At 42.3% G+C, this 59,998-nt stretch overlaps 5 protein-coding genes, 2 long non-coding RNA genes and 1 pseudogene across 13 annotated transcripts; 3 read left to right on the forward strand and 5 right to left on the reverse strand.

Annotated features, from left to right (window-relative positions):
- Positions 1–2,248: 2,248 nt before the first annotated feature.
- Positions 2,249–4,257, reverse strand: fam43a (family with sequence similarity 43 member A). Its single transcript, XM_029001240.1, has one exon. The coding sequence runs from the start codon at positions 4,095–4,097 to the stop codon at positions 3,054–3,056; it is 1,044 nt and encodes a 347-aa protein (XP_028857073.1). The 5' UTR covers positions 4,098–4,257; the 3' UTR covers positions 2,249–3,053.
- Positions 4,258–5,237: 980 nt separating this feature from the next.
- Positions 5,238–10,824, forward strand: lsg1 (large 60S subunit nuclear export GTPase 1). The gene is made up of 14 exons (XM_029000817.1): positions 5,238–5,448; positions 5,717–5,843; positions 5,942–6,062; positions 6,163–6,249; positions 6,530–6,616; positions 6,718–6,778; positions 6,862–7,038; positions 7,908–8,270; positions 8,606–8,707; positions 9,362–9,505; positions 9,607–9,730; positions 9,847–9,926; positions 10,027–10,203; positions 10,278–10,824. The coding sequence occupies exons 1-14, from the start codon at positions 5,353–5,355 to the stop codon at positions 10,455–10,457; spliced, it is 1,926 nt and encodes a 641-aa protein (XP_028856650.1). The 5' UTR covers positions 5,238–5,352; the 3' UTR covers positions 10,458–10,824.
- A 7,132-nt stretch (positions 10,825–17,956) lies between these two features.
- On the forward strand, positions 17,957–23,585 carry LOC114802305 (uncharacterized). Its single transcript, XR_003751704.1, has 10 exons — positions 17,957–18,011; positions 18,135–18,217; positions 18,616–18,710; positions 19,182–19,248; positions 19,368–19,464; positions 21,862–22,040; positions 22,134–22,310; positions 22,430–22,566; positions 22,664–22,965; positions 23,246–23,585. It is a non-coding gene; the product is annotated as an uncharacterized LOC114802305 (long non-coding RNA).
- Positions 23,586–23,799: 214 nt separating this feature from the next.
- Positions 23,800–25,846, reverse strand: LOC114802304 (probable uridine nucleosidase 1). 3 transcript variants are annotated; one of them, XM_029001077.1, is made up of 6 exons: positions 25,480–25,846; positions 25,197–25,398; positions 24,934–25,119; positions 24,703–24,814; positions 24,505–24,641; positions 23,978–24,334 (listed from the first exon to the last, which is right to left on the reverse strand). In XM_029001077.1, the coding sequence occupies exons 2-6, from the start codon at positions 25,377–25,379 to the stop codon at positions 23,978–23,980; spliced, it is 975 nt and encodes a 324-aa protein (XP_028856910.1). In that variant the 5' UTR covers positions 25,380–25,398; positions 25,480–25,846. The 3 variants fall into 3 exon arrangements, with proteins under 3 accessions (XP_028856911.1, XP_028856910.1, XP_028856909.1); XM_029001076.1 differs by having other exon boundaries at positions 25,476–25,846; XM_029001078.1 differs by lacking the exon at positions 25,480–25,846 and having other exon boundaries at positions 23,800–24,334; positions 25,197–25,379.
- Positions 25,847–25,888: 42 nt separating this feature from the next.
- LOC114802311 (uncharacterized) lies at positions 25,889–30,280 on the reverse strand. Of its 3 annotated transcripts, none has more exons than XM_029001089.1 (4): positions 29,948–30,280; positions 29,738–29,778; positions 28,979–29,322; positions 25,889–26,582 (listed from the first exon to the last, which is right to left on the reverse strand). In XM_029001089.1, the coding sequence occupies exons 1-4, from the start codon at positions 30,004–30,006 to the stop codon at positions 26,346–26,348; spliced, it is 681 nt and encodes a 226-aa protein (XP_028856922.1). In that variant the 5' UTR covers positions 30,007–30,280; the 3' UTR covers positions 25,889–26,345. The 3 variants fall into 3 exon arrangements, 2 of the variants coding, with proteins under 2 accessions (XP_028856922.1, XP_028856923.1); XM_029001090.1 differs by lacking the exon at positions 25,889–26,582 and adding an exon at positions 26,583–26,613; XR_003751705.1 differs by lacking the exon at positions 29,738–29,778 and having other exon boundaries at positions 25,889–29,322.
- Positions 30,281–37,848: 7,568 nt separating this feature from the next.
- On the reverse strand, positions 37,849–41,841 carry LOC114802231 (mitogen-activated protein kinase kinase kinase kinase 1-like). Its single transcript, XM_029000944.1, has 13 exons — positions 41,755–41,841; positions 40,403–40,463; positions 40,089–40,173; positions 39,914–39,987; positions 39,773–39,828; positions 39,622–39,669; positions 39,443–39,485; positions 39,242–39,311; positions 39,048–39,161; positions 38,819–38,860; positions 38,667–38,742; positions 38,465–38,530; positions 37,849–38,283 (listed from the first exon to the last, which is right to left on the reverse strand). Exons 1-13 carry the CDS (start codon positions 41,839–41,841, stop codon positions 37,849–37,851), a joined length of 1,257 nt encoding a protein of 418 aa, XP_028856777.1.
- Positions 41,842–46,516: 4,675 nt separating this feature from the next.
- On the reverse strand, positions 46,517–46,645 carry LOC114802757 (uncharacterized; annotated as a pseudogene).
- A 4,802-nt stretch (positions 46,646–51,447) lies between these two features.
- LOC114802366 (uncharacterized) lies at positions 51,448–56,134 on the forward strand. Of its 3 annotated transcripts, XR_003751718.1 has the most exons (9): positions 51,448–51,812; positions 51,891–52,015; positions 52,429–52,495; positions 52,618–52,700; positions 52,772–52,895; positions 52,971–53,062; positions 53,142–53,228; positions 53,499–53,770; positions 53,894–56,134. It is a non-coding gene; the product is annotated as an uncharacterized LOC114802366 (long non-coding RNA). The 3 variants fall into 3 exon arrangements; XR_003751716.1 differs by having other exon boundaries at positions 51,448–52,015; XR_003751717.1 differs by lacking the exon at positions 53,142–53,228 and having other exon boundaries at positions 51,448–52,015.
- The last annotated feature ends 3,864 nt before the right edge of the window (positions 56,135–59,998 follow it).

Below are 59,998 nucleotides of genomic sequence, written 5' to 3' on the forward strand. Positions count from 1 at the left end.
CTGGATAAGGGCGTCTGATAAATGCTGTAAATGTAAATGTAAATGTAAATATGGTTCAAAATCCGATCGGTAAACGTACAGAGTCTCTGGAGAAAATGAGTTCGCTTTCCTCTGGATCAGTTTAATCCGTCAACAACTGATCCTGAGCTGACGTGAACTGTGATGGCCCACTTGCGCTCAGCTGTCAAATCGAAACCACCAGGTACTGCGTCAGTGGCGCCGGAGCCCCCGCGTTCCTTATCGTCTGGCCAGCAGCTGGGGAGTGTCCAAGGCGGTGTCAGATTAGACAGGCTCTCGTCTCGTCTCACCCCTGCCGCACCACCACACCTGGAGGCCGACGGACGCCGTGTCCCGGTCCAGCTTCCCTGAGCAGAATGTTTGGGGTTTTGAGTTGCTCGACATGACCGGACGCCCGCGGAGGCCGGCCCTTTGATTCTCGAGAGCGCTGCAGAGAGTTATTCGTCCTGATTTTCCTGCCAGTGTGTTTTATCAGGTCCATCGGCCTGAGGGGTGGGCGTATTTTTAGAAGGTCCTGATAACGGTTTTGTTGTTGTTGTCGTCGCCGCCGGAACGAGACCGTCGCCTAAATTCCAACCGTCAACAGACGCTATTTAAGCCCATATTGACCTCCATGGTGACAAGGAACCCTCATCTGACACTGAAGTGTCTTTAGCATTCCTTTTCATTTCTTAGCGCAGCACGGTTGATTTATTTGGTTCATTGGACTTACACAAAATAACAATAATGATAAATAATAATAATAGCTGATGAATACTTTACTAAAGCGTTTGCTCTATTATATCTTTCCCTACTCTAGTGCCTCGAGCGTGTGACAGAGCAAATATAAATGTTACGTGTGCAGTGATGAATCACACGTTCACACAACGTTCTACGAAGGTTGAAAGACAGTTATAGACAGTAAAGACACTCTCTTCCACTGGTGGTCTGCAGACCCACAATGTCCACACATGGCACAACTCGATCACTATCGTAATGCACACTGATTCCATTTAGTGATGTCCACACGGTTTCCGAATGGCTAAAATAGGTCTTTAGTGGAAAACGTGGGACCAGGACGCCGACCGTGAAAGACTAATGGGACGCTCTGTTCTTTTTGTAGGACATTCGAAGCGCCGGGTCCTCGGTTGTTTCTGTTTGTTTAAGCCCAGAGGCCGCACTATCTGAAGTATTAATTGAAGAGGGAAGTCTTTATCAAGAGCTGTTTCGGAAGAAAAACAGAGACACGGGCTTGGCCTGCGCTCCCCATGGTGTTATTTTTCACGCTCTTCCCCACTGAAAAGACAAGTGGAACAGGAGCCCCGGCAGAGAGACCTGGGTCTCATTGTCTCACGTGAGCCACGAATGAAATTCTAATGAGGCGACTCTGCTCGTTTGTCTCCGCTGTGCTGATGAGATCTTTTGCGTCTTTTCTTCTAATGAGCTGCAGCCAAAGATGCTAAAAGTTGGGCTTTTCCAGGCCGACGCTTGACCGGGTTCCCTGTGTTGCTCCTCATTAGCTTCCCGTGGTTGTTTGTGCACTCTGGGTTTCTGGGTGAAAGCCCTGGAAGGCAAGTCTGGAGGTGCAGCCCTGTCTGGAATATCAATACCCATGTCAATGCTGCTGTCCCCGCGGCTCTCGGCAGAGGAAAAACTGTCCCCGCTGCCATGAGAGAAAAAAAAAATGAACGCATGATATCCTGTGTCAGGTGCCATGCACGCGTCCTTTCCCTAAAACTGGTGGCAAATGGCGGATTCATTAGCATTTTTAATCAGATTCAGAGACACCGAGATTCCCATTAATGCTCTTATGGTGGTCCAATCGCACGCAGCATGCACAGCCCGGACAGTAGGAATGCTGCCCACGGCAGCTGGTGTTCCAGGCTCCAGGCCTCCAACAACAACAGCAAGTCTTTTTTGGCCAATGAAGTTCACTGTGCTGAACATGTGACATTAAGCCTCAAGCAGCAAGTGTTACAGATGTCAAGTGTTGCAACAGGCAAGACAGATGATAATTCATTATTAAATTATTAAATATAGGGCTCAGGGAGGAGTAAACGGAAGAGAGTGCACTATGATTTTTATATATATATACACACACACACACAGTACACACAGCATGCATACAATTCTTCAGCAGAGCTTGTGTGATGTATGTGCCTCCATGGCATGTTTTTGGGCACTAGGCCCATGTTGGCACCCAGATTTTCGACCTTTTCCACCACCAGACCTCAAAACGCTCAAACTTCCATTTCTTTCCATTTTTTTATTGGCAGTTTTGTGAGAATCACAGAAACAAACCACGTTTCCTTCCTTATAAAAAAAGAAACAATATAGTTTACATGTTGCATTTCATTATTTACACCTTCAGACGCATTTATACAGGCTTTTTTTTATTCTTTTGCACAGCAAAGATATGACAGTTATGTTTATGAGAACATTTAGCAGGACAAAATGACAAACGTAATACTCAAATGAATTCCATGACAGTGCAAAACAAACAAGTTCCTTCTGCTGAAAGGAGGGGGTGCAGCAGCAATGTCTTCACTGCTGGTGTCTATTTTTTTAAGGAATTCTTTTTTTTCAGAACCACAGGTTACATCATACTTGACCGTTATTTTGCAAAAGGCATCTTAAGAGAGGACACCGGCTGGGTAAACAAGCTTAAACCCTCTTAACGGGGGCTACGCAGAAGCCAGGGGATCAGTGCAGCATCTTAAGCACCTTAACCTGCTCAGAATTTCTGCCGTGACTCCTGGCCAAGGGCTAGGGTTGTGCTGGACAGGACCCCCCGGTTTGTGGTGCCAGAAGACCCCCCACTAATGAAGTGTCGCTGTGCAAGTTTCCATCGTTCCAGCGCTTCCCAACCCAGTCATTTTAATCACACGCCCGCCACAGCGAGCCGCGGGACTGGGTTGGGAATCACTGCCGAATCAGTCCACATTCGTCCAAAAACAGACCCCTGGACACGACCCCTGGCATCCTTTCAAGTCGTGGGTGGGCGAGAGGAGGCACGGTGCTGCAGGTCCACACGTTCCTCCAGGCGATGGAGGCTCTCAGCCAATCTCCTGCACTTTTCCTTCCTGGAAGCCGTTGCTCAGGGGGATCAGCTCCTGGTTGCTCTCTATGGACGACTCGCTCCCCGTGCTCTCGCCCGACAGCAGACGGGTCACCCTGAGGTCCGCTTTCAGCGTCTGAACGTCATTCCCTATGCTCATCTCGCCCAGGTCGTTGATGATCTGGGACAGCTCCTGCTTTCCGTCGGGACTGTCCAGGATATCCTCGCACTCGAAGTGCATGGCTTTCTCCTCCTCCTCCTCGCCGATCAGGTCCTCGGTGATGGAGCCCAGTTTGGGCGCGCTCCTGCTGCGCTCCACGGGGGGTTTGTAGTAACACTGTCCATTCAGGAGCTTCCGCAGGGGCACCAAGGGGATGGTCTGGTCCCCGATCAGCTGCTGCTGCTGGTGCCGGGCATCGTCCCTGCGCTTGAGCCTCTTAAACTCGGCCAGGGCCGTGGCCGAGGTCTGGTAGAGGAGCAGCGCCATGGCTTTGGCCTTCTCCGGTTTGGACACGAGCACCGCGTGGCAGCGAAGCATCACCGCCTTGTGCTTCATCTCGTGGCGGTAGATCCAGGCGAAGATTTTGGGCAGCCGTGGGTCGGCGACGCAGTAGGTTATCCTGTGCAGCAGGTACAGATGCCCCGGCCTCCGCGCCTTGTCGTCCACGTGCACCATGCGGATGCCCTGCGAGCTGATGGTCAGCTTCATTTTGGTGCCGTTCTTGCCCATCTCGCTCTTGCCCCAGATCTTGCTGACCGCCACGTCCGTGCAGCCCTCACCCTTGGACTGGATGGTGGTGGCGTTGCCCAGGTACAGCACTGTGTAGGTCGGGTCCTCGCTGGTGATCTTCACCTTTTTCCTCTTGGACTTGAACATGCTGCCCACCCGGTTGAGTGCGCTCTCGGGGCACGACTTGGCGAAGGAGGTCAACGCCGAGTAGTTGAGGCTCACGGCATAACCCTTCTGCTTGGACTGCTTATCTTCCTCTATCAAGTCGAACTTGTTCTTCCTCCAGGGCAGCATCGTACGTTCCTGTTGCATCTAGAACTGCAGAATCTAGAACTACCACGTTCTGTCCTGTCGAAGCTCTTTGTCATCTAGAAGTCACAGCGGTGGAAATTACTTGTAGTTTTCTGCCTACGTGCTGGTATGGGCGCGCACAGCTCCTCGGTCCATCGCCTTGAGCTGGTGCGGAGACAGCGCGGCTGCTTGTAAGGTGCCGGAGCTGTCAGGCGCGGGTTTATATACGCTGGGCTGAACCAAGTCTCCTCGCAGAGGGGGAACCGCGTCGCCTCCGACAACTTGGAACGCACCAAAAGAGAGGATAAAGAAGGGAGCAGTATTGTGAATAAAGCGCCGTGACTTCTCTGGTATCATGTTGTACTTTATAATTCATGTTTATGATCATATTTCCCGTTTGTCCAAAGTGCACAATATATTATACTTTTTTATTACGGATATGATTTATTTCTTATAAATATATATTGAACCAATTAAATGATTAAATGAATCGAAGTTGCTTGCTTAAATAGGAAAATAAGTGCAACATGCAGGATGTATAGTAGGCTATTTGTCAGCCATATATAATTGCTCGACCGCGGTGCACCACGATGAAAAGGTGTTACGTCGTCACCTATCGACCATTAATGGAACATCGCCACAATCGTGTCAAAAGTTCAATTTCGCCAAACTGGCTTTCAACAAAATTGCAAAGGATTTTTTTTTTAATTGAGTGAAAAACAATTCAGACATCACCCTGACATCCAGACATCACCCAGACATCCACTTTCTAAATAGACATCAACGTGTAGTTTTTGTAATGAAACATGTTTCGCTTCGATTAGATTCTCTCTCTATAAAAATGAGCACTTAAAGCCCACCGAGTGCAATTAATTATCTTTCAATGGATTCCAACATTTTTGTAATTAGGACCATTCATATGACGTTTTCGTGTTTCCCGAGGACCGTTTTAAAAGATACACACCTTGGAATAAACCATTTAGTAAATTATTGGACATAACCTTTGTTTAAAACACGTATCTTGCGTTATGTGCAATACACTTTTTAAGTTATTCTTTATAACACTGAGTAGCATATTTAAAATATATAGATATATATATTTCCCAATGCTGAGTTTCCCCTGCCCTTGTATTTGCAGTGGTCCATTCCGGTCTACTTCCTTCCTTTACCAAAACACTGTACACATGTGATGACAAGCAGGGTTCGAGTTCTTGAAATCGGGTTTTATTGAGGCGTAGTGTGTTTTTTTAATATATATATATAATCGATAGGAAGGATGGGTAAAAAGAAGAAAGAAGTGTCTGCACTCGGCAGGGCTCTGATTAAGGAGCGTCTGAACGCAGGCCGCGGCGCCAGGAGAAACGACGCCTGGGTGAGCGCTGCTCTGGTCACATTTACAGCATCCTTTGACGCCTTTATCCAGAGCGACTTACAATCAGTAGTTACAGGGACAGTCCCCCTGGAGCAATTTAGGGTGTGTGTCTTGCTCAGTGTCTTGCTCAGGGACGCAATGGTAGTAAGTGGGGTTTGAACCTGGGTCTTCTGGTTCATAGGCGAGTGTGTTACCCGCCAGGCTACTAGCTCGAGGGTCGTGCTCTAGTCAGTCGCTCTCATTGTGGCTCTGTTTCTGTGTTTACCAGCTCCACACCAGTGAGCTGAATGATGGCTACGACTGGGGTCGCTTGAACCTGCAGTCGGTGACGGAGCAGAGCTCACTGGACGACTTCCTGGCCACCGCCGAACTCGCCGGGACCGAGTTTGTCGCAGGTTGTTCTGTTGAACAGAATTGCCCCTGAACGCCACACAAATGAACGAGCGGTGCGTTTGTGGAAATCAGACTGACCATAGCTTTGCTTTCCTCTTAGAAAAGCTCAACATAAAATTTGTGCCTGCTGAAGCCAGGGCGGGTCTCCTGACACCCGAGGAGTCTCAGAGGCTGAAGCGGCTCCATGAAGAAAACAGAAAGCTCTTACGAATTCCTCGCAGGTATGTTAAGTTGTGCAGCATAGTTAGTCCAATATAAAAATGGGAATAAATCTTCTTTCCTTCACACTATGTATTTTATGGTTGGTTGTGTTTGATCCAGGCCTCACTGGGATGAAAACACAAGTCCAGAGATTCTTCAGCAAGCCGAGAGAGACTCTTTTCTGCAATGGAGGAGAGAGTTGGCCAGGTCAAGAACATAATCTTTTTTTTTTTTTTTTTTTTTTCCCTAATACACTGCATGGGATGTATTCATGTGTTTAGTTTCAGAGATGAAGAAATGCAACCCGGCTTGGAGAGAAGGAAAACACACTATTCTTGTTTTGCCGTTTTAGAAATTCACAAATAATTGTTAATAATTGTTGCTCTCAAGGCTGTTAAGATCTTGAATCTGACAGCCCTATCGTAACATCAGAACAACATAGCACTGCACCATAAAAATTCTAAAAAACGCTTAAACACTTGTTTAGGTTAGAGGAGGAGCAGAAGCTGATCCTCACCCCCTTTGAGAGGAATTTGGATTTCTGGAGACAGCTTTGGAGAGTCATTGAGAGAAGGTTGTAGCCTATTGTTATGTACTGAACCCTCCCTGTTCTCTGGGAACTTAATGTCCCTGAATATGCCCTTTAATGTAACTTTCCTAACCCTTTACTTCCAGTGATATTGTGGTGCAGATTGTGGACGCCCGGAGCCCCCTTCTGTTTCGTTGTCCAGACCTTGTGAGTAAAAATAACTGGGTTTGATTTGATTTTAAACAATTTATTTTTCCCCTCACATGCACGGCATATCTGTGTTTTGCTAGGAATGCTATGTGAAGGAGGTCTCGAAGAATAAGGTGAACATGCTGCTGTTGAACAAAGCAGACCTGCTGACTCGAGAGCAGCGTCGAATCTGGGCCAGATACTTCCAGAAAGAGGGGATCAGGGCTGTGTTTTGGTCTGCTTTGGCTGAGGGGCAAAGGCTGGATGCAGAGGATAAGGTAAAGTAGACCTGCTGGATTCCCATCTTCTTACTGAGCCCAATCCCTCCCCAGTACCCTCTAAACATACATCTCCAAGTATTGGGCGGAATCAGCGTTGCCAGATCCTACATGTTGAAGTACCAGCAACTTAAAATGATTGCATTTTGGGAATAATTATACACACCAATTTCACCATGCTCAGAAAATTAGCAGATTTTCTGAGCATGGTGTGTATGTGTATGTTATAGTGTATAGGGCAACTTTTATCTACAGAATGTTGTAAATACCACCTTTGGCCGAAAAGCGCCTGAACCTGTGTGGAGTGTACACTGTACAGCCCAGAATATAATTTACAAGTTATGAAATGAACAGGAAGCTCTACTGTTAGTGCTGCTGCAGGCTTTAACCACCCAGTGAAACTGGTCTCCATCTCCCATTCATTTCTGTAGGTCTGATGGTGATGTAACTCTTTGCATCTTCCATAATTGCACCTCCGCCATGCAAATCCCCGCTTAAACCACTCATCATTGTTTACTTTGTGCGTCACCACATGTTGCATTGTGCATTGATTGGCCGCACGCAATACGACTGCGTATGAACACATGAAATTAGAGATCTGTACATTGTTGTTCTAATGAAATAACTTCAAGTGGTGGCCTAGCGGTAATCAGAAGGTTGCCGGTTCGAATCCCGATCTGCAAAGCACCGTCCCCACAAACTGCTCCTCGGGCGCCTGTCACCAAGGTTGATGGTTCAATGCAGTGCAGTGCAAATGTGTGCACCGTGTGCTGTGCTGCTGTGTATCACAATGACAATCACTTCACTTTATCACTTTACCAGTTGTAGGGGTCTGAAATAAAAAAGAACTTTTGTTCTTAACAATTCAGGGTGAAGAATGTGGTGAAGATGAGCAGAGTGACGCAGAGGAAGAGGGAATGGCATCGACCTTCCATTCCACCTGTTCAGGAGGAATTGAGGGGGAGGGAGAGGAGGAGGATGAAGTAAAAGAAGAGGAAGATGACTACGACGATCTAGTACTTGGTGTTAATGTAGACGACAAGGACTGGCAGACCTGCTCAGAGGAGGAAGAAGGGGATGAAGAGGAGAGCATTTCAGAAAACAGGAGCTCAATCAATGCATCAACATTCCGGAACTCCAGTCGTCTGCTCCGTAAAGATGAGTTGCTGGACATGTTCAAAGCCTCGCATGCTGGATCCCAATACAAAGAGGGCCAGATCACAATAGGCTTGGTGGGTGTTTTACCTCAGTGCTTAATTTATGAAACTAGCATTCTTTTGACCATAAGAACGCTTTATAAATGCAAGAAAGTCAGGGATTTACAGTATATAATAATTTTACAGTTAAGGTCAATTTACAGTGATTATTATTAATTAACAACATCAGATGTTTACGTTCATTGGATAAATGTAGCTGTTCGTTTTAAAAATGATAAGTAATCCTTTAGTTGCATTTGTTTAATTATAATTCCATGATGTACCAGTAATATGATTCCTATTTGCTTTGCAGATCCTTAAGATATATATATTAATAACAGCATTTGCTTTTGTGACCTTGCTACATAAAGGTGGGCTATCCAAATGTGGGCAAAAGTTCAACCATCAACACTATTTTCAGAAACAAGAAAGTCTCTGTTTCTGCTACACCTGGACACACCAAGCACTTTCAGGCAAGAGACTTTTCTTTTCCCTCGGCTTCTGACAGTTGTCGTAACATCTGGAGAGCAATGGAGAGCTTGGAGAGTTTGGTTTTGCTAGTGCCCTGCCTGCAACGTACAGTACTGTGCAAAAGTCTTAAGCGCACCAATACAAAAAAAATAAAGAAGTCTAAACAAAATTAACAAAAAACAGTCAAACATATAACCAAATATTGATTACCCAAAAAAACATTTATTACAGATTTTTTTTCAATAAATAATGACATTATGTGTCAAAATAAATCTAAAGATTTTTGTAGGAGTTTCACTACTGCCTAAAACTTTGGCACAGTACTGTATATGTACGTTATGGACAAAGAACAATTAAATGACGTGTGATTGTGTCTGTGAAGAGCGAGGATTCATTCAGGGTCAGTTGTCATTAAGTAATAAAATTGAACCTTAACATTTAATGGTCTTTCATGTTTCTGACATGTTTGTTCTTCAAAACTTAGACAGTTTTTGCTTCATAATTGTAATGCCATTTTGAGTACAACTAAAGACAGAATTGCATTACCAATATGTGCAAGACCTCACAGTCCTCAATTTTTTTTTTCTAGGACGTGACATCGGTTACATATCATGTCATTAAGTCACATGTATTTTTCTTTTTTTGTTTAAAAAAAGACTCTGTTTGTGGAGCCAGGCCTGTGTTTGTGCGACTGCCCAGGCCTGGTCATGCCCTCCTTTGTTTCTACCAAAGCCGAGATGATCTGCTGTGGCATCCTGCCCATCGACCAGATGAGGGACCATGTTCCTGCCATCTCCTTAATATCCTTCCATCCAAAGGGATAACGGGACATTTTAGGATTATTTCTTCATTGTAAAACCTTGCGTAGATTTCAGTGTCAAAATTACCTTAATCTGTTGACGTGTGTCAGACTATTCCTCGTGAGGTATTGGAGGCAACCTATGGCATCAACATCATCCGGCCACGAGAGGACGAGGACCCCGAACGACCTCCCACTTCTGAAGAGCTGCTAATGGCATATGGATGTGAGCTGATTAAATCAATTTTCCTGCTTTCTGTGTAGAAGGCATGATGCCTCCTGAGTTTTTGTTTCATTACATTTTCTTTCCTTGACTCACCCAGTTTTATATTTTCCTCACAGATATGAGAGGTTTCATGACTGCACATGGACAGCCTGACCAGTCCAGGTCAGCCCGGTACATTCTCAAGGATTACGTCAATGTAAGTCATTTTAAATGCAATTGTTGGTAGTTGTACTACTGCAGATGGATCTTCGATTGCACGTTTCTTCTTTTTTTTTTTTTTTTTTTTTTTTTTTCAGGGAAAACTGCTCTACTGTCATCCTCCTCCTCACATCAATGCCTTAGAGTTCCAGCCCCAGCACAGCCGGTTTAAAAACTCCAGCATTCCAACAGATGGGGTGTCCTCCACCTTACACAACAAGGCAAACAAATTTACGAGAATAGAAAACACGGTTGACAAGAACTTCTTCCATCAGGTGGGTTTTTATTGCTTTGTTCACTTTTATTAAATCACACTCACACACACATAATCACTATAATTCTGTTGCAGGAAAATGTGAGGGCATTAACCAAAGGTGTGCAGTCGGTCATGGGTTATAAGCCAGGCAGTGGTCCGCTTGGACGGGGGAAACCTGGGGCAGAGCAGCCAGAGGGAAAGCCATGGAAAAAGCATGGCAACCGGAACAAGAAGGAGAAGCTCCGTCGACTCACCAAACACTTGGATGCTTAACTCAACTGAATCCTGAATGTGACACCCTCCCCCACCGGCCTTTATTCACCTGTATTCCATGGGTGTCTGAAAGCACCATGGCACTCATACAAAGGGTGTGCTACCATCATGGGAGCTTAAAGTCTCTCAGCGTCTTGTACAGTTCAGCTCATGAAAAGTTTACATTTTTAGCATATATACATACTGGCTGTATGTATTAGTTGATAACATCCAGTAAATCTGATCTGAAAATCGACTTGAAATTAAAGGCACAAAAGGACTTTCACTGCCCTGCTTCATTACTTTTAAAAATACATAACTATTATGTACTTGTTATATAAGACCATTACTGGTATCAAGAAAAGTTTTAATAGACGTTGGTGACTGATTTCTTCCTCAGGCTGTGTGTTGTTTTTCTAAGATAAACACATTTTAGGAAAACTGCTTCATTTCATTTAGCACCAGTCACACTTTACAGAAGATTGAGACATCAGAATCAAATGAGTGATGGACTCTCAAGGCACCACTTGTTGGGGTCATGACTTGTTGGGTAGTGGGTCATGGTGGCGACCAGTGTGAGTCCTTGGTGTGTGTGATCTAGGAACTAATCTTTGGCATATGGCTAGTGTGGGCTTAACCCAGACACGTTAGAGTGTTAAATCAGATTTACACACAATGTTCAGGTGAGGAAACCCTAATTGGGTTCAGCTTTACAACAAAGCCTACGATATCTCCATTAAGGCCAGGAGTGGGCTTCTCTAGAAGTTAACTTTTTACCGAATGACTGTACTTTGGCTGTGGATCAGCAGAAATTGCAGGAAAGAGTCTGTTGGCTGTGGCACGTGATAAGTGTGCAGAGGATTAAGGCACTGTGTCTTTTGCTGCCTGGTAAAAACAGCTTCAAGAACCACTGCTTGTATGCACAACTTTGAGAGACCGCTATAACTGTAACAACACAATCACAGGAATTGTGATAAAAAGTATAGTAACAGTATATGACACAATACTCACAGTGGGAAGGGAGGAAGAGGACTCGTGGGTTCAAATCTCGAACTGCCAAGGTGCCGTCCCTACACACTGCTGTGTATCACAATGACAAAAACTTGTATCACTTTTTTTTTGTCATTTATGGAATCCTACAAATTGTTTGACCCCTGGAGGTATACTAACCCCACCTCCCAGCATTATTCTTTTTTTTTTTCCATACTCAAGAATAGACTTTTTTTATTAATAGTAGATTTCTCTTTTTCGTTTCAAATAGTCAATACCATACTATCGTGACCTTGGATCACTCCCCTGTGTAACTCAATATGTTCTTTCTTAGCAACAACAAATCATCGAGTGTGGCGCCTTGACCAATCACTGCTTTCTCATAAAATTAAAAATGAAAAAAAGATATAAAAATTTTGAGACCACATTTCGGAGCAAATTGGTTTCCTTTTTCATGTCAATCTCATGCCTGGTATGTCCATCACTATTTGGGAGGCTCTTAAAGCATTTCTTAGGGGACAAATAATTTCATATACAGCCCATGTGAGGAAAATGCATAATCACCAGCTAGTGGACCTGTCCAAAAAATTCTGGAAATAGACAAAAAATGTGCTGGTTCCTCTAATCCTGAGATGTACAATGATAGGCTGCTTCTACAAGCAGAATTTAACAATCTTTCTATTGCTGAGACTGAAAGGCTGCTTTTGACTAGATGCACATACTATGAACACAGTGATAAAGTCGGCAGGTTATTATCTCATCAGCTTAAGCAAATTCAGGCTAGCCACACCCTATCTGAGATTCACACGATGCATGGCACTGTATCAAACCAGCCAACAACCATAAATGAACAACTCAAGGAATTTTATACCAAACTATACACTTCTCAGGTCCATGTCAGTTCATCTGAAATACATACATTTCTTGATCAGTTAGAAATTCCTAAGATTGTGGTCGCTCCTAAGATCGGTCATGTTTGGACCTTGGAATATCTTGCAAAGATATAGCACGAGCTATAAATTCCATGCAAAATGGTAGATCACCCGGTCCAAATGGATAACCAATTGAGTTTTATCATTTTTTTCAGCCAAGCTGTCCCCTCTTTTAAGTAAACTTTTTGAGTAAATTCTCTCCCAAAAGAAACTGCCCTATACAATGACCCAGGCAGTCATAGTGGTTTTACTCAAAAAAGATAAGGACCCATGTAAATGTGTTCATATCGGCCAATAAGTCTCCTTCCATGCGATTATAAAATTCTTTCAAAGGTCCTTTCCTGCCGCCTGGATTCAGTGAATCCTAAAACAATTTACTTGAACAAAACAGGTTTTATACCAAGGAGCAATCATTTTTTCATATGCGCCGTGACTCTCCAGCCTGAAATCGCTATCTCTTTAGATGCTGAAAAGGCGTTTGACCGGGTTGAGTGGGAATATTTATTTGAGGTCTTGGAAAGATTTGGTTTTGGTCCGACATTTATCTCATGGGTTAAAATTATGTATAATTCACCACTATAATTCACCACTGTATGAGCTAACTCTGTAACATCAGATTATTTCCTGTGGTACAAGACAGGGTTGCTGTCTATTACCTTTCCTTTTTGATTTAGCTATAGAGCCTTGAACTTGAACAGAGGCAACTGAACTGAAGGAACATTAGCAGTGGCAACTGACACCTTTGTACCCGTTCTCGCACTAAGACAGTGTTTTTCCTCTCTCACTTCCTCACATCCACTGTGACAAGGATGATTCTTTGTGAGCAGGTCTTTGTAAAGTGTGAGGCAAAGCCACCATATCATTGGGGAGTCACCATCTGTGCACAATTTACACCTACATCAACCCCGCTCTTTAGGAGAGCATGATGGAGAATGTTGTCCAACCCATACAAATAAGCAGAAAGCTTCTCACCCTCTCCTGGAAAGCATCTATAAGATCAACCCCACTATCAGTAGATCCATAAAGACTATCAAGAGCACAAAGTATTATATAGAGAGTGTTCTGTAGCAGTAGCACCAGGGTTGCTTACTTTGAGGAACCTTATATGGTGGTGGTAGTAGTCTAGTGGGTAACACACTCGCCTATGAACCAGAAGACCCAGGTTCAAATCCCACTTACTACCATTGTATCCCTGAGCAAGACACTAATTTGCTCCAGGGGGGAGACTGTCCCTGTAACTACTGATTGTAAGTTGTTCTGGATAAGGGACATCTGATAAATGCTGTAAATGCAAATGTAAATATCTGCAGCAGGACCTTTCAAACTTTCTACAATGCGTTGTGGCTTTGCCAAATCCGTGCAATGGATTCCCTTACCATCAGAGTGGCCTGCTCCATCCACATCTCATAATGAATGAGGTCTAAACCCAGAGAAAAGCCTGCATTTTCTATAACTGGGTCCATCAGCGGATGCATGATTACCAATGGAATCCACCATTTACATTAAGTTTAGGAGACATCCACAGTTTTTTCCCTCCTGTGGTAGCAGTGCCAGAAAGTTCGCCTGCAAGGAAAAGGTTTGCAGTTACAAGGCTACTCACCACATGAACAGCCCAGGGCCCCACTTCACCCTCAATACCAACCTCCGGTGGAACAAAATCACAACACGCTTCCACTAAAACAAGCCGGGGCTGAGCAGCTTCTGTCGTAGTTTTTCTTACGTCATTCGGATAACAAGAAAGAGTTAGTATAATTATTGTCTAAAGAGATAGGTACCGTTGTAGTTTTATGAATTTGTATAAAAATAAAGTTTTGTTTGCTCCAGTTTGCTTGGTTGCATCAGAGTGTTGTACCGGACCAGACCGGGAGGTAATTAAAGGTGGGGGCAGCAGAGTCCCTTGTACACTAGTGTAACAGCACCTTTCTGTAATCATTGTATTTTTCTGTGTATAAGATTTGGCCAATATTGTATATTGTTGGTTTATACTGTTGTGCTTGATAGACAGCTTGCTGGTTTATGGATATTAACCTGTGACATTCCAGTCATAATTTCATATACCTCAACGCTTGTGGGTCATGACGTGCCAATGCGCCAGCAGAGCATTCTGGGATTTGTAGTGCATGTGCTCTCTACCGGCGAGCCAGGTTTGGTATTATCTAATAAAATTACCGACTTTAGACAGATCTAAAATTAAAACTGTAAAAAGTAAACTAATTTTGGAACGTTTATGAAGCATATGTTATTGAATTCTGTGCTGTACTGTCAGTGATTTTTTAAATAACATCTAAATCCTACTGTGTAATTGTATTTTCTTCATTGGCAGGAGCAACGCAGGAGCTGAAATCACACAGGCTATTATTATTATTAAGCTTTTGTACCAATTTTAAATGTCCAAAAGGATACTGAGCGACCAAGAAGGGGAATTCATCAACAATGTACATATTAATATTTTGATTAAATGCATAAACCATAACTATTAATTTAGTATGTAATCAGCTGTAAATTAATATGTGAATACATTGAGAATTTAATTTTTTTTTCCAGTTTCTCATCTGTCTAAATAAATCAACAGACAAGTGTGCAACATACTTGGGACTAGAAGAAGTCTGTGTGGGTTCAGAGTCACCACTGTTCCATGTTTTTACCATTTGTGCTTAATGCTCTCTTTAGAAATGGCTTTATAACCTTTTCCAGACTTGATGTCAGTTACTTTGTTCCTTTGTTCTTGCATTTCTTCGGATCTCAGCATGATTTCTAGCTTTAGATGATCTTTTGGTCTACATCACTTTGCGAAGCAGGTCTTATTTAAAGGTCCCCTGACATGAAATTTTTTTTATCAGTCTTAGTGGTCCCCTACAGCCACATTTAGCCAGTCCCAGGATTGAGCAACTGCAATGCTTCACTTGCTTGGAAGCCACGACGATCAGTGGAGAAACTGTTTTAGGAGAAGGTGGGACATTCTCTGGGGGGAAAAGGCATGAGAAAAAGGAGATAAGCTTCCATAGAATCTGGACCCATTTCAGTTCGTCTACCGGCCAAACCTCTCCACAGACGATGCAATCCTGTCTGCCCTACATGCAACCCTCTCCCACATCAAAAAAAAAAAAAAAAGACACTTACGCCAGAAAGCTGGTTATTGACTTCAGCTCGCCATTCAACACTGTCATCTCTGAAAAGCTGGACATGCTGGGAATAAGCTCTCCACTCTGCAGCTGGATCTTGTACTTCCTAACAGACAGGCCCCAGTGTAGTCTATAGGAACAAAACAAAACTGAGCACAGGATCCCCACAGGGAAGCTGCTCAGCCCACTGCTGTTCATCTTTAAGTTCGCACATGACACAACAGTAGTGGGGCTCATCACCAACAACAATGAGTCTGCTTGCGGAGAGGAGATAAAACATCTGGTGGATTGGTGCCAGAGGAACAACCTGACTCTCAATGTCACCAAGACCAAAGAGATGGTTGTCAACTTCAGGAAGAAACCGACTGTCCCCACTGCACATCGATGGATCTGCTCTTGAGATCGTCAGCAGCGTGAAGTTCCTGGGTGTGCACCGCAGTTGTGGAACTGAAAACACATCTGTTTTCTCTGGCCAGACACAGTGTCAATGATTAAGTCCATTTAATTACACTGTCACCTAGTCATTTTACATTTACAATTTCAGCATTTATCAGATGCCCTTATCCAGAGTGACTTACAATCAGTAGTTACAGGGACAGTAAGTGGGATTTGAACCTTCTGGTTCACCTTAGCTAGGCTGTCCTAGTTAGGGTACCAGGCCACTATTACACTAGTGTACAACTGTAACAGAGTAGTATGTGGTTAAATTATTTTAAATGGTGCAATGACGCCCTCTCGTGGTATCAAGGTACAGTGTAGTAGGAGATCGCATGAAATTGCTCAAAGCAATTCAGGACACTGAATGGTTAGGTCACGTTTTGAGAGGTCTGGCATAAACTATGTTTTACTGGGTTATAAGTACACAGAAGTCATTATTTATCATGCAGTTTGGGTAGCGATTCTTGCTCACTATTTTGAGATGATTCCATGACATGTATATCCGTAGTTTTAGGTTGATTTACTTGTTTGATTAGCATGCTAATTTTCTTCTACCCACGCTACCCAGAGAGTTATCCAGACCAACCGTAGGCTAATTCCCACCTACTCCACTGTACCTTGCATGTATTACAGGTAATATCGTTTGGATTTTCTTGTGTTTTTATAATGTTATATGGTTCTACCAAAAGTTTTGGGTTATGTTATATCTGTTAAGATTCGTTCATATAAGTTAGTTAGTTAGGTGGTAATCTGGTAGTACACCACTCAGTAAATGTATTTGTATTTGTATTGGTGAGTCTCATGTTTCACTGTGTTCATGTGGTTTCTTATTTAATTCTAAGAAAAAGGGTTCACTTGAATTATCCCTGGTGCTACGGATAAAATGTATTAATGCAGATGCTAAGAGTTTTGAGTTCATTATGCTTAAGTGTTCAGTGCTTTTCACATCACTATATGATCACCAAAGTGAGAGGCCTTATTTAGTTTGTTTTGCTTATTTGTACCTTTTATTACATTTACAACCAAGTATGTATCTGCATGAAGTTGTAAAAGAAAAAAAGCAATTCAGGACACTGAATGGAGAGAGTTATCCAGACCAACCGTAGGCTAATTCCCACCTACTCCACTGTACCTTGCATGTATTACAGAAAATAAAAAGGGAATTCGTGAACCACCCGGCTGTCCAAGTGTCTAATGGTGTGCGTGGAACTGGTAGAATGGTTCACCTCCGCAGCACCAGTCACACAACAATAGCCACATATTTCAGTATCAGTCGTACAATGCCACCATCTGCCGCTGCACTACATGTAACTACTCCAGTCTGCTCAAAAAGACTTCATGCTTCGTACTGATATCCACTGACATTTATTTCTTTCATACAGGTCATGAAACGCTGATGGAACACCGTGAAAACTAAAATAAACAAATTCAATATTTCAAATTCACATTCATCACAATAATGAACACAAATTGCACATTCCAGATGTAACAAGGCAATAATAGCTTCACAAAATATTTACCGTGTGCACCTGTTTGACCAGTAGTAGAATGATGTGCAACTGAACGTTTGTTTCTTTATCGTTCCTCTTTCGTATTTCTCTGACTTCTCTCGTAACTTTTCTCTCCCGCTACTCCCACATACACTTCCGGGTCGCGCTATCACGTAACTCGTACAGGTATAACTTCTAAAGCACAGGTAATTTTACAAACAAACACTTTTCATTACGATGCCATGTTACTCATTGCATAAATTATTGTGCAATAATTAATCCAAATTAACCAAAAAAATCGCATAGCTTACTAAATTCCTACTATGGTGCATTATAGCGCCAGCTACACTACAGTCGTAATCATTGTAATTACAATCCCAGATATCCCGCAAAAAGGCGCTCATATGCACATTTAACACCACTCGCCCCCTACATCACCCCCTAACTACCGAACTATCGGCCACACGCTCGCAGCGCCCCGAACACATGCCCGCTCTCCCTGCATCTCTCTCTCCCACCTGCACCTGCCCCCAGCCTTCACCACGTGACGTCACAAACCCCGGCCCACACTACAACCCGCACACCAGAGGGACTGAGGCGCAGGTGTAGTAATGCACGTTGTTGGTGTATTTAAATACAGATATTCATGTTATTCAAGTAGAATTAATACATTTACTCCATTACAGCAAATATCTATTCTCTCTATTCCACTATATTTCTACACAGCATTGTGTTTTCACGACCGAGGCTGGGTGAAGGAAGATGGACGCTGAAGTCGTCAAATAAAATAAAGTTTATTGTTACACAAAGTAAGAAATAAAGCAGCACACCTTGCGCTGAACTGTCTTTATTCCCCGAATCCGTCTCAGTCCGTCGCTGGCTCTTCTAAGTCAGAAGTCGCAAATGTAATGATTTCAGATTTGTTAGACGCAGCCACAAAATATAGTCGTGGCAGTAAGATAAATTAAACACTTCTTTTCGCACATCGCCATAAACAGAGCAACTCTGTACGCAAAGTTCAGGTAAGAATAACAGATTTTTGGTCAATGTTAAATAGTTAAGGGAACTACACTACCCATAATCCTCATCTTACGAGTAGCGAGGCAAACTGACCTTAACGCAGTTTTGCACAATTTATTACAAAGTAAAACTAAATTTAAACTGATCACAAAGGATTGACTTGTAAACTAAAAAAAGCTAGTTTCAGCTCAACAGCTCTTGACAGAAGATCGCTGATTGGACGTTCAACTCGCAATACATGATGGGACACGAAATTCACGCCGTACGTGGCTTCGCGGCCAGGTAAGTTGAATCAAACACTTCTTATCGTTTTGATGTATAAAATAAAATGTCTTTCATAAAAGTAGTTTAGAGGGAAATCTAGAGGGAAATTTAAAGAGAACTTGTTGTTAAACAAAAGTGCCCTTTCTTTGATTGTTTCTTGCATGTTTTTTTTTTTTTTGTATTTTTCTCTTAACAAATTTGTTTAGTATTCAAACTGATCTTTTTGTCCTGGTTTTGAGTTATGCTACCGTAAGCACACAGAAAAAAAAAAAAACAGGATGCTGTTGCAGGTTTACATGCTACCTGCTTTCTGGTCGGTTCTAACAAAAGTGACTTCAATAAAAGCACCAGTCAAAGTGGAGAATCTTATGTAAAATGTCTTGTTGCAATAATATGGATAATTTCATGTCCTGACTATGATTATTAAAAAAGTTGTAATTGACCTATTTTTATGTTTTTCTGTTATGTCTTAATCTTTTACTGTCATAGGTTTAGCTTTGTGTGCAATACCAGCATTGATACAAAAACACTGACGTTGCAGGTCCCCAGACGTCAGGTGAGTATCTGTCACCTTTCAGTTCTGTTTAGTAACAGCATCTGCTACTTTATACTTTCCTTTTTTTAAAGAGTAAATAACTTATTTTGTTTGTTCCACCGTTTACCGTTTTCCACCAGTCCCCTGCAGCAAAGAGGAGCACCAGGGTTCTGAGGTTCCCTGAAGCCCACTGTTCACAACCTACAGCTGATGCCTGGTGAGCTGAAGTCAGTGAGGGTGAGATTTACTCCTGCCAACAACCATGGTGTCTCCTCCCTGCTGATCATCATGATTCGGTCTGAGTCAGTATTGTAAATGCAAAATGTCTTTGCCATGTCAGGACAGTGCACTCAGACACATTTAGTTTTGATTCTGGACCTAGATGTGAACTTGATGAACTTTGGTCTGGTTGGATACTGCTTTTGGTAGTTTTGAATGACAACAGATGACAATTTGAATGACAAGTATGTGTGGCAGTCATTCTATCATTTCAGGAACAACCTAAATGTGTTGGACCTGATTGTGGTTTATGGTCAGGGCACCATGGAAAGGGTGGCTTGAAAGTCTCCAGGTCCCAGCAGCTCTCTGAGATTTAAGATGACCGAAGGACTACTTAGAAACTGCGAATGTGAGCATATACTTTGAGATTTTGGAACTGAAGCGATCACAGCAGGCTTTCCAACCACATCAGACAATATATTTCTTTCTTCAAGACATTATGCTATTAAGAACAAAATAATGCTTCTATATAATGGTTTTGGTTTCCAAAATATTCAGATTATGTGTTATTGGCACTCAAGAATCTTTAAACTCAATTTAAGTGATCTTTTTGTGTTTTAATGTGTGTGTGTGTGTGTGTGTGTGTGTGTGTGTGTGTTTATGTTGCCTTATGCGACTGTCCTTCTGTCTAAATGAAGATCTGGGTTTTTTATCTTGACAGGTTTACACCAGACTTCACGTCTTCACAAAGCTCAGTACAGTTGGGGGGGCAGAGTTTGCGTTTGTGTTGAATGCATCACTGCCCTACCTACATGCTACCAATATGTAAAAATGTGCTTCCTCGGCCCAGCTGGGAGTTGAGGCTCTACATCATTGTTTTGGTGCTCATTAAATGTTCTGATTGAATGTGATCATGGAGATCATACATACTATGATTATCTCCACAAAGTATGACTATGTTACAGTGTCCTTTGGAAAGTGGTAGAGTTTCAGTGGACTCTAGTGACTGATCCAGATCAGGCGCTGAGCACTTTACACTTCTGCAAATCAAGGACACCAGTCAGCTAACAAACTACAAGACAGGGAGCACCAAGCAGGAGCAGGTGTTGCCCCATGACCTCTTGGACGGTCCCCAAAGAGTCCACAGCTCTGATGATCAAGGCTTCAGCCAGCTGCTTATGGCCATGGACAGAGACTTGAACTGACCCTCCTTGTCAGCACCACACAAAACAAAGCTCTCATCTTTCACCGGTGAACATTGTTGTCTTTTAATGGTTTGTGTAGTGCTGCACAATTAATCTAATCGCAATCGTAATCGCGATGTCAGTCTGTGCGATTACATGAACGCAAAAGATGCAATTTAAATGATTAGTACATGGATTGGATCGGATATGTTGCCGATCCATTCTCATTCTCTCAAAGTTGGCGAGCTGACTGAAGTCTCACATCTCACGTCTCGCATCTCAGTCGGATGTGACGTGTTTGGTCACACGACTTTCGATTTGGAGACATATGGGTAGACGGCGCATGACGAGCTGCATCGTACGTCAACGTCACCGCCATATTGCGAGAGGCTCTGCAGTGGAGTGAAGCATATGCATGTCTATGGAGAAAAGTGCTAAAAATGCCTCACTCTTGTGCTGCTTGGGGCTGTACAAACCGCTGTACGCTCCAAACCAGATCCCAGGGGATTACATTTCATAGGTAAAGCGGGACAAGTGTTTTGAATATATTTGGCCATTATAAAATCCTGTTTCATAAGTCTTAACCTTAGCTAAGCTAGGATAAGCTAGCGAAGCTATGCATTCCTGTGTTCAAGTCATCCTCCAAACAACGTTTTGGCTAAACGTAGGCATTAACTATTTAGACTGTCCTTAGCTGTTTAGGTAACTTTTTTCAAACTTTGAAGGTTTCCTAAAGAAATTCACCTCAGTTTACAAATCTTAACCTTAGCTAAGCTAGCAAAGCTATGCATCCCTGTGTTCAAGTCAGCCTCCAAATAATGTTTTGGTTAAACGTAAGAACTATAATACGGGATTTTATAATGGCCAAATATAATCAAAACAGTTGTTTAGCCTTACCAGGGTTTGTCGTTCGACAGTAATGTAAAGAGTTTTTTGTGATTTTTTTTTTTTTTTTTTGTGATTATTTTATATTTGTAGAATATTGTATTTTGAAAGCACTGGGCATTTCAGGTTGTTATAAGTAGTTTGTATGTTTCACTTTGAAATTAAACATTTCACTATTAGTTTGCGACTTTTCATTGATATACAAGCAAGTGTCCTTTATCATATCGCAATCGCATATCGCAATATTGATCTCAATAATCACAATATGTCTTTTTCCCCAAATCGTGCAGCCCTAGGTTTGTGTCTTTATCTATTCTTTATATTATCTATTCTTTACTCTTTTTAGTACTGGAATTGAAAGGGAAGGCTCGAGGTAAAACAAAGAAGAAGAGGGAAGAGAAGGGGAAAACAGCCAAGGGAAAGGTTGAGCGAGATGAGCAAAATGAAGCCCTGGCTGAAAATGAAGACAGCTCCTCAACTACCACGGAAATGTCCAACCATGACGTGGACAGCAGCATAAGAGAGGTGCTTGTTCACAAAGTGACAAAACCGTGCTGTCTTCTAACCTTCTTACTACATGTTGTTGAGTCTTTGTCACTGCATGTGTTTTATATCCAGGAGTTAAAAGGCCAAGATAAAAATGAAATGTCCTCCACCAAACCCAAAGCAAACAAGCCAAAGCAAAGAAGGACAACCAGACTGATCAATCCAGTTTGTTTGTGAACTTTGGCAGTAGTGACGTCCTGTCCAGGTCCCTGGAGCTCCCTTGTGTCACACCTGTGGAAAGTACACAGCGTAAGACCGTCATACCTAGAACCGAGAGCGCTACTGAAGCAGAAAGGAGGGTACTGACGTTGACCCATCTCTGTGCTTCTCATGGATGTTGACACTTCTCTCTCATTTTTTCTGCTCAGGGGCCACTAGAAAGATGAAAGTTCCCTGAAAACGTTTGTGTCTAACAGCCCAATACTGGGCCAAAGCAGTGGTTCTGAGGGAGGGAAAGAGTCCCCTACACCCAAATGGGACATTCCAATTCACCTACTGTGTAACCGTAAGTTCTGGACTGGACATTTTTTTTAGCCTTTTCGGGTTTCTTCTGTAAGTGGTTGTCAGCATCTCAGCACCTCCACCTCCACCATTCTTTGCAGAAGCAGACAGCCTTTGGCAGATCTCCAAACAGACCATGAATGCAGATCCCGTTCTGAAAAGACCCCTGTCAGACATTAGCACAGCATGCTCGGTTCATCTCCCAGTTTCAATGCATGATGATGCCGTGTGGCGGTGGTGGTTTTGAAAAATCAGAACTACATTGCACTGTTTGTACATCCAGCTGTACATTTTACATGTTAATTTCAGTCTTGTGCCTGTGTGTCTGTATGGTCCAGTGATAGAAAGTCTACCTCACACTGTCTCTGTGGAACCTGATGGCTCTGAAACAGCCGCCACCCAGGTAACCCAGAGCCCATCCACCATGCTTGGATGAACAAATGTGTTTGCATGAATTTGTTGGTTTTAAGAACCTCTTTTGAAAATCATGTTACTATTATTTTTACTGATGACCAATACATTAAAACGAGTCAAGCTGGAACCAGTATTATGATACTATGTAAAGTGAAGAATGGAGTCACAGTAGCAACCACACTAGCACTGGAATTTACAATCAGGAACAATGTGCTCTTCATACACGATAAAGGTCAGGGCTTCTCTGATCTTCTCTGTGCCTCCGCTAGTCCATCCTGAGCCACAGCTGCAACCCCTGGGTCACCAAACCTTTCAGCATCTCCATCTGGACAAACAGCGCAGACTCATCCCTGCACTCCTTAAACCCTCCCACCAGCCTGGTTCCTCCTGCTCCAGCCCCCGTTGATGCTAGCTGCACCTACAACCCCTGGAGCATTTGGACATCTTCCCAATCCTCCCAGTGCCGGTGGACCCCTGTCCCTTGACCCAGCAACTTCAACAGAATTGGCACCTGAGCCATTGTTTGCTTCAAACAATGCCATATAATGCCATGTTTTTTCCCTTTAACTGCCCCTACATTAAGTTATTTTAAGCCGGTTTCCAAGTGAATGACATACAAATTATTTTAAATTAATTACTGTCAAGTATGTAAAAGCTATATAGCGAGTGTAATACAGAAAACTCTGCTGCCCTTGTCAACATTTTGCGCTTTTATGGTTTTACACAGCTATAGATGGATATGGCCATATGGGATAAGTGCTGCATCACTTTAAAATGAACATCTGTATGTTTTTTAATAATAAAGTTATGTCCACATGTATTTGACACAGACATTTATTTGACCTTTTTTCTAATTGGATTTTAACTGTTGTCAATGCTACTTGAATTTCAGTTGTAATGTCTAATTCACAATCCATGCAGAATATGCACAAGGGAACTAAAATGTGCATTTCTCTGGCAACTGTATGTAACGACGAGAAGTTTATTGTTACGAATTTGACTTAAGGCTGATTTAGGGATGCCATGAGTAGCTTGCAGAACTTCGTTTGGTCGCATGACTTCATGACTGACGCACTGTGGCTTTTCTTCAGCATGTTGGTGGGGTCCAGCGCCAGCATGCCACGTCCCAAGCTCCCCTGCAGCTCCACGCGCACAGGGCACTGGATGCTGTCGGTCACTGTCCTTTGGTCAATGCATGCAGCCACTGCAAATGAATCATAGGGCACAAAGCCTTGTCCAAAGTGCACATCCCTGTTATTCTCACCAAACGTCTTAGAGAAGGCCCAGCACTTTGAAGTGATGAGCTTCATGAATTTAGCTGCGGCTGTGTCTTGGTTCACCATGTCTTCAAAAAAGTCCTGGAACATTAATGCATCTTATGATGTCATATAAACAAGAGTAGAATACATTCACATAGATTTTAAAAGAACTCTATTGTTGGTTAATGCTTGTCACACGTAAAAGCATCCAATGGGATTTCTAACCACTTGATTACAGCGCAAATTTAAAAAATACATACAGATCTTACCCAAGGCAGTGTATTTCTGCAGGTAAATTCCCATGTTGCTATATGTGTGGGACAGAGGTATTCCTCCAGGACTACATATGCCGATTCTGGATCCATTACAAAGTTAAATTCTGCACATGGAGTCATGTTCCCTTTTCCTGAAAACAAAGCCACACATTCAAGTCTGTACAGGGAAGTGACTTCACATTGTGCTCTTACCTTCCATATTTCCTCCCATAATGTAAAGATCCTTCAAATTACGAGGAAAAGTGGGGTCCAGCCTGACTGCCATGGCCAGATTTGTTAATGGACCAACCGCCACCAGAGAAATCTACGGAAAGCAAAAGACCCGACTCTCTTGAAATTTTAGAATTTTAGAAAAATAAAATTTAAGTTAGCACAAATGGCATTAATGGAAAAAATCACCATATTAAAAGATCTAGCAGTCACCTTTCCCTGGTTTTCAGATGCTAGTCTGATCATGGCGAGAGCAGCATGCTCTTTCTGGATTTTATCCTTCCACACCTCCGAGTCTCTGTCCTCCAGAACATCTCCCAGGCCATCTGTTCCAAAGTGGTCGGTAAAGTCATTTTTACCACCTACCAGGGGACAGCAGGCCCCTCGAAACACTTGAATCTAGGTTAGAAAGTCAGAGTTAGTCCGGGTGCACAGAGAACAGCACAGACACAGAACAGTTTGTGATTCGTACCAACCTCCGAACGTTCACAGACAGACAGAACTTTAACCACGTTCTGGCAAACATAGTCCACAGTGGTGTTCCCAAAGCAACAGGTTATCCCCACAACCTTCACAGTGGGTTCTGCCAGGGCCATCATGATTGCTTGGGCATCGTCAATGCCACAATCAGTATCAATAAGCAACAGCTTTTGTGCCATGACACACGCTTATGAAATTCTAAAAGGCGAATGGTTCAGTATGAGAATGAATTTTGGGTGCAAATAATCATCAGATGAAATGTTGTCAGAACTTACCTGCCTTCAGACTGGTTATTCCTTTGAAGCCTTAATATGTTGCTCAGTTGTAGATCATTAACTTCAATCTGTTTCTGCTTTCACTTGTGTAAAAGTTTACAGGGTTCAAAGTCCCCAGCAGTGTAACTTTCTGGCATCTGTCTCTGGGGTCCAATTCCTCCAATATATGTGTTATCGAACACAGAGGGTCTCATGTATAGTGATTTAATTGAGTGCTCTAGCTTGTTTAAGCATTTCCAACACATATTTCATTCAAACATCAAGCCATCAGTGTTTTATACCTAAGTACAGTTAGCAATGAATTCTGTATTCGACAGACATTAATAGAACCGCCTCTGCTTCAGGTTGGCTTACCATGAAGTTGACCTCCACCTTAGCCAACCCCCACCCCACCCCCCCACTCTTACCTTCAGTTCAAACGTGGTACAGAAATAGAAGAGTGAAAATATCAATACCATTGTGATAGTACCAATCCAATACTGATACCAACTTGGTACCGATTTTTAGGATCAATCCACATCCTGAAATTTTTCTTGTAATGTGTACTATGAAAGATTGTATTCATGCAGGGGTTGTAGTAGCCTAGTGGGTAACACACTCGCCTATGAACCAGAAGACCCAGGTTCAAACCCCGCTTACTACCAGAGAGAGACACACACAAACACAACAGAAAACACCCATAGTCTGCCACGGGACGTCACACCCCCACCACCCAAAATCAACGTACTATGTTGATTCACCCAAAAAAACCCTAAAAGGCCCGTGACAAGGCGTCAGCCAAAACGTTGTCCGTCCCACGTTTGTACTTAATTTCTAAATTGAAACCATGCAAAACCAAGGACCAGCGCATAATATGCTGATTTGTGTTTTTCATCTGAGATAAAAACACCAGGGGATTGTGGTCAGTAAAAACGAAAACAGGTTGTGTGGTAGACCCAATGTATACTTGGCTAGCGCCTCCTTTTCAATGGTGCTGTAGTTCACCTGATGTTTTAAGAACTTTTTTGAGAAGAAGCAGATGGGATGATCAACTCCATCCGCATCTTCCTGTAACAGCACAGGCCCAGCTCCAACAGCACTGGCATCCACCTCCAGTTTGAAAGGGCGCTGGAAGTCAGGAGCAGCAAGAACAGGGGAACTGCAAAGAAGGGTTTTCACAGACATAAAAGCATTCTGGCATTCATCGTTCCAACTAAACTGTACTCTGCCTCGCAGCAGTTCAGTCAACGGACACACTACCTCCGAAAAGTTTTTACAAAAAGCCCGGTAGTATCCAGCCATTCCCTAAAATCGGCGCAGTTCCCTTTTCGATGTGGGAACTGGGAAGGCAAGAATGGCCTGAATCTTAGCCATCACAGGTTTTACCTGGCCTTGACCCACCTCTTTACCTAGGTAAGTCACAGTGGCTTTGCCGAACTCACACTTCGCCAAGTTCAAAGTCAGCGATGCATCCTGCAGCCGCTTGAACACAGCTGTCAGAGTGTGGACCAAGTGGACGAATAGACAATAATGTCATCTAAATAAGCGTCACAGTTTTTAATTCCACAAAGCACTTTAGCCATTAGACGCTGAAAAGTCGCTGGTGCATTACGTAACCCAAAAGGCATAACCGTATATTCTAAGAAATTATCCGGTGTGACTAAAGCAGAAATTTCAGAAGCTCGGGGAGTCAACGGAACTTGCCAGTAACCACGAAGCAAGTCTAATTTACTGACAATACGAGCCGAACCAACCCTATCAACACAATCTTCCATTCGGGGCAATGGAAATGAATCGGGTCTAGTTACTGCATTTACTTTTCTGTAATCAGTACAGAAACGAACTGTACCATCAGGCTTAGGTACTAACAGACAGGGACTACTCCATGGACTACAGCTTGGCACTGAGAACCCATGTTCCAACAAATAATCAACCTCAGACTGCATTACCGTACGCTTAGTGGGATTTAGTCTGTACGGGTGCTGTCTGATTGGGGCATGTTCACCAACATCAATGTCATGCTTTAATACTGTAGTACATGACGGAACATCACCAAACAATATCTTATATGTCCAAATTAAAATCATAACCTGCTCCCGTTCGTTAAGAGGCAAATGTGACAGATGTGCATCTAAGTTTTGTAAGATCACACTGTTGTGTAATCTGGGCGAAGACACAGGAACATTTCCTAGATGTAACCCATCCTCCTCGGGAGAATATGCATTCAGCAGGGGCATAGAAGCCACAGATAACACAGCAGCTCCTTTACCTTTCACTGTCTCTCATAACGTATTTCTTGAGCATGTTCACATGACATACACGCATTTTACGTTTACGGTCAGGAGTGCGAACAACGTAATCAGTGTCACTTAACTGGGACTCCACCACATAAGGACCTGAGAATTTTGCTTAGAGAGCAGACCACATTAGTGGTAATAAAACCAGAACTCTTATCACCCGGCTGAAAAGATCGAGAGACTGCTTTCTGATCATATCGGGCTTTCATAGACCCTTGTGCATGTTGTAAGGAAGCTCGAGCAGTAGCACAAGCATTATGAAGCCGTTCCCGAAAGGAACTGACATGATCCAGCACATTAGTCTCTGTCAATGGTTCAGCTACCCAGGCTTCTTTAAGAAGCTTGAGTGGACCACGCACGGTGTGACCGAATACAAGGTCAGCAGGGCTGAATCCCAAAGACTCCTGAACAACAATAGTGGGAGACCATCATCCCACTCTTTAGCCGAAGCTAAGCAATAAGTACGGAGCATGGACTTCAGAGTTTGGTGAAAACGTTCCAATGCTCCTTGTGACTGAGGATGGTAAGCACTTGATACCAGATGCTTTATTTGTAATTCCTCCAAAACTTGCTTAAAAAGGCGAGACAGGAAATTCGAACCTTGGTCCGTTTGGACCAATTTTGGAAGTCCAAAAGTAGAAAAGAACGTCACTAAGGCTCTCACTATATTCTTAGCCTTTAGTGAGCGTAACGGAACTGCTTCCGGGAAACTTGTGGCACTACATATTATCGTCAGCAAGTATTTAAAACCTGTTTTGGTACGAGGAAGTGGACCAACACAATCTAAAATTATCTTCGAAAATGGTTCTGTGAGGACAGGCACAGGACAGAGTGGCGCGGGCGGAATTGACTGGTTCGGTTTACCAGCCAATTGACAAACGTGACACGATCGACAATATTGAGCAACATCGGATTTCAACCCAGGCCAAAAGAAATGGCGCAAAATCTTGTTATATGTTTTTGTTATTCCTAAGTGTCCAGACATCACGTTGTCATGCCCTAAACACAGCACCTGAGACCGAAATTTAAGAGGAACCACCACTTGATATACTGAATTCCAACCTACGTCATCAGCAGTTGGAGGATTCCACTTCCTCATCAAGATCCCTTTATCCCAGAAAAAGGCTACCGAATTTGCAGTTATGTTGGCCTTGTCAACAACAGCCGAACGACACTGCGTTAAAGTAGAGTCTTTCGCTGCTCCTGGGATATAAGCGTTTTACTTACAGGCAGCGACATTGTTTCATCATCATGGACATTAACAGCGCACGTCCGCGGCGCTCCCTCTACCACTCCGCCGTCTGATGGCGCTGCACGGGAGACCAGAGGGTCAGAAACAGCCATAAACGTATCACACAGCTCATCCGTACTCTGCCGGCGTGTCTGCGCTCGGGTGACTGCACAAGCAGGGAAAACTGACTCATAACCCGGCACCACTGAAGAGGGTGGAACTGCAGGGTTATCGATGACCTCCGGAAGGGGAAGAACTTTCCCTCCAGCCAAATCGTTCCCAAGAGTAAGATCGATTCCCTGCATAGGCAGTTTGGGGTGCACTGCGACTTTGCACGAACCTGAAAATAAAGCACAGTGCAGGTTTAGAACGTGCAGTGGCACTTTAACGATGCCTAGTTCAATACCCCGCACCAGTACATAAGAGCCACAGAACGTGTCATCAGAAAAGGGCCAGACATTCGCTAAAACAAAAGACTGCGCAGCACCGGTGTCTCGTAAAATGCGCACTGGCACTGCACTACTGTTTCCAGCAGCTGCGGAAACTGTACCAGCAAGCACAAAAGGTTCATAGACAGGATCAACAATAGTGGGGACACTCACAGCAGACTGAACAAACCCAACCCCTTTTGGTGAGGATTTAGGAGGTGAACCATGCTTCTTTAAGAGTTTTGGGCATTTAGCGATGAGATGGCCGGTCTCGTGACAATAAAAACATGCGCGACCATCACTAAAGGAAACGGGTCGGATACTCACATCCCGTCGGAAACTCACATCCCGATCTGGTTTTCGTGAGACTGAATAAAACACAACTTTATGAGTAAGCACGAATTCATCTGCGCAGACGGATGCCTGCGCCAGCGTTGACACTTTCTGGTCGTTCAGATGAGTGGCAACAGCTTCCGAGACGCAGTTTTTAAATTCCTCCAAAAGGATTAATTCACGAAGCTGTTCCCACGTACTGACCTTACTGGAAACACACCACCGGTTAAACAAAGCTTCTTTCTCTCTGGCAAACTCCACATACGTAATTTGCTCACCCTTCCTAGACTTCCGGAATCTTTGACGGTACGCTTCCGGGACAAGTTCGTACGCGTTCAGAATTGAAGTCTTTACCACATCATAGTCAGAGCTCTGCTGCAAAGAAAGTGAAGAGTAAACTTCCTGAGCCTTGCCCACAAGAACACACTGCAGTAGCAGCGTCCAAACAACTTTAGGCCACTGTAAAGTTGTTGCTACTCGTTCAAAGTGACTAAAATATTTTTCCACCTCGTCCTCAGAAAATGGAGGCACCAGTCTAATATGTCAGCTGACATCGAAAACAGGGGTTTGCGACTCGACAGACAGGACAGACTTGGAAGCTAATTCAAGTTCGAGACGCTTTAATTCTAGGTCTTGTTCTTGACGTTCACGCTCAAACTGGCGTTCGCGATCACGTTCTTCCAACTCCATTTGCTTAAGGTGCAACTGGCGTTCGTGATCATGTTCTTCCAGTTACAATTGCTTGAGTTGTAGCTGATGCGCTAGTTCCTTTTCACGCAGCCCACGAGCTTCTCGGTCAGCTCACAGTTTTGCTGCTTCAAGCTGCATCTGCTTCTCTTGCAGTGACATTTCCTTTAACCGAATTTCACTAGAGAAACTCTCGCCGGACTCTTCCAAGCCCTCAGCAGAAAGTGGACTACCAGATTTAACACATGGTACCCCCTTTTCCACCAACCCGATTTTTAACGCTGTTACTAATAAGTCTTTCAACTTTCTATCGGCGCTGGCAATGGGTATGCCATAAAAGTCAGCTACACCCAATAGCTGCTCCTTGGTTAACTCTGCTAACATCTCATCGGAAGGGAACTCAACAAAACCCTCAAAACCTGTTGCCATAGTGACCTGTAATTCTAATCTCACAACAAAATATAAATTGAATTACTTGGTGAACCCACCAAAACAAAGAGAAACTACACAGACCCAACTACGGCTCACTGGGATGTATACCAGAGTCAGTCTGCTCCTGTGGGATTCTAGGAACTCCAGCTCCTAATCTACCTAACCAGCCAGCTACCTAAGATCTAGCTAGTCTTCAGGGAAGTTACCAGTTTTAGGCACCTTTAAACGCAAGCTCGCAACATTTCCAGTCTCTGACTGAGACAGAAATGCTCGACGCGTACCTCCCCCTGGATTTTCCCCCAAAAACAGTAAACCAAAACAACAAACAAACATAACAAACAGCGTCCGTTGGAAGGACCCGCTCAAGGCAGAACCCAGCTGGACAGCTCTACCTATCCAGAGTTCACCAGAAAACCCACATAAACAGAAAAAACTCACCCAGATGAGAACAGTTGCCAAGGTCCAGAGCCTACACAATATCCTACCTACGCGATAGGAAATCACGGACGAGCCCCCAAAATTTGTTACGTCCCCGGTCTAGGGTCAGGGACATAACAAATGGGACATAGGAGTATAAACTCCAAAACGACGCAACAACACTTAATGCTAATCTTTTATTACAAACAAAGACATTTAAACAACAACAGAAACACAAAACAGGTCTGGGCAGTCTAAGTCTTATCTTTTCGTCCTAATCCTTCACTTCACCAACAACATTCTTCTCTCACACCAACAGTCTATCTTCACCAACAAAGTCCTCTCTTCACCAAACACTCTCCTCCTCTTTTCACCAACTCCCCTCTTCTTCACCAAAGCAGCCACCATTTTGAATCCTCTTCCTGATTACAGCCCACTGTTACGTCCGCTGACGTATTTATTTTATGTTTATTGTATTGTAAACATGAATTGTCATGCTACACTATGTTGTGTTTCTCTCTCATCTTTTTCCCTTTTTTTCTTCCTCTCGTCTACCACACTTGGTGTAGCTCAGCTGTGCCTTATTGCACCAATCACTGCTGGATCCACATTGGCTAACGAGGGGAGCTCTGTGGAGTTAAAGGCTGCCGACACCTGAAGGACAGGGGAGGGTGTTTTGTGAGCAGAGAGCAGAGAGCAGAGAGCAGAGAGCAGAGAGCAGAGAGCAGAGAGCAGAGAGCAGAGAGCAGAGAGCAGAGAGCAGAGAGCAGAGAGCAGAGAGCAGAGAGCAGAGAGCAGAGAGCAGAGAGGCTTAGGAGAAGGTGCCCTCCTGCTTTCTGACCCGCTCACTAGAGGAGATTGTGTTTTCTCCTGCCTTAGACATTAGCTTGTGTGTTATTGCTTGTGTTATGTGTTAGCTTGTTATTTGTGCTAAGGTGCTAGCCTTAACTTCAACTTCACCCGTTGTCATCTTGTTAGTCATTACTACAGCCCCATTCCTACTCTTTTTCCGAAACTTGAGTTCTTTGTTTTGTTTACTTACTTATTTTAAGAAGGAGCAGTAGGGAGGAGGACTCCATTTACTTTTGGTCATCTTTTCTCATGTGTTGAGTTAGTAAGGGAGTCAGGTAAGACTTCTGTTGTTTATTTGATATTTTCTTTTGTGAGGTTACCTGAGTTTCTTTACCACTAAGTTAGAACTGTTATGTTTGTTATTTTGGCCTTGTTCCCTCCTGAAGTTGGTTTTGCTCCCTGTTTTGGATATTTGAGTTTGTAAATAAAATCTTTTTGTTTGGCATTTAAGAATAGTGTGATCTTTTCGGAGTGTTGGGACAGGGGAAAAGCAAATTAGACATTGTATTCAGGTTTGTAGATAAAAACCTGCTATCTTAATTCGTTTTGTTACTTCTCTTCCACCCCTAGACACGAGGAGAACGTAACAATTGGGGGCTCGTCCATCCATTTAGTTACTTGTGTATGTTTATATCACGTTTGTTTCCCGTATTGCTGAAGTATAAAGTTTGTGTGGCTGCTGTAGTCTTTGGTAGGGGAGGAGTCATATTAGTGGAAATATGGACTTTGATTTATTGAAGTTTACCTTATCTCCTTCTTTGGAAGAGTTTAATAACTGTAGAAAGGTAGATCTTATTTTGATAGCAGATTTTTATAATATCGCTGTTTCTAGGGCTGCTCGGAAACATGTGATTAAGGAAGAGTTATATGTTAAATTGGTGGAAACTGGCATCTTTCCTGATAAAGTTTTAGAGCAGAGGGATGAGGAAGATGTTGGTGCAGAGATTGACTCTAACTCCGTTACTAGTAATAAGTGTAGCGTTAGTAGATCCTCACGTAGCTGTGAGATTAAAGGAGCTTGATCTTGCTTTGAAAAAGCAAGAATACGAGACGCAAATGCTACGATTAAAAGCTCTTGAAGTTCAAGCTGATCATGATGTGAAATTATGCAGGCTTGAGGTAGAAGTGGAAACTTTGCGTAGTCGTCCAGTTCCTCTTCCTCGGGCTAGAGCGTCTTCTACTGGCGATAGTGGAATAACCGGTCCTGAATTTGACATAAGTAGGTATGTTAAATTGGTTCCGCCTTTCTGTGAGTCAGAGGTAGATGCCTACTTTGTAGCATTTGAGCGTGTGGCTGCAAAGTTAAACTGGCCAAAAGATATGTGTGCTTTACTACTGCAGTGTAACCTAGTAGGCAAAGCGCAGGAGGTGTGTGCTGCCTTACCAATTGAAGAGTCGTTAGACTATGATGCAGTGAAAGCAGTAGTATTGAGAGCATATGAGTTGGTTCCAGAAGCCTATAGACAGAGGTTTAGGGCATGTTTAAAGCAGCCCAAACAGACTCATGTGGAGTTTGCAAGGGAAAAGAAATTTCTGTTTGAGAAGTGGTGCCGCGCTTGTAAGATTACCACTTACGAGGAATTGCAAGAATTAATCATACTTGAAGATTTTAAGAATTGCTTACCGGAGAACGTTGTTCATTTAAATAAGCAAAAAGTATTCAAAATCACTGATGCGGCTGTGCTCGCTGACGAGTTCGCACTTACTCACTGAACCGTCTTTTCTTCGGTACGTCAGTTTAAAGCGCCTTTCGCCACGGAGTCCGTCATTCGTACTGTGCCTAATGGTAAAGTCAAAATGTCTGGTGGTGGAAAAGCAGTTTTAAAGGGCACAGAGAAGAGGAGGGTTCGTTTTTATTGTCTTGATCCTGGTCACATGATTGCTGAGTGTAGCGCTTGGAAGCAAAAGGCTAGACCTAAAAGTGCGGCGACTGTACAGGCAGTTCCTGATTCAGTTACCCAGGATGCTTCTTCATTTAGTCCTTTTATGCTGACAGGTTATGTGTCACTTGTAGGAGACTCTACAGTTAAGTGTGTTCAGATTTTAAGGGACACTGGATCGGCACAATCTCTCGTATTGGAGGATGTGTTACAGTTTTGTGATTCATCGTATGCAGGTGCCAACACGCTAGTGCGGGGTATCGAAATGGGATGTATTAGTATTCCTTTGCACACTTTTAACTTGAAGTCAGACTTAGTTTCAGGCCAAGTACAGATGGGGGTTTGTAAGAAGTTGCCCGTTGAGCATGTCAGTATCATATTGGGAAATGATCTTGCTGGTGGTACAGTTTTTCCCAGTCCAATTGTCGTAAGCAAGCCAGTAATTTCTGAGATACCAGATCTCTCTGTAACCTTTCCACTAGTTTTTCCAGCTTGTGTGGTTACAAGATCTCAATCGAAAAGTTTTCAGGATGTTATTGACTTGTCTGATTCTTTTCTGAATGTACCCCTTAAGCAGCTAGAGGGCAGGTTATCTGTTAAGGAGGATGGGATTGCGGAGCAGAAGCCCAAGTTTCCATTGGAGAAAGACTCTGTCGTGGTTAAGGAAAATTTGAGTGCTGCCCAGAAGTTAGAACCCACTCTAACAAATTGTATTAGTGCTGCAGTGGCAAGTGCTGACCTTGCGGTGGCAAGGGTGGGATATTTTTGGGATGATAAAATTTTAATGCGTAAATGGCAGCCAAAAGAAAGTGATGATTGGCAGATAGCGTATCAAATAGTTTTACCTTCCACTTACCGATCTCATGTGTTGAGGTTAGTGCATGAACATGTTCTCGCTGGTCATCTAGGTGTCACGAAGACATTTCAGCAAATTGTGAAACATTTTTATTGGCCTGGTGTGAAAGGTGATGTTTCACGATTTTGTAGGTCATGTGATGTTTGTCAACGTGCAGGAAAGCCTAATCAGACTGTTCCTAAAGCTCCACTTCACCCGATTCCTGTCACTGGGGAACCGTTTGAGAGGTTGATAATTGACTGTGTAGGACCATTGCCTAAATCGAAACATGGGCACCAGTATATTTTAATACTTATGTGTGCTGCTACTCGCTACCCTGAAGCCGTACCTTTGCGTACATTGAAAGCACACGTAGTCTTGAAAGAGATCGTGAAGTTTTTTACTACATTCGGTCTGCCAAGAGTAATTCAGACAGACCAAGGCACAAATTTCACTTCTAAAGTGTTTGAGCAGCTGTTAAAAGAGCTGGGAGTTTCACACAAGTTGTCTAGTGCTTATCCAGAATCACAGGGTGTATTGGAATGCTTTCATCAGACGTTGAAGACTTTGTTGCGTACTTTTTGTACTGAGACTGGTAAAGATTGGGTAGATGGATTGCCGCTACTCATGTTTGCTGTGAGAGGGTCCGTTCAAGAATCTTTAGGGTTCAATCCTGCGGAACTTGTGTTCGCTCATACAGTTCGCGGACCTCTGAATTTGTTGAAAGAGCAGTTAACGGGTAAAGAGAGCGCCCCTATGTCTGTTCTTGATTATGTGAGTTATTTTCGTGAACGCTTACACAAAGCGTGTAGCCTGGCTAAGTCTCATCTTGCAGTAACCCAGTGTGACAAAACTAGACCTGTTAAAGGGTTACTGGCAGGTTCCCTTGACTACACGAGCGTGTGAAATCTCTGCGTTTGTCACCCCTGACAATTTTCTACAGTACAACTGTATGGCGTTTAGCATGCGAAATGCCCCAGCGACATTCCAGAGGCTCATGCAGAAAGTTTTGTCCGGACTGTGTAATTGTGAAGCATATTTGGATGACATTGTGGTTTACTCTTGTAATTGGGAAGACCATCTTACTAATTTGGACAGAGTGTTTGAAAGACTGTGTAGTGCTAACTTAACACTCAACTTAGCAAAGTGTGAGTTTGATAAAGCTGTGGTAACATACCTTGGAAAGAAAGTGGGCCAAGGCTGTGTAAGACCTGTGACAGCTAAAGTGATCGCTGTTACTGAATTTTCTAGTCCCCTTACTAAACGTCAGTTACGTAGGTTTTTAGGGATGGCTGGATACTATCGAGGTTTTTGCAAGAACTTCGCAACTGTGGTATCTCCCTTAACTGACTTGCTTAGCACAGAGAGAAAGTTTGTTTGGAATTCTCAGTGCGAAAATGCTTTTATTGCTGTGAAAGACCTTTTATGCAATGCTCCAATTCTCTCTGCCCCTAACTTTTCTCTTCCATTTAAGTTACAAATTGATGCAAGTGCTGTAGGTGCAGGTGCTGTCCTGGTACAGGAGGATGATGCTGGTGTCGAGCATCCTGTTTGTTACTTCTCCAAGAAGTTCTCCAAGTGTCAGAGAAACTACAGCACTATTGAGAAAGAGGCTCTTGCCTTGGTATTATCACTTAAACATTTTGAAGTTTATGTGGGTGGGAGTTGTGTACCTCTCGTTGTTTTTACAGACCATAATCCTCTTGTGTTTATCTCCCGAATGTGCAACCTTAATCAACGTTTGATGCGTTGGTCATTGTTCCTTCAAGAATATAACCTTGATATCCACCACAAGAAAGGAGTGGAAAATGTGGTTGCAGATGCATTGTCCAGGGCTTGTGAGTTTGATGTTGGTGACTGAGAGTAATATTATGTCTGATGTTATAGTAATTTACAATCCATTGGTTGTAAGTTTGGTGATGGATGTGTTACGTCCTCTGACGTATTTATTTTATGTTTATTGTATTGTAAACATGAATTGTCATGCTACACTATGTTGTGTTTCTCTCTCATCTTTTTCCCTTTTTTTCTTCCTCTCGTCTACCACACTTGGTGTAGCTCAGCTGTGCCTTATTGCACCAATCACCGCTGGATCCACATTGGCTAACGAGGGGAGCTCTGTGGAGTTAAAGGCTGCCGACACCTGAAGGACAGGGGAGGGTGTTTTGGGCGCAGGCGCCCTCCTGCTTTCTGACCCGCTCACTAGAGGAGATTGTGTTTTCTCCTGCCTTAGACATTAGCTTGTGTGCTATTGCTTGTGCTATGTGTTAGCTTGTTATTTGTGCTAAGGTGCTAGCCTTAACTTCAACTTCACCCGTTGTCATCTTGTTACTACAGCCCCATTCCTACTCTTTTCCGAAACTTGAGCTCTTTGTTTTGTTTACTTACTTATTTTAAGAAGGAGCAGTAGGGAGGAGGACGCCATTTACTTTTGGTCATCTTTTCTCATGTGTTGAGTTAGTAAGGGAGTCAGGTAAGACTTCTGTTGTTTATTTGATATTTTCTTTTGTGAGGTTACCTGAGTTTCTTTACCACTAAGTTAGAACTGTTATGTTTGTTATTTTGGCCTTGTTCCCTCCTGAAGTTGGTTTTGCTCCCTGTTTTGGATATTTGAGTTTGTAAATAAAATCTTTTTGTTTGGCATTTAAGAATAGTGTGATCTTTTCGGAGTGTTGGGACAGGGGAAAAGCAAATTAGACATTGTATTCAGGTTTGTAGATTAAAAACCTGCTATCTTAATTCGTTTTGTTACTTCTCTTCCACCCCTAGACACGAGGAGAACGTAACACCACCAATCACGGCAGGAAGTGGGAGGAGTCCAATCATGGCTGATGAGGAGCCACCCTGCAACATTACAGAGACAGAAAGAGAGAGACACACACAAACACAACAGAAAACACCCATAGTCTGCCACGGGACGTCACAGTTACCCACTAGGCTACTACCACTCCACATGTAAATGTACAAAAATGTTGGCTTGGGCATGGCTTGGCTCAGCCTGGTCAAGAAATGTGGAAAGGTCGTGTCTCGGCAAAGGGCTTGGCTTGGTTCCGCTCAGCAGATGCGGGGCTTGGCTCTGCATGGGCGGGGCTTGGCTCGGCCTGGACGAGAAACATGAATGTGTCTTGGCCCAACCTGGGCTTGGTGTGGCAGGTGCATGGCCTGGTTATGGCCTGGTTCAAGGGGGACGTGGCTTGGCTTGGCCTGATTGTGGCTTGGCTCGGCCTGGGCGTGGTTTGGCTCAATGCGGTTTTGTTTGGGCCTGGTTGCTGGTCTTCTACGGGGCCTGGTTCAAGACTCAGCTCTTCCTTGCGGTAAGACAATACTATCTGTGAAGCAGACACAAATCCCTCAGACTCGTCTGCAGGGCCTGGCTGCTGGTCGTCTGCAGGGCCTGGCTGCTGCTGCTGCTGCTTCCTCTTCCACATCTTGTATTTCTGTAACCAGCCAGGGATTAAGTTAACACACAATACACAAATGCACTATAATAAGCGCTGGGTTTAAAATCACTTATTCTGTGTTCAAAGTTCTGTGTTCACCAAAATTCTCCTCTGAACACAAAGACTCAGGGATAAGGACTGGGTATTGGGTGAGAGAGAGGGGGGCCAACAGACTTACCTCATAGCACTCCAGCCAGAGAGCCATCTGATGTGGCTTTAGGTTTGATCCATTAACAAATGGATGCTGCGCACAGACACACACACAAACACACACACAGAGTGTTAGTACTGGTTTTAGTTTTATTTATATTATAAAATACGAGATCAAGGTATATGGGTATATGTCAGTAGAGTTACAATTCTGACTTGTGTTTCCTTACCAAAAGCAGCTCTTCAGCTGAAGGCTGCCTTCGTGGATCTACAGTAAGGACCTGATGGACAAAGTCCTCAAATGTCCTAGACCTGACAAGAAAACTGTCCGGATTCATTGCAATTTAGCTGTGTGTATGTATGCAATGAAGAAAACATTCACCAATTTCCTTCCTCTTTCACTTGTGAGATGAAGGCAGCTTTCCTGAAAACGCAGAGAAAGAAAGAGACACATCAGCCTTAAGAACAGACACACACACACACAAGGGACTACTGAATATACAGTTGGTCCAAATTTGTTAAGTAAACAGCATATGCTGTACTTGTGTTTCCATTTACTCTGCTGGCTATGAAAAGTGTGTGTGTGTGTGTGTGTGTGTGTGATTGTTTACCGGTGATGGTCCATGAAGCCGGAGGGATATTTGGCTGTTATGCCCAGTGACCAAATATCGCATTTCTGATTGTATGGGCCATTCTTCATCGGCCTGAAGACTTCGGGGGCCATCCTGTATGAGAACAGAGAAGTGAGCACAGAGAGACACACCACACACACAAGGATGAATATTTGGTTTTGAAAGAAACTTACCATTGGTAAGTACCTGCAGTCTGAAACGTGGCACCGGGGTCTGACAATTTGGCTGCCACACCCAGATCGCCTGCAGGAAGAGATGTTTAAACAGTCGTATTCACATTCTTTCTTCACCCATAAATCTAAACACATCCAGCTTCTTTATTGCACTTCACAGGAAGTGGTTGAAAAAAATTGTTTCTTGAAGTCAGTACTCACAGATGTTCACTTCGCCAACATTGTTTACAAGGACATTCTGTCCCTGTAGACCAACACACAGACACACACAAGTTAGCTATGACAGTACGCTAGTAATGAATAGTATTCTGTGTAAATATAGCTTCAAATCAGACAGTAAAGAACCCTCATAACTTTCAGATTGGTGTGTGATGAGATACCTTTATGTCACGATGCATGATCTGCTGGCCATGCAGGTACTTCAGCCCCTAGTGGACACAAAGAGGAAGTACATCACATACAGATCTGGAAAAAGTATTAAGTGTGGGTGTGTATGTGTGTGGGTGGGTTTGTTCGTGTAGGAATAATTACCCGTAAGACCTCCCGGCATACATAAGCCGTCTCCCCCTTGTAAAATGTGCCAAAATCTGTCCAGAAAACAAAGCAAACATGAAATGCCACCCTGAAAACACAGGAGAAGAAAACTCAGAGTGAACGGCACTGTAGTGTTACCTTTGTAGAGATCACGGAGAGACCCTCCACCACAGAACTCCATGGCTATAATGAGGGTCAGACCTTCCCCCTGCCTAAAGAAGAAGGACAAATGTTGAGTCTCGGTCAGTCACATGATCACAAGGTTTTAGAAACAGAAACTCTCAAGTTGTGAACAACATCTCTGGATTCTTACTGCAAGTAGGCGCCATGAAATTTGGTCACATTCTGATGGTTGCACTCCTGCAACCGGCGTATCTCTTGCAAGGGGTCAATGACAGCTTCAGAAAGACAGACAACACACATGTTTAGACAGGGTAAAAAGATAGGATATACACACAATCTATTACCAAGTCACTGCACTAATAAATTTCACATCACACACAGATATACAGACCCAAACAAAAAGCTCAGGGCAGAACTTTCAGCTGGACCACAACACTAAAGTTCTGTTGGGTCATGGTTAAATACAAATGACACTTTCTCACACACACACTGTATCTCTCTCACCTCCATCATCCCAGTGTACAGATTTCAAGGCCACAAGGTCCTTAGATTGACGCTTCTGAGCCTGCAGCACAAAGAGCAAAGAAAAGCATCAGCTGCTGTTCTACACATTCAAAAGCAAAACGTCTATTCATAGAAAGAACATAAGAATAAATCCATTTAGTTTTGAATTTATTAATGCACATTTTAAACAAATATGTGCATAAAATGTACAAAATCCAAAGGTATGCTACATCACTGTTTGTGGTGGTGTAAGAATTTTTAAATGTTTTTAAGTAAGTCATTGAAATGACCATCAAAAGATGAAAACATTTTAAAAGATGAAAACATTCTTATTTTTTCATCTGGGTTTATACCCAGGAAAACACACTTATAGGAGACATGAGCAAGCATTTATAGAAATGCATTGCATTGCTATGGAAACAAACTCACAGGCCAAGAATTAATATGTGGATGAAACAAATGTTGTCAATTCTACCAGTGGAACAGATAACTACAGATATATTAAAGGGTCAACAGCAGGCATTTGAGAATAAGTGGACAGCCTTCATCTACTATATTACAGATATGGACTTCACAGAGGAAGGAGAGGATGTGAGACAATATCACTGCAGTTCAAACCTCATTAATACTTTTGGTTTCTAAATATTTGCTTGCTTGTTACTTTTTTTTTTTGTTTTATGCTGCAGCTATTTTCTACCATTTTTAAAAGACAAGATCTGCAGCTGTATTTTGAATTCATATTAAAATTATGTCATCATTATGTAGATTTTCCTGCCCGTTACATGGACATGCACAACGTACAGGTCTGTACATGTTAAGTGGGAGATCAAATGGCAGCAACTCTGCAACGGTCCCGTACCAGGGGTTATCAATGGTTATAAATTTAAAGAATAAATATATTTATTTCATCAAAACTGCATCAAAATATTGTATCAGTTATATTGATATTGTTCCTAACTCAATATTTGTAAAATGTCCCTATCTTTATGTATTATTTCAGTAGAATTTTGTGTTAGTTATGTTCTTTTTAATCATACATGTATTTTAAAGAATGATGTCTTTTCACAGATGACCAGACTCCAATATTCTTGAATCAGCACGTATCTATCTGGTATTCAGCCTTGTGTATGCGGCATGATGGAAGAGTTACGCTTTGGGTGGAGCATTTACATTTACAACATTTATTAGGCGCCCTTATCCAGAGCAATCAGTAGAGACAGGGACAGTCCTCCTAGAGACACTCAGGGTTAAGTGTCTTGCTCAGAGACACAATGGTAGTAAGTGGGTTTGAATCTGGGACTTCTGGCTCCTCAGATTGTTCACATCCAATGTAATTGCAAGTTTGACCTTACCTTGACCACATGCCCAAAAGCCCCACACCCGAGGGACTCCAGGAGTTTAAAATCCTCATGGACATCATGACCGAAGTCTATGTCCATGGTGTTCAATGACAATCCTGGTCCTGATGATCTGGATGTATATGATCTCAGTGATGCTCTGTCGCTTTATTTGCTTGCTATCAGCTCGCTCAATGCTCACTTTCGCTCGCAATTCCCTGAGTAAGATACAGAAGAACATTCATTTTAAGACCTGGGACTCTGGGTGCTTCTGTGAATTACAGGAGATTAGCAATTGAGTCAGTGACTTCTGGTTACCATGGCAACCGATGATCAACACAGAAATTCAGCAATGAGCATCAAACATTTACTCATGGAAACACGTCCATAAACAATACTCAATATTAAAATTAATTTTATATACTTTCTGTGAACTTCAGTCAAGAATCCATTTACCTGGGGTAAATGGATACATTTTTCCCCCTCCACACACTTTACTATTACAGTACTAACAAAATGCATAGTTGCTAAATCAAAATAAGATGTGTTTCAGCTACTGGCATCTCACTTTAAAACCTACTAGCGTTAAATCCGCGTCAGTAATGCTGACAAAAATTAATTCGAACATTTCATCATGGAGACAATCCATAATATGAAAATTAACTTTAAACAGAAGCTAAATTTGACCTGTTTAACCATGTCTGGTTACCATGTCATGCCTCCAACACGATTAAATTAACTTTTTCCTGTGTGGATTCTGTAAAACATTATAAATATTTTATCAATTAAAAGAGCTGAACTTCACTCACCGCACTCGCCGAAGATGAAGAGTGGAGTGAGAGCGCCCTCTAGCGCAGCATCTTTTAAAACAGCCGGTCACGCGCAAATTTGAATTGTGCATTTGCGCTCTGAATTTAAAAACAGTTGGTCTGTTTGTTTTTAAAAGTTGTATTGGAGCGAGGCATTTGCGCTCTATGTGTTTGGGCGCCATTGACGCGACGCGTAAACAAATCCCTGCTGCTGCCACTAGATGGAGATAGCTGATGGGTGAAAATAACGCAGTAAAATACTGAAAAAATAAAGTATAAACCAAGATTTGTCCAAAACTTTAAAATGCACTTTAGTATCAGTGCATCGGATCTCCTGATGAGATTTTTCACCTGTTCACCACTCATATTCCGGTCATTTTTATTTCAGCTTTTCAGTGTATTGCAACTGGGAGCTTCTACCCCCCCCCCACCCCCCCCCCCCCCCCCCCCCCCCCCCCCCTTTTTTTTTTTTTTTTTTAAAGTGTATATAAATGTACCTGTACATTAAAGAGCCCTTAATCATCATCATTATTGTGTATATTAGGGTGGGTAGTGTGAAGCAACCCACCCATCAGAAGCTCCTTTATAAGTACTGTAATAAAGGTTAATCTGATCGGTTTTAATTATCTGGCAATCTGGAAACTTCATTATTCCCTGCATAAAAACATGGATATAAACATCAGATGCCGCGTTTAGCCTCTCAGCAGGCGTCAATAGCGCCGCCATATTTGGACGGGGTTCCAAATATGCGGATACCTATATACAGATTACATTATGAACATAAAATTATGCTATAATTTCAAAAACCGTTTCTTTATAAACACATTCATGTCTGACGAACCAAGACAATAAAAAATGCTTCTCAAAATTAAATGCCGCGCTACCCCGTCCCAAGATGGCAGCTCTGCTGACGCATTCGCTCCCTTAGACGCCCGTACTTAAGCGACATCTGGGGTATATATCTGCACAATTAGAGTAAAGCATCCGGAAAAAACATAATGTTCCACAGTTTTGTGACGTTGTTTTCTTTGAAACCTTTATTTGTACGTAAACTGAACAATCACTTGCAAAAAGCCTCCAATGTCGGCGTGCTTGTGCGAATCCCCAAGCAGACAGTAACCGAGTTACAACCTGAGCACGCTGAACGTGAACAACTTTTCCTTAAGCAGGTTACATTACAAAACGGATATCAATGTCTCGGAAAACAAAGGGTGAATATTATCACTTTTTCCGTGACTGTTCATGTTTGACTGGTGTGTGGGTCTCTTGTTTCAAATCTGGACACCCTAAATTAATTTATATTGGGAATGGGGCATAATATGTAGAAATATGTAATATGTAAACAGTACAAAAATGTATTTTTCTCTTCAGGCCTTTAAACCCCCTGTCTTCCTCTTTCACAAGGATTGCAAAGTTTCAGCAAGTCTTCACTTTTTAATCAGTTTGTGTGAAAATAAGACCTGAGGATGTTATTGACGTGAGTATTGTGAACTGTTTACGTGTTTGGCATGTCAACAGGTCCACAAATTATTTTCCATTAGTTTACTAATCTTATTAGGACTGCAATATGTACAGATTGGGCATTAACATGACCTTATATCATTGCCAATTGTTTATTCATCCATCTTTGCTGCATCCTAATCCTCCAAAGTGTTGGTCCATCTTCTGAAGGATATGCCTGTCCTCTCACATGGTTCTGTTTGATGGGTGTGGCAGAGGTGTTCTGAACTGGAGAAACTCCATAGTGAATTGGCCCACACTCACACAAACCTTTTTAGGCGGCAGGAGGAGTTTGCCCCTTTCCCCCGAGGTATGGAGCGTACCGTGGGATACCTGTACCTTTGCACCCCTTAATATGTATGGCGGTATAGATGCACAGCATTAATTCTGAGCCTCAGCTGTGTGGGTTTTATGTGAGAGGAGGAGTTTGAATGCACCAGCTTCATTTCCATTCGCTCTCTCTCTCTCTGTCATTCTGAATTCTCTCTCAGGTCGGTTTTATGAAGCTGTCAGAGGAGAGAAGTTCATACATCAAAATTCCTGAACTGTACTACCAGTTGAGAAATACACACACACAGTTAGAGGAAATAAAGATGTCAAAAGGTTTTCTCAGGATTCCCCATCTTTCCATTGTTTGTTCCTCATTTTGTGAGTCCACAATAAATTGGGAATACTAACACAAGAATTACATGACCATAGTGTCAGCTAATATAAAACTATTAATTTAGTGCTATTCCATACACTTCCAACCAAAGTGGTTACGGTGTATGGAATATACAGAACAATATGTACTGTGTATGGAATTCTAGACCCTATGAGATGATTGTGTTGGGCGGTGGTTGCCTGGAAGCAGAATCAGAAGGTCAAGTTTTTAAATTGATCAACCTGCCATGTGGCAACTGTGGTCCCCTTAAGCAAGGTGCCACCCCCATACATTGCTCCATGAACACCACTTATGGCTGTTTGCTGATCCTACACAAAATGGGTTAAATGCAGACATCATGTTTGGTTGTGTGCACTGAGAGAAGAGGTGAGAGACTTCTGGAACCCTGTCCTGTTTCCAACTTCCTTGCTGAGGTAGAAATGAAGGAAGCTCCTGTCTAGCACTTGAGGCCTACAGAGAAGATGTGAACAGTCCTATTCAAATAGACATGACATGAAAGACATGAAAACCAACAGCACAGCATCCCAGAGAAGCACATTAGAGTACACGTAGTACTGCACACTGCTCACCAAGGATGATGGTTAAAAGCAGAGGACACATTTCATTGTGTCACTGTGTGCTGTGCTGCACCGTTTCACAATGACTGTAGCTCTCTTCAAGACAACACAGACACAGGTCGTCTCTTGATATCGGCTTTATTGCGTGGACGTTCTTGTAAAACTTGCGCCATGCACCTTGTGCCGTGAGAACTGTATTTAAGTAAACAGTAAAACGTGTTAACAATTATACGATACAAATATTCAACATGAACATAAACAAAACATTTCTTATCAAGTACCTCGTTGGCTGCTTGTCCTGAAAATGAGATATGTCCCTGCATATAACCCTTTATTTTAGCTTAGCGGAGCCTCGTGGAAGACATCTGCTCACCTGCAGTCCATGTGATGGATCTCGTGTCTTTTCTCGCGAGACTTGGTTTATAAATCTTTACATTCAAAATTAACTATAAATCACATATAATGTATACATCAGATTTCAAACAAAAATTAATTTAACAATAATCATAAAGCATGCAACACATAATAATTCAATCTTTCATATCATAACTTGTTAACATTGTCCATTGGAAAATGTATTTGTTTAGTCTAACCATGTGAAGTCTGTGTGGATGGACATGTTAAATGTTAGATTTCTGAATATGTGTTTTCTTTGTTATTTAAATGTAGCACTACATCCATTTATTTTTGATCATTAATAATTTCATGATATAGGGTGCAGCAAGATCATCTATTTCTGCCGTCACATGTTCTTGGTAAATGTACAGTGTAAAATTAATGAATATTTCAGAGCATCCCGAAATAAAAGTAACCAACAAGAATCCAAAATAAACCCAATATAAATCTGTAGTTTCTGTAACATATCTAGAGGCATTTTCTAACCATTAAATCTATATAAAAGGATAAAAACTGTACCAGGTCGTAGAAATGTTCTTCACTGAAATGTGCATGCAGCTTTGTGGGAGAACCTCCACAGTTTTGTGTTTGCGTTCTATCAGTCGATTGGTGATCTCTGTTATGTGATAAATGCCACGTTCTCCAGCCTCATCCAGATGACTCAGATTCAGGCTTTGAAGCTGAGGGAAGTAATGTTGAGTGGGTGGTGATCACCCACTCAACATTCATTGTGTTTGTGACAAACATTCTGTCGGTGCTTTGTGGCACCTCAGTGGCACCTTGGCGGATCGGGATTCAAACCAGCAACCTTCTGATTATGGGGCCGCTTCCTTAAACACTAGGCCACCACTGCCCCATACAGTCGAGATTCCCACATTTGGGGAATATGCAGGGGTCAGCACAGCCGAAGTGCAATGGCTGAGCCTCACCCTGGGTGATCCGCCTTCTTGATCACGGTATCTCCCCTGCTAGGTAAGTCACTATGGGCCCCTGGGTAATCAGTATTCCTAATGATTCATCAATAATCATTATTCTCTTTGATCGATTAGAATCCTACACATTTACAAACAGCGGCCTGGACAGCAGACATGCACCGGCGCAGGTGAAGAATCTGCGCTGCAACGTGAACTTCAGAACATTCCTGCAGACCCCTCAGCAGGGAATATGTACCTGAGATCACAGAAGTTCAATTACACACACTACCATCAGTGTTTTTCATTTAATATTATTAATTAGGACACTTTATTGCCCATAGACTATACGTAGTATGTTCGTTTCATTTTTGGCGGTGATTTCAACTTTGTTCTCCAGCCAAATCTGGACAGATCACGTCTCACACTGTCCAAGATGGGAGTCTGCGGCTGCTGTTTTGTTATTTATGGAATGCAATAAATGGTTTGACCTCTGGAAATATACCAACCCAACATCCCAACAATATTCTTTTTTTCACCTGTTCACCACTCATATTCCAAAATAGATTGTTTTCTTGATTGATAGTAGGATTCTCTGTTTCGTTTCAAATAGTCGATATCCTAATATTGTGATCTTTGGATCAGTCCCCTGTGCAAGTAGACATAACACTACAATTCGTCAAATAGGACACCTCGACCCATTACTGCTTTCTCACAAAATCATTTAAAGAACAAATGGATTTCTTTTTCAACGTCAACCTCACACCTCGAATGTCTTTCCTTACTATTTGGGAGGCCCTCAATACTTTCCTTAGAGGCCAATGAATCCCGTATACAGCCCATGGGAGGAAAATGCATAATACAGGAAATAGGCACAAAATGAGCTGGTTCATTTTCATAATCCAGCTCTATACAAGTAAAGGATGTTTTTGCAAGAAGAATTTAACAGACTGAACGGCTACATTTGAAGACTAGATGCACATGCTATGAACAGCGATAAAGTCGGCAGGTTACTATCTCATCAGCTTAGACAAGTTCAGACCAGCCACATTTAAGTACTTCTACACCAATCTATACACCTCACAGGCAGTTAATTCAACCCAAAATTAATTGTTGATTAATTGGAAATTCCTAAAATTAGCTGTGAAGACCGATCATGCTTGGACCTTGGGACATCCTGCAAAGATATAACATAAGCCATAAATTCTATGCAAAATGGTAAATCACCTGGTCCAGATGGATGGATCCCAATTGAGTTTTTTAAAGTTTTTTCAGCTGACCCGTTTTAAGTAAACTTTTTGAGGCAATTCTTTCCAAACAGAAACTGCCCTGTACAGTGACCCCGGCAGTCAAAGTGGTTCTACCCAAAATAAAATTCTTTCCTGGCCAGCCGCCTGGATATAGTGATACCTAAAATAATGTGGGGTTGACCCAGAGTAAACTGGTTTCATACCAGACAGACAATCATTTTTTAATATGCGTTGTTTATTTTATATATTATACTCCTCTCACTCCATCCTTCAACTGGAAATTGGTATCTCTGTAGACACGTTTGACCAGGTTGGTGGAAAGTACTTAAATGCAGTTCTGGAAAGGTTCGGCTTCAGTCCGACATTTATCATGTGCGTTGAAATGCTGTATAAATCATCATTGGACTAACTCTGTAATATCAGATTATGTCCGTGTACAGTGGTGGTGTAGGGGTGGCCTAGCAGTTAAGGAAATGGCCCCATAATCAGAAGGTTGCTGGTTCGAATCCCGATCTGCCATGGTGCCACTGAGGTGCCACTGAGCAAAGCACCGTCCCCACACACTGCTCCCCGGGCGCCTGTCATGGCTGCCCACTGCTCACCAAGGTTATTTTCACCATGGTTAAAGATAGTGCTGCACGATTAATCTAATCGCAATCGTAATTGCGATGTCAGTCTGTGCGATTACATGAACGCAAAAAGCTGCGATTTAAATGTGACGTGTTTGGTCACATGACTCTCGATTCGGTTCAGTGGAGACCTCAGATTCGTGACTCACATAGACATCTGGGTAGACGTAAGTCAACGTCGCCACCATATTGCGATAGGCTGTTCAAGTCATCCTCCAAACAACATTTGGGCTAAACGTAGGCATTAATTATTTAGACTGTTCTTAGCTGTTTAGTTAACTTTTTTCAAATTTTAAAGGTTTCCTAAAGAATTTCACATCAGTTTACAAATCTTAACCTTAGCTAAGCTAGCAAAGCTGTGCATCCCTGTGTTCAAGTCAGCCTCCAAACAACGTTTTGGTTAAACGTAAGAACTATAATACGGGATTTTATAATGGCCAAATATAATCAAAACAGTTGTTTAGCCTTACCAGGGTTTGTCGTTCGACAGTAATGTTTTTTAAAGTATTCTACTAAATTAAATAATCATATTTTGAAAGCACTGGGCATTTCAAGTTGTTATAAGTAGTTTGTATGTTTTACTTTGAAATTAAACATTTCACTATTAGTAATTTGTATGCGACCTTTCATTGATATACAAGCAAGTCCCCTTTATCATATCGCAATCGCATATCGCAATATTGATCTCAATAATTGCAATATGTCTTTTTCCCCATATTGTGCAGCCCTAGTTAAATACAGAGGACAATGACACTCACTATACTTTCTTTCACAAGACAGGGTTGTAGATGACCTTTTAATGTGTTTGTCTAACCCTTTGGAATCCATTTTTGGTATCCATCCACCCTCATGGGAGAGAACTAAAGTGGCATGGGAACAAGATCTTAACATCGTACTTACAGAGGAGAGCAGTGTTTAAATACTGTCCATTACATCGCCTGCACTTCTCAGCAGATAAACTTGCAAAAATATTCCCAAATACCAGCTCAGAGTGGCCACAATGTCACAAAGGGCCATATGTTTTGGAACTGCCAGTCTTTCTATAGTTTCTGGGAAAAAGAATTCACTGTCATATCATCAATAAATCGATTGAACCTGCACCATATATCTTTTTTTTTTTTTTTTCTTTTTTGGAATCCCCCCCTCCAGACACAATTTTCACTGCATCTCAAACTACGGCAGTAGCCTTTGCTTCATTAATGACCAGAAGACTTATTCTTTTGCTGTGGAAATCAGATATGCCCCTTCTTTCAATAGTTGGATCATGAAAATAATAGTAAAAACAAGATCACTTCTATTACAATTTATATAACATTCATATTTATTCATATTCAGTGATTTCAACAGTTTCCATTTAATGATTTTTCTTTAATACAATGGCACCGCTGTTTTCATTACATTTACAGCATTTTTACCAGACTGATTGCTTTAAATTTGGTCTGGACACCAGAAATAGAGGAAAGAATTGTGTTCAAACAGCAATGGTTGTTGTGGTGATATTTCTGCAGAGATATTCACTGGGCCGATCTTCATCTGTGTGTTGACCGGAGCCAGCGCGTACTGCTGCTCTGAGGACAGATCCTGGAAAACCCACTGCTGATGCTGTAGGGTCTGGCTGTTCTGGTGCTGTGGTGGAAAGTTCACCAGATCCTGGAAATCCTCATCATTGTACAGTGGTGGTGATGGTAGTGACATGTTCAGCAGAGCCTGGAAATCCTCGTCATTGTAGAGCGGGGGGACTGGTGTGTTCCCTGGACCCTGTTTCTGACAACACTGCTGCTGGTCCTGTTCAGCGTGGACTTGTTCGTAGAAATTCAGGTAGGACTGTAGCTCAGATTCTACTGAACAGCTCTGCTGATGCTGCACGGAGCTCGGCGGCTGCTCTGAAGCGTCGCACTTCATGTGCAGCTTCTTCCCCTCTCTGTGTTGTTTCTTGTGCGCTTTCAAGCTGGTTTGATGCGCATATTTCTTCCCGCATTCGTCACACTGGTGTGGCTTAATGCCAGTGTGCACTCTCTCGTGGTATTGCAGAGTAGCTTTATGTGTAAAGCTCTTTCCACACTGGTTGCACTTGTGGGACTTCTATTTACTGTGGACTTTCTGGTGGGTCTTGAGATTAGAGACTTGTGAAAATTGTCTACCACAAGTCTCACACTTAAATGGCAGATCACCGCTGTGTAATAGTTGGTGTCTTTTAAGATTTGGCTTTTGTGAGAAGCCTTTCCCACATTCAGAGCAGCAATACGGCTTCTCCCCAGTGTGGGCTCTCATGTGGATCGTAAGTGAATATATCTGAAGGAACCCCTTGCCGCACTGTTTGCACTGGTGTTTGCACTCCCCATGTTTTGGGAGGTATGTGGAGGTGCTACCATTGCCCTGGGTGATGTTCCCCCAGGGGATGGTCTCCACTGGCCAGTCTTGTCGCTCTGGATGCATTTCAGAGCTTTCGCTAGACGTGAACAGTATAAACTAAGAATCAGTTCTGAGGCCTCTTTACTGCCAGTCATTTAAATAGTTAGCTGTATGCAAATATTATCACATAAACGACCACTCAGCAAGCTGCATGTTAATAGCTTCATTTGGTGACCAGTAAGGACAAGGCTAATGTATAATGACGCCATGACATAACCAACCAATCAGCATTTTAGAGGCTTTGTTAGGTGACCAATGAGAACAAAAGGAAAGTAACCAGCCAATCAGCAAACTGTTGATACAAAAACAATTTACCGTTGCCATAGTGACCACGTAGCGCTCTCCCTTGTGACGATATGCGGTAAATTCCACAGTTTTTGTGACGCAGTTCCTGTCGCTTTTATTCCTGTTTGTGTGCGTTTGCAACAAAGGTTCTGTATGTTGGGTTTGTCAAAAACTTGAATTTCAGATATTGATACTAAAAATTAGTATTGATACTAATTAACACTGTTTTGCCCGTTCAGGCGATCGCCTGCAGACTACAACAATTTTTAACAGGCATTGCAGCGGGCAGCCCCACCCCCGACTACCTGTAAACGTAATTAAATGTATTTGTTCAGCACCAAGCTTGCTAGAAATTGTAAAAAGCAGTTCTGTCTGCAAGTATTTCGGATACCAGATGAATGGTGAAAACCATCTGGACAGGACCAAGCCCGCTTGGACCGGGATGAGGGCGATCGCGTGGTCCTAATGATGCGGCTGGTGTCTTGCTTCGCACCGAGTAGCAGAAACCGCGAGTAGCAACGTCGTGGGGCACAAACTATAAAGCGGCGGCTGTTTCGCCGCTTTCCGACGTTTCATGCCGGTGTTACTGAAAACTCAGTTCCCCCATGTTCCCCCTGGCGCGCGCTGATTTCAAATCGTGACGTCACACGCTACTGCAACGTTAGGCTACTTCTCTTTATTTAGACTTTTTAGCTGCCTTTTTAATGTCTTTATTCGAAGAGTCTTTAATTTTTACAGATACCATTCGAAACGATTGAAGTCGCGGGAGTAGATATGCAGTATCTATAGAAATCGAACTAGAATTGCTGGTGTCTTCCTCCTGTAAGTCGCTTTGGATAAAATCGTCTGTAAAGTAAATTAAAGTAAGTCTACTTGTAAAAGTATATTATGAGTGACTGTTTCCTGCATTCACGTGTAATTATGTACCCGAGTGATTTCCAGACATGTCACATATCTAGTTTAGAGGATGGAGAAAGGAGAATGGTATATATACACACACACACACACACACACCAATATATTGTATGTATATACAGATATTTTGAATACTCTCATCCACTGTTTTCTCAGACTATTTATTGTATAGTGAACTTCTTATATTACATAGTTTGCATATTCTCTATGATATTTATGTTTTGCTGCTCTTGTAATGTAATTTTCTTCCATGACAATGTAAATTTTCAACTTGTGGGACTAATAAATGATAATCTTATTTTATCTGACTGTAACATATCTGGTCAACCTACCTAAAAATAACGGGGAACATTTTTGCCAGGTACCCAGGATATAACCGCCTCTCCACTAATACCACATCAGCAACCAGGAAATATTATCAGGACTTGGTGAGATAGAAAGGCTATCCAGCGTTATGATGTAGTTAGAGAACTTATGTCTAGCTTCCGTCTTATCAGGGTTTAACAGAAGAAAGTTGGCCTTTTTTTGGCCATTTTTGATGTCTTCATAGCAAATATTGGCCATACCTCCAGAGAGTGTCAAGAAGTTGCCCAGAGCTCCAGCCCCATGACGCCTCATGACTTCAAATGTCAAGTGAGCTGTTATTATATGTAACAAAATCACTTTATGTTGAACGCTCCTTCTAAAATGTATTGTTTTTACAGTATTCTAAACAGGTTAAATGAAGGGGTGCATATCAGGAGGGGGCTGGATTGACAGTAGGGGAGGAGGTGGACCAGGGGAATGCCTCTCTCATATAGCAGTGACCACAAAACATGTCAAAAGCAGGTGAATTGCCATAATTTTTCTCACTGAAGGTCTAAAAAAATAAGTGAAGTCATAACATCCTCTTTCCTGTTGCAGGCCATACAGACATGCTGACCCTCATGACCATGCTTTGGAATCAGCAAAAGATGAACAATTTGGCTACCTCACTGTGTCTCAGACATCTGAAAGTAATTGCACTTTGCATTAATCATAATAGAAATTGCATTCATCTTTGTGCTTTGAACATTTATTTAATTGTATTTAAAGACCACAAAAGTTCTGGCAAACCAGCTGCAGAATCTGGAGTCCCTGAAGGCAGAGTTGGCAGTGACTGACAGCCAGGTGGAAGAGTAGGTCAGTGAGTGGGCAGAGGGTGAGGCTTCTGAGCAGACTTTTATGTAGATGTTATGAACTGCTGGTAACATTCTGTATTGCCTGGTTTATTCAGATGCACTGAGGATATATTCTGATGCATTGCACTCCCTGCATGGCATATTTAGTCATTTTCTTAATAAGTTCCCACTTATTCTAACCTATTTTGTTATAATGCTAAATCAATGATGTATAACGATTAGAACGTGCACTCCTGTTACAAAAGGCAACATAAATGTTTCCTCTTCACAGTAACCTCCACCCACACTAATGAAGCTGCTGCCTTGGCTAACAGAATTGAGGTGCTGGTTGCGAGCATCAAGAGACGTTTACAGCAACTTTATAAAGACTCAGACAGCAACTAAAGTCGAGCCAGAGTCTGCTGCAAAATTAGGGAGGAGAAAGGAATCCTGACCTCTTTTGTTGAAATATACATAACAGATTGGTTCAAAGCACAGAGGGTCTGTTCTTGGAAACCATCCTGTCTGAACTAACAGGATGGCCATGGCAGCTGCCACACAGGGGTAGGTACAGTAGTCACTTCCTACGTATCACATCTGAAGTGATTCTCTGTTAGACTTCATATATTCTTGAAATGTTGATCTTTCTACGAGATTAATTGTACTTTTGTCATAAATGCTTTCCAGAATCTGTCAACCTCAGAACAAAGAGAAGATCTGATGTTTTAATGGCATTCAACTCCCTTTCAATTCCTTTCAAGAGTTCTCCAGCTAGATTACAACTACAGCATTGCAAAGTATGTACTTATAATATTATGTTAGATTAATTTACATGTCATGTTGATGGTGAAGTTACTGAAATTGGTTTTATCCCGTTATCCCAAGATTCACCTTGGGGATTAAGTGAAGACTGTTTAAATCCGAGAAATGATGGTAATTGTGAGACAGAAGTACCTGCAAGTTTTGACTGGAGTTGTGCAAAGTGTTTCAGATGAATATTCTAACAGGGGAGTGGTGACCTAGAGGGTAAGGAAGTGGACCCGTAATCAGAAGGTTGCCGGTTCAAATCCAGAACTGCTAAGGTGCCGCTAAGCGAAGCATCGTCCCCACACACTGCTCCCCGGGTGTCTCTCATGGGTGCCCACTGCTCACCAAGGGTGATGGTAAATTTCTGTGTGCTGTTTCACACGGGCAAACACTTCACTTTCAGTGACTGAATTTTCTGACACATTCTGAAGTCCACACCAGAGTATCTTCAGCGCTTGTCTAACTTGTATTCAACCTTCCATGTTGATGCATTGTTTTATTGTGTGTATGCAGGTTTTTAATCTATTTGAAGCTACTTTTACATTTTGAAAGGTCCAAAACAAATGTAGTAACAAGAAAATTATTTTATAATTGTGCATTTTAATTACGTATTGATTCCTGTGTACAGATCCATATACCTTTCCTAGCTTTGGCACACATACCATATTAATTTGCATTCGTCAGTAAAGTTTTTGACATTGGTGTAAATATACATGCTCAACTGAAAAAAATGATGTCTGGTAAAATTAAGAACTAAACAAATCAAACCTTCAGATTTTGTGATGCATTTTTTATCTGTTGTATGTGGTGTGTACTGCATGTAACCCTATCACTAATGAAACAAAACCCAGCCCACTCCCTAACCCCAAGTGGAATTTGTGTGGGCTAACCCCAGTAGTTACAGGGACAGTCCCCCCCTGGAGCAATTTAGGGTTAAGTGTCTTGCTCAGGGACACAGTGGTAGTAAGTGGGATTTGAACCTGGGTTTTCTGGTTCATAGGTGAGTGTGTTACCCACTAGGCTACTACCACCCCATAAACATTAAACATTTTATTTATTGACTACATACAATATGGGTGATTCTGTCGGAAATGTTTGAAAAAAAATTGCTGTAATATTTGCTCTTTTACTTGTCCTAATATTTAATACTCTGATAATGTGGAACATTTAATTTCAGTGTATTTAAAAATGAAGCTTTTGTCTGAATGCTTATAGAGTTCACAAAATTTTAATGTGGAAGTTCATTTTAACAAGTGAGACTAGTTTTCTGTGTCCCATGCATCATGTGTGAAGTTTGTAGGGCTGCTTATATTGCTTTTGTCACAATTTTATTTTGAACTACCTAGTAAGAAGGCAGGACATACATGTCACACTTGGTCATAGTTCTGAACACTACTTATGGGGATAAAGTAACTTGTGTTATCATAATGTCCCGTGCATCACATAGAGACTTGTCCATATGCAGATTGTAAACTAGAAAGCAAAGTGTAAGAAACTATAATGATTTGGGACAGGATGAAATAACAGACAACATAGCTGTGCTGTTACAGGCAATTGTGGGAAGAAGCTGTTTGTGGCCTGCAGGAGGGGAGAAGTGAAAAAAGATTGTGATCAGAGTGGGATTGATTCGTGATATTTGAAACATCTACTGGGCTTTTTTTATATTATGAAGGAGCACACAGCGAGATGGCCTACCTTGCACGTAAGTACTTGGCGACACCTGCCACATCCATACCATGTGAGAGGTTGTTTTCACTGTCTGGGCATGTTATTCAAAAAAAGCGAGCTGCCCTATCATCTGAAAATGTAAACTTTGTTGTGTGTTTGAGTAACTGGCTCAGTACAAATACTTAAGTAACATGGGCACACCATGAACTGCAATGTTTCTTTCATGTAAAGCACACAGCAAACCTGTTCAGTAGTCGATGTTGCTAGAAAATGTATACATTTATTGTAGTTTTTGCTTAGACATGTTTGAAGAGTTATTGTGTTTCATTCAATCTGCCAGAAAGACACCGTTACATGTTTATTCAATTATAAGATACATATGAATTGTAATTCTGTATTGTAATGTTCCATTTAATTTATTTAAAATTGTGTTTAAATGTAATTTTGTGATATTGTTTTAATTAATTGTAAACACAGGTTCAATATTATTTTTGAATTAAAAGACATTAATCTGCACAAAGCACACATTTGTCTACTCCTATGTTGATAAGAGTATTAAAAACAGAATGTTTAGGAAAGACTTAAAGGTGTGATTAATGTGCAATTAATTGCGAGTTAACTATAGCAAACATGAGATTAATCTACTAACAGCCCTAATATATATGTCATAACCTTAGCGCCAGATTTTATTAAACTACAGTCGTGACAAAACTGTGTCAGCAGGGGGCGGAAAAGTACAAATTCTAATTTAACAGGTGAGAAAAAAAGTGGACTGAGGATGGGCAAAATAATTTGATTTATAAAAAAAAAACAAAAAAAACACCGCCAACATGTTCAGACATGACAGGTTACCATGACTACTGTAAACAAACCACAGAGTCCTGATTGGCCGAGGAGATCTTAATTAAACAAAACTTAGATTTCAGTTGCTTGCCAACCTTGATTGACTTTTATTTCTAATTTTATTGCTTCTTATAACTTAATACAATTTTAACTTGCTTTTTCTTTCAGGATACTGTTGTTGCGGATTTTTCTTGTGTTATTAACACTTTTTTTCAGCACCATGAGCGCTGAAAACGAATTCGGGCTCCACCGTCCTGAAGAGCCCTGGAGGCCGAGAAGGATGATGGCAACACGCGGCCTTGAGCTGGAGAAGGTGGCGGCGCTCAACATCACCACCCCGGAGCGGCTGCTGCTGGCGGCACGGAGCCCAAATTCTCCGGCCTCTACGCGTCCCGTCCGCCGCCAGCCCCGTAGCCTCCGCGACCTTCGGCGGCGTCCTGCTGAGCCGCGTGTGGAGGGAGTTCCGCGGGGAGCCGGGACAACTGGGCGTCGTCAGGTTCATCGCGTCTGCCACGCCCTGGAAAGGTCTCGGGTGGAGCGCTACCTCCGGGAGGTGGAGGAGGTCGTGGGGCCGGTAAAGGCGCGTCTGGGCCCGAGAACAGCGCCACGCTGCGTTTAAAATGGGACCATAAGGTGGCAACGTAGTGCAGTGTAGACACTGTAAAACGGACCTGGCTGACCATAAAAGTACTTCGTCAAAACTACAGCACCTTAACCAAAAGAATCTCCTAGCGAACTCGGAGCTTCTACAAGGTATCGTATTTTAATGATTGCTAACTAACATTAGCGCTTCTTAGAATGTACATTATTTGTAATTATTTGTGTTATGAGTCGATAGTGATGAGGCATGATAAGTAGCAAATACACCACACACACACACACACACACACACTGATAGGTTACATCTCAAAACACGCCTTCCCCATACATTAGGTAGTAATAATAAAATTCACAGATGGACAAATCTACATTCATCAGCATATAGATTTACTTTTGGGCGAGATAATAGCATTTGTTGCACATCACAGTGGCGCAGGCTTGCACATACATTGCACACACATGCACTAAGACAAATTCTCTCTCTCTCTTTATTTTGCACATAACATTGCACATAGACAAACATTCTACCTACCTACCTCATCTGGATACAACTGGAAACTGAACTGTATTGTTGGATTATTAGTATTACGTAAATTGTTTATTTATATTTTATTTTTACTATTTTGTACCTTTATTTTGTACCTCTCTTTATTCTCAGATGGGCTATAGCAGTACACCCCTTTTTCCTTTTTTTAATTAAAATAAAACTAAGGACAAATAGGCTAACCTATGTTTCATTGTTTTTTTTTCATGTACATCATGAATGTTTCACAGAAAGATTAGTTCTGGAGCCAGTAACCCAAAGGTTTTAAGCTTTGATCTAATAAAAGTATTGAATTTGAATAAAAAAAACTTTTTGTGAAGAATAACAGCCAATTGCTTGCTCATTTTAAGAGGATTTTCATGTTGCATAACACACCATTGATAGAGTTGTTTAAAAACGCAAAAGTTGGAGTTATTTGATTACTCGATTAATCAATGAAAAATACTTGATTCCAAAAATGTTCGACAGTTGCAGCCCTAGCAACAACTACATCAATTAACAAGAGAGATGCGACGTGACCAGGCCTAGAATACAACAAGCCCAACACGCAGAGCGATAATTACACAAATTACTATAGAGTAGTATTAGTAGCAGTAATCTTATCGTATCTTGTAGTTAATAGTAATAGTGTTGTAGAATACACTCGGAGGCAGGTTAACTGCGGGTTCAACCTTGAAAGTAAACCTCTCAACAGACGGCTGAGTTTTTTTACCACGTTCCACTTCTCCCCCCTTTCTGCTCTCATCCGTGGCCAACTCACTACCTTATTTCCACCAAATGAAGGTCATCCACATCAAGAACATCGTGTTTACCAGGCAGGGTGAAGTGAAAATTGGTGAGTATTGCCCTGGTTCTCCAACTCCCAATTAATTTGAGCATAATGTTTTCTCATTTCTTTCTACAGGTGAATTGGGAGCATTGTGGTTACCAGGCAGGGTGAAGTGAAAATTGGTGAGTATTGCTTTGGTCCTCCATCTCCAATTAGTTTAAGTGTAATGTTCTCTCATTTTATTCTACAGGTGATCTTGAGAGCATTGTGGTTACCAGGCAGGGTGAAGTGGAAATTGGTGAGTATTTCCCTGGTCCTCCAACTCCAATTAGTTTGAGCATAATGTTCTCTCAGTTTATTCTACAGGTGTCTTGGGAGTGTCATGGTTACCAGGCAGTGTGAAGTGAAAATTGCTGAGTATTGCTGTGGTCCTCTAACTCCAATTAATTTGAACTTAATGTTCTCTCATTCCTTTCTACATGTGACTTGGGAGCATCGTGGTTACCAGGCAGGGGAAAGTGAAAATTGGTGAGTATTTCCCTGGTCCTCCAGCTCCAATTAATTTGAGAGTAATGTTCTCTCATTTCTTTCTACATGTGACTTGGGAGCATCGTGGTTACCAGGCAGGGTGAAGTAAAAATTGCTGAGTTTTGCCCTGGTCCTCCATCTCCAATTAGTTTGAGCATAATGTTCTCTCATTTCTTTCTGCAGGTCACTTGGGAGCATCATAGCTCCCAGGCAGGGTGAAGTGAAAACTTGTGAGTATTGCTCTGGTTCTCCAACTCCCAATTAATTTGAGCATAGTGTTCTCTCAATTTTTTCTGCAGGTGACTTCGCAGCATCGTACTTACCAAGCAGGGTGAACTGAAAATTGGTGAGTATTTCCCTGATCCTCCAACTCCCAATTAAATTAAGCATAATGTTCTCTCATTTTTTTCTACAGGTGACTAGGGAGTGTCGTGCTTACCAGGCAGGGTGAAGTGAAAATTGGTGAGTATTTCCCTGGTCCTCCAACTCCAATTAGTTTAAGTGTAATGTTCTCTCATTTTATTATACAGGTGATCTTGAGAGCATCGTGGTTACCAGGCAGGGTGAAGTGGAAATTGCTGAGTTTTGCCCTGGTCCTCCAACTCCCAATTAATTTGAGCTTATTGTTTTCTAATTTCTTTCTGCAGGTGACTTGGGAGCATCGTAGGTACCAGGCATGGTAAAGTGAAAATTGGTGAGTATTGCTCTGGTCCTCCAACTCCAATTAGTTTGAGCATAATGTGCTTTCAGTTTATTTTACAGGTGACTTGGGAGTGTCATGGTTACCAGGCAGGGTGAAGTGAAAATTGGTGAGTATTTCCCTGGTCCTCCAACTCCCAATTAATTTGAGCGTAATGTTCTCTCATTTCTTTCTACATGTGACTTGGGAGCATTGTGGTTACCAGGCAGGGTGAAGTGAAAATTGGTGAGCATTTCCCTGGTCCTCCAACTCCCAATTAATTTGAGCGTAATGTTCTTTTATTTCTTTCTACAGGTGACTAGGGAGTGTCGTGCTTACCAGGCAGAGTGTAGT

The sequence above is a fragment of the Denticeps clupeoides genome, chromosome 13 (genome assembly GCF_900700375.1).
Source record: "Denticeps clupeoides chromosome 13, fDenClu1.1, whole genome shotgun sequence".
Lineage (NCBI taxonomy): Eukaryota > Metazoa > Chordata > Actinopteri > Clupeiformes > Denticipitidae > Denticeps > Denticeps clupeoides.

Excerpts from the sequence above, each read along its gene's own strand:
- fam43a (XM_029001240.1), bottom strand. The coding sequence starts at position 4,097 with ATGCAACAGGAACGTACGATGCTGCCCTGGAGGAAGAACAAGTTCGAC.
- lsg1 (XM_029000817.1), top strand. The coding sequence starts at position 5,353 with ATGGGTAAAAAGAAGAAAGAAGTGTCTGCACTCGGCAGGGCTCTGATT. Across the intron at positions 5,449-5,716 it reads CCAGGAGAAACGACGCCTGG|CTCCACACCAGTGAGCTGAA; the intron begins GTGAGCGCTGCT and ends TGTGTTTACCAG. Across the intron at positions 6,250-6,529 it reads TGGAGGAGAGAGTTGGCCAG|GTTAGAGGAGGAGCAGAAGC; the intron begins GTCAAGAACATA and ends ACACTTGTTTAG.
- LOC114802304 (XM_029001078.1), bottom strand. The coding sequence starts at position 25,379 with ATGGCACAAAAGCTGTTGCTTATTGATACTGATTGTGGCATTGACGAT. Across the intron at positions 25,120-25,196 it reads CTGTCTGTGAACGTTCGGAG|ATTCAAGTGTTTCGAGGGGC; the intron begins GTTGGTACGAAT and ends TTTCTAACCTAG. Across the intron at positions 24,642-24,702 it reads TATGGGAGGAAATATGGAAG|GAAAAGGGAACATGACTCCA; the intron begins GTAAGAGCACAA and ends CTTTGTTTTCAG.
- LOC114802311 (XM_029001089.1), bottom strand. The coding sequence starts at position 30,006 with ATGTGGAGTTTGCCAGAGAGAAAGAAGCTTTGTTTAACCGGTGGTGTG. Across the intron at positions 29,779-29,947 it reads GGTGGTGTGTTTCCAGTAAG|TCTCACGAAAACCAGATCGG; the intron begins GTCAGTACGTGG and ends TGTTTTATTCAG. Across the intron at positions 29,323-29,737 it reads ATGTGAGTTTCCGACGGGAT|GTTCGTGCAAAGTCGCAGTG; the intron begins GTGAGTATCCGA and ends CTTTATTTTCAG.
- LOC114802231 (XM_029000944.1), bottom strand. The coding sequence starts at position 41,841 with ATGGACATAGACTTCGGTCATGATGTCCATGAGGATTTTAAACTCCTG. Across the intron at positions 38,861-39,047 it reads GGCTTCATGGACCATCACCG|GAAAGCTGCCTTCATCTCAC; the intron begins GTAAACAATCAC and ends CTGCGTTTTCAG. Across the intron at positions 38,284-38,464 it reads TCTGGCTGGAGTGCTATGAG|AAATACAAGATGTGGAAGAG; the intron begins GTAAGTCTGTTG and ends GGCTGGTTACAG.